General features: G+C 43.8%; 5 protein-coding genes and 1 non-coding gene across 7 annotated transcripts; 3 read left to right on the top strand and 3 right to left on the bottom strand.

Moving 5' to 3' along the window:
* Positions 1-12,405: 12,405 nt before the first annotated feature.
* On the bottom strand, positions 12,406-15,806 carry LOC115054412 (microfibrillar-associated protein 3-like). Its single transcript, XM_029519648.1, has 3 exons — positions 15,671-15,806; positions 14,864-15,142; positions 12,406-14,472 (listed from the first exon to the last, which is right to left on the bottom strand). The coding sequence occupies exons 2-3, from the start codon at positions 15,090-15,092 to the stop codon at positions 13,724-13,726; spliced, it is 978 nt and encodes a 325-aa protein (XP_029375508.1). The 5' UTR covers positions 15,093-15,142; positions 15,671-15,806; the 3' UTR covers positions 12,406-13,723.
* Positions 15,807-16,483: 677 nt separating this feature from the next.
* On the top strand, positions 16,484-21,598 carry fam114a2 (family with sequence similarity 114 member A2). Its single transcript, XM_029519198.1, has 14 exons — positions 16,484-16,708; positions 17,110-17,294; positions 17,523-17,622; positions 17,845-17,946; positions 18,033-18,136; positions 18,607-18,741; positions 18,917-19,081; positions 19,189-19,312; positions 19,402-19,487; positions 19,660-19,758; positions 20,068-20,192; positions 20,282-20,354; positions 20,664-20,717; positions 21,072-21,598. Exons 2-14 carry the CDS (start codon positions 17,130-17,132, stop codon positions 21,171-21,173), a joined length of 1,434 nt encoding a protein of 477 aa, XP_029375058.1. The 5' UTR covers positions 16,484-16,708; positions 17,110-17,129; the 3' UTR covers positions 21,174-21,598.
* A 654-nt stretch (positions 21,599-22,252) lies between these two features.
* cnot8 (CCR4-NOT transcription complex, subunit 8) lies at positions 22,253-25,927 on the top strand. The gene is made up of 7 exons (XM_029519124.1): positions 22,253-22,336; positions 23,370-23,577; positions 23,762-23,955; positions 24,056-24,217; positions 24,480-24,624; positions 24,720-24,830; positions 25,114-25,927. The coding sequence occupies exons 2-7, from the start codon at positions 23,461-23,463 to the stop codon at positions 25,240-25,242; spliced, it is 858 nt and encodes a 285-aa protein (XP_029374984.1). The 5' UTR covers positions 22,253-22,336; positions 23,370-23,460; the 3' UTR covers positions 25,243-25,927.
* On the bottom strand, positions 24,864-36,748 carry gemin5 (gem (nuclear organelle) associated protein 5). Of its 2 annotated transcripts, XM_029519122.1 has the most exons (29): positions 36,508-36,748; positions 35,761-35,915; positions 35,217-35,398; positions 34,919-35,070; positions 34,733-34,831; positions 34,502-34,634; positions 34,257-34,419; positions 33,484-33,696; positions 32,915-33,000; positions 32,077-32,159; positions 31,483-31,619; positions 30,805-30,878; positions 30,463-30,644; positions 30,132-30,271; positions 29,871-30,042; positions 29,588-29,797; positions 29,455-29,517; positions 29,249-29,383; positions 29,064-29,159; positions 28,779-28,916; positions 28,512-28,659; positions 28,287-28,406; positions 27,774-27,984; positions 27,403-27,669; positions 27,163-27,325; positions 26,713-27,082; positions 26,489-26,576; positions 26,141-26,390; positions 24,864-25,655 (listed from the first exon to the last, which is right to left on the bottom strand). In XM_029519122.1, exons 1-28 carry the CDS (start codon positions 36,647-36,649, stop codon positions 26,238-26,240), a joined length of 4,275 nt encoding a protein of 1,424 aa, XP_029374982.1. In that variant the 5' UTR covers positions 36,650-36,748; the 3' UTR covers positions 24,864-25,655; positions 26,141-26,237. The 2 variants fall into 2 exon arrangements, with proteins under 2 accessions (XP_029374982.1, XP_029374983.1); XM_029519123.1 differs by lacking the exon at positions 29,455-29,517.
* A 293-nt stretch (positions 36,749-37,041) lies between these two features.
* mrpl22 (mitochondrial ribosomal protein L22) lies at positions 37,042-39,602 on the top strand. Its single transcript, XM_029519665.1, has 7 exons — positions 37,042-37,082; positions 37,181-37,223; positions 37,428-37,563; positions 37,718-37,783; positions 38,300-38,377; positions 38,493-38,562; positions 39,300-39,602. The coding sequence occupies exons 1-7, from the start codon at positions 37,058-37,060 to the stop codon at positions 39,509-39,511; spliced, it is 630 nt and encodes a 209-aa protein (XP_029375525.1). The 5' UTR covers positions 37,042-37,057; the 3' UTR covers positions 39,512-39,602.
* A 28,537-nt stretch (positions 39,603-68,139) lies between these two features.
* Positions 68,140-68,221, bottom strand: trnas-gcu (transfer RNA serine (anticodon GCU)). Its single transcript has one exon. It is a non-coding gene; the product is annotated as a tRNA-Ser (tRNA).
* Between the last annotated feature and the right edge of the window lie 1,483 nt (positions 68,222-69,704).

Here is a 69,704-nt window from a genome sequence, read left to right as displayed (position 1 = left end):
GCCTTCAGTTGCCTGTTTGTGCAAACTAGCGACCTTCCAGCTACCGAGCCGTGTAGCTGAGTGTAAACACAAACTGTGGATGGAGATGATGTGTGTCCAAGAACGCCGCTCATCCATCCATCTATGAATAATCCAGACTGCTGGCTGAAGGGCCACAAAGCCAATCCCAGATGACACTGGGTGGGGGGCGGGGGGGTTAAACCCTGGACAGGTTGTCAGTCCAACGATTTCAGCTTAAACTGCCAAAATTCCCAAAGCTGACCTTTAAATCTGTCTCAATTTAACAACTAATAAACTCCTGACAATATATTGTCTTCTGTATCCTTGAATATTAATACAGAGTCACCAGAGAAGCTTCATCCACATAATATTTCCTAAACTTTTCCATATCATGTCTGCACAATACAAATACTTCAAAACTATTGTGAATAAAAGCTTGATCCTCTGATGTAAACATCATTTTACAGAGAAGAATAAAACTTAATTCATGCCGTTTAATTAAACCTCATTCTGTCAATAATCCTTTCAATGTAATTACCGTGAATCACTGTTATTTTTCATATGCACTTAAATAAATTAGTCCAACATCAGACTGCATCTATATATATATCCATACATATATATCCAATTAACAAATGTAATGCGTTTTATCATTCTTGCTTTGTCTTGTATTTCAGTGGCAGCTTTATACTGAAATACTATTTGAAGTTGGTTATGATTCACATTGTTTTCTCTGTCAGTCATGATTAGCTTTTTTGTTGTTTGTTCTTTATTGTTTTGCAGTTTAGATTTTACATTCTGAGACAAGAAATGAAAAGATGTTCGGTTTTTAAAATAGATTTTTTTTTTTTTTTTTTTTGGAGGGGGGGTATTAAATAAGTCAACAGAAGTCTTTATCACTTCTACCCTTAGTTAAAAGTTTCTGAACTTATTATAGCTGTCAGTTTTGTGCTGCAGCTATCTCTGCTTCAACATGTCCTGCGTTAATCAATAGGCGGCCTTCACAGCTCATGGTCCAACTTAACGAGCTCGTCAGGTCCAGCTCGAATCCATCCGGCTCCTCAGATGATCGTTTCCAGGAAGAAATGTCTTTAGTCGTTAAAAGACATCCACGGTTATTTTTAACTACCAGTCTTCGCTGCATCGGGGTTGAATCAGATGCTTCCCACCACCTCATTAACTGAAGCTCACACAAGGGATGTACTTGGCAAAGAAAATATCTCTGTATGTCCTCACTTGCCTGTATATAGTCAGAGTTCGACCAGCTGAACAAAATACCTGATTACAGCAGAAATACGAGGTGTTTCTGTTTATGAGCTGATATCTGGGAGTTTATATCTGTTTTATATCTGAGGACTCAACCTGAACCACCACACCGGTCCTTTTGATCCTGAACTGTCTGAAAACTCAACCCCCCCCCTCCTCTCCTTGACTTTATTGTGTCTCTATCACTTCATCTTTTAAAGTAAAGGCAGAAATTAACCGCCCCTCCCGGTGTTTTCTAACAAGCTAATGTTCGAATGGTGCTGTCAAAGTGTCACACAAGAACAATGAATTCTGTTTTATTGCTTCATCAACTGTGTTTCTTCATCATTATGTCACTTTGATGAAATGGTCACATAATGTAGGTGATTCAAAAGGCCTCACTTACTCTCCCAGACTCTATTAAAGTACATGCTTTCTTTTACAAATTGCCATTTTCTATCAAGGTGAAGGGATTCAACAGCATTCCCAGCAATTAGACTGAAAGGCCTTCAAGGTTTGGCAAAGCAGGATGACAGCCACAGCATAAAGCTGCTCTCATTGCTTTTTATTATTATTTTCCTCACAGTGCTGTACGGCGCCGAGATAAAATCAAAACTGCAGAGAGTTGCAGAATCGGGTCACTCTGCTTTGATTGGTCACTCGTATTGTACGAGGCTTTGATTTGATTTTTTTACACCGCAGCTTTTCATTTCATGCAACATTTTTGGATCTTGGATTCCTGTACAGCTGAAAAGAGGCCTCTGTGGGTTAACGTGACCTCTGTTCAGCCGACAAACCTGACCCTGAACCTTCCCTGGTTTCTCAGCTGTGTGGGAAATAAATCGATGCCGTTCCGCCTCCCTATCCAGACTTCATGCAGCCGACTGAGTTCCTCTCTGTCCATTTCCACGGGTGCACCTGTGGTTGTTTTCCGTCCTTGTTTGCGACATAATGGCTCCGCAGTACGCAGCAAACACCAGCATCTGTCTTCTGTGACTTCCTGTCTGACGTTTGGGAGTTTAAGGTGGTTCATGTTTAATTAATGACCAAACGGTATCTGCAAGCCGGATCTGTCACGCAGCACCTGGAGGGAAAACGAAAGCGTGAGCCTCGTCATCTCTTCACTTCCATCATGTGCTTGGATCGCTGCCGTCCATCACTGCTCTCGCCGCTGTGCGTTCATCTGGATCCTGCTGATTTGGGTGAAGATGATGAAAATATAATCGTCTTCCTTCGCCTTCTTCAAATGCTGAAAGGTGTGATTGTGATTGTGTGATTTTGTGTGTTGGGGAAAGCTGACTGCGTGCATCGACACCTACGTGAGCATATGCAGGTAAATATGGACGCTCAGCATCATGGAGCTGCGTGTTCTCGGCGCTGAAGTAAACAGAAGTTAGCAGGCCATATGCCTTCCTCCAGGTGAAGCGCTGAAGTCCCTGAAATCCTCCAGATGTCACTCCATAACTTCTGAGCCGTGTTCTCAACTTCGCGTGATTCCCTTTGATTGCTCCAGAGTTGAACCAGTGGAGATGAAGGTAAGACAGGGTGCTTAGATTTAAGGCTGAATCACACAGCCGCATTTTAACGGTCTGTGAATGCTTTCGCTGCTTTTCTCTCCTCAGCAGGACGCGGCGAGGTTGAGAAGTATCCAAGCCGTGCTTCCCTTCCACTGTCGCGCTGGGTTTTGGTTGGCTGCCATGTTTTCTGAGTGATTTCAGATTTCCAAACACACTTTCCAAAAACGAAATCCTGCAGGGTTTTAATCCAGGCTGACCGCCGTGGCTGCCAATGATTGTTATGACATCACAAAGTCCCAGAAGTCCTGACGGTCGGCTTTAAGGCTCGGAGCGCTTCTCTGGGCTGAGACCTCTGATACTTTCACTGTATTGATATAAAACCTAGACCTGATTTATCAGGACCTGGAGGTCTGCCTTTGGACCACATGGACCTTTAACATCAGTTCTCCACAGCATGGCTGTAGCAGAACCTTGAACTCCCCATTTAGGCTCTTCAGCAGCATGGCACGTCTAAAATCTTCATTTTCCTGATAGTTCTAAACTGGTAACACAATAATGAACCAAGTTTTCCAATGTGTTAGTTATCTCCATGGATGATTACCTCTCGGACGATTTGTTCTGCCTTTTAAAGAAGAGGGAGGTGTGGCGTGTCTGAAGGCTGTCAGCGGTTATTGTTCAAGTGAAAATGTTTGCTTCTTTCATCAAGGTGGGAAAAAAAAAGCACTTTCTAACCTCAAAAGATGTTGTCCTTGTTCATCAGCATCCGATTGCCAGGTAAATTAACATATGTGGTAGGAATCTAAAAAAGAAAGAGGAAGCCAAATGCTCTGATCAAAGCTTTGATGAAGTCAGAGCGGAACAAGGAGACGGGCCTGCAGGCCTTTCATCAGCGGGTCGGTGACAACCGCTTTGTTGGGGACGTTATCGTCCGTCGGTAAACAGCTTCAGTTTACAGATTTAGCCATTAAAGAAAATCTATTTACAGCACGGAATCTAATTACCGCCGTTATAAATAACATCAGAATCAAAATAACACGGTGGAAGATAAAGACATTTCAAGCCTTTTACTTCCAGCACAACAATTAACGGATTTGTTGTCAAAGTCAACACAAAACTGGATGTGATGGAGAAACTCACCTCCAAAATATTAGAGATGTCGCACAGCGTTGTGTGTTAATTGTGCGGAAATGTATCAATTACATTAATCAATTTGGGGAAACAATAGAGAAGATATAAAAATGGACTTGGATCAATCTAATGACCATCAGGGGGCAGATTGTATTGACGTCTATGGGGAAATGGTGTTGATTCTCACTCCCTTTATTATTAGTAATTGTTTTCAAGTCTTCTTCACTTCAGTTGTTAATTTCTATAATGATGTTTCCATTTAGAAGAAAATAGCTCCTAAAGCAGGTGATGGATTAGACCAAAAAAAAAAAAAGTGGGTGACATCACAGCGCCATTTAACGCCTGGTGGCAAATCTGTTGTGAGTTGGATTTGTTATGAGGTGACATTTCGAAATGTTTCCTCTTTTTAGGGGACTGAGGAGCTACATTTTCTCCCAACAGGGAACTCACTGAGAGTTGTGAGTGGATAAAGAGCAAAACTGAGGCAAAGTGAGACACCCTGAAAGCACAAAGGATTTTCTTCAAATTGAAATAAACACACTTTGCCTGAAGTCACAGCGGATGCACAGTCGTTCCCCGAGTTTAACCGTGATCTAATCACGCTGTACCAGGAGAGGTGAGGGCAGTTCAGACTCAGCATTAATGGTCTGAGCTCTTTGTGGTGACCCACTGGGGCATCTCGGGGTTGTTATTTCTGGGGCAACTTGGGGTTGAACTTTGGTTTAATGAAAGCGTGTGCTGCATTTGTGTCCGTCGGCAAAAAGAAAAAAAAAAGTTTGTCTCAGAGCCGAGGACCGTTTAGTAGAAAAGTTCAGCGGCAAGTTCTTGTCTTCAGAAGGAGTTTCACGCCTGATTTTATGCAGCCGTGATGTTTTATTTAAATGTTTTCTATTTATTCAAATGTGTAATTGTTTCTAAATGCTATTTTAATCCTTTTATTTTTCATGTTTTTTTCATAAAACATTTTGAGTTGCGTCTGAATGCAGCTATGAAAATAAGCTCGCCTTGACTGAGTGGAAGGTCGGATAGTCTGGCAGAAAAATACATTTTCTATAAACATTTCACTGATGCGTTCAGTATCAACATAATTGCGACTTTCCAAATATGCTAATTAGCATTTCCTCATTAAATTTAGAGAAAAATAATCCATTTATAGTCACATTTCCTCCTAAATATCTTGCTTTTGCAAATTAGTTAAACCTAGGAGATTTAACAGTAGGAGACATGATGATTTTTTTTTTTACAGGTACAAAATATTCTTCAATCCAAATCGAAGGCTTCTTGTTTTTATGTTGTTGTTGTTGTTGTTTTCTGGAGTATATTGCAAATAAAAGGCTGAACCCAAAAGCGGACCAAATAACTGTAATTCTCTCTGGCACTCAGATTAATACAGTGATACAGTGAGTAATAGCATCTGGTTTGCTGTTGAAGGTCAGGTACACCTTCTCTGCAGCTGCACTCACAAAAGCTGCAACAAAATATAGCTTAAACCAGCCTAGATCCATCTTTTCCCAAAATCTGGCCTTCTTCAAATTCTGTTCAAACAACGGCAGAATGTCTGGAAGGGATTCTCCACCTGATCGGACTCGTGTTTTGTATTCTTGTAGTCAACCTCTCAGGGACCTGGGTGGACTTATTCAAGCTTTTAACTTTCTGATAAATGTCAGTAAAATAAAAAAAAATAAATGATAACAATAAAAAAAAATATATATATATATATCGCAGAAATAAATCCAGTAGTTTCAGGATGGTTCGACTGATATTTCAGTCAAACAATGTAGATTAAATATGAGAGTAAAAAAATTCAAGAAAGGGAAAAAAAAGCTCTAAAAACACGACATCTGAACGTCACATCAGCATTCAGAGCACGAGCCTCCCTCAGGCCGCGTTCATAAATATGTTATGAGCACTATACAGACCGGCAGTGATGGATATGCGGGGTGAAGGGGTTCTTGTGAGAGCAGCATGTAAAGGATGACTGAGCTGGAGTTAGTAAGACACCATTAACCGACTCTTCAAGATGCACACAGACTGGGAAGAGAAAGAAACCCGATCGATATAAAACCCATCAGCATGAGCGTCAGTGAGAAAGCGAGACGAGGATGTTTTCGATATCAGGATCACTCAAGTGAAATGAACACAAGGGAGCACTCCTGTGTATGCTTGAGCTAATCAAGTTTGACCGTGCACGCTGACGTACGTCGGACCTGCCGCGCTGCAGAGGAACAGACAGCGTGTATACAAACATGCACCTGACCTCAGAAAAAAAGGGCCTAATTCCTCCTAAATGATCCAGAGCTGCCCCAAAACGAAGTAAAGGGTCGCTGCCAACTCCTCCAAATCTGCTAACAATGCTGCAAAGACACTAACGACGTGAAAATAACATGCTAACACGAAGGATTTGTCACAGGGACGGCACTTCGGAGGCCGTTTTTCAGCCTCATCAGGTGGAGCCATCGCAGTTCGACGTACAGTAATAATAATAATATGACGATCACACTCTGAAATGCAGGTATATATTTCAGCTCTGTCCATCTGTTGAAACCAAAATGTTTTGGTGTTAAAAGTGATCGAGGATAATTTCCTGCTTCTGCTTTAAAATTTTGAAATGTCAAGCTTCATCAGCGCAGTGGAGCCTTAAAAAGTCACCGGAGCTCCAAAGACACTTCAGTGTGCTCTGTATGAATATGGAAATGCCTTTTTTATGCAAAGGACGTGTGCTTATGTTGGTGTTTGCTTCACATGCGCACACGGATGGCTGTGAGGTCTGCAGATTACAGGTGGGAGGTTTCACTCAATATTTAGTTTATAAGAGCTGTTGCTCTCATGCGGCGAAAAAATCTCAAGTGGGCTCTAAGTGCTGCCAAATGACTGAACACCTACTGACAGGGGTTTGCCTGCGACGCCATTCAGCTGCAGGACTCAAAAACCGTAAAACCAAGTCATCACAGCAGACGAGATGGTCGGGTCATCCCTGCCAAGATCCATTAGAGTTTCTGGGGCGTGATTTTTCTCATTCAGGGAGCCGCTGGAGCTCCGAGGAGGAAAACCTTGAATAAAAATGATGTCCTAACTGGTGGAAATGTAACATCTATTCTGGAAGTAAAATGAGCTGATGTGTCTCTTCCCAAGTGAACGGTTTCAGACCCCAAAATGTGATTCAGGATATCGCACGTGCCGTCACTTAAATGAAGTGATAGAAAGACAGAGCAGCCTCTCAGGTTGTCGGTACAGTTTCACACGAAATAACACATTACAGAAATTGTCGGTGTCATACAAGAGTAGCCACTCAGGGCAGCTTAATGAGAACATCAGAGAAATGAACCTCGGGCTGTAGATGGTGGAGAAATGAAGCATTAAAATGATAGCATGTCTCGTGGGTGCAGAGGGGAAGAGACGGCTTTCTTTCGTAACACAAGGACACTCTCCTTTAATCCTAAAGCCCAGGATTCATATCCCTCTCATCTTCAGCCATCTTCCCTGCATGAAACAGCCCTGCAATGTTTTAGTGTCTTCTTTACATCGAATTTGATCAGATTCTTTCATAGTTTGCAGTTTGGGATAGCTACTTCCTCATTCTGTGTACGTTTGGCATCAGCATGTCGACGCATTATAACCAGAGCCAGAACAGGATGAAAAAAATCCTCCACATAAACACCTGAGCACACTCAAAAGCTCATTTCCATTTGACAATGGAGCTCAGATTGTGTAACGGACCTGCCTGTTGCTATGACCTAAATACGACACAATGTTACCGCCGTGCAGCTCGTATAGAGCCCATGCTGGATGTTGGCCGGTCCTAAAATAATGCTTCACGGCCCGGGACAACTTCTGACAGCCCGGCTCAGACTGATTTATGTAAATATATCCGGCAGTAAAACCCTCCATTTCAATAGCGGCTTGGATAGTAACTAACTTACATTACCGTAATGTCACCCACTAACTTCCTGAGTCTTATTTCACAGAGGAGCACCTGATACCTACCCAGGAAAGAAAAGATAGAAGAGGATGGCAGCCAATAAATATTTCATGAGTTTCACTATTGCATATTTATAGTGTCTCTGCCACTCAGTAAATTCAGCGCCGTGAAACAATCTTCAACCTAACAGTCACAAAGTTGAGCCGGGCGATGCGAGGAAGGCCGACTCATCTCGTTTAACTGTCCTGCCGAACGAAGCCCAGAGAACCGTTACGGCTGAGGGCGGACTCTAACAGAACTAGTGCGGTGTGAGGTTTGTCTTTGAAACAATTAGGACAGGAGCAAGAAGCCTCAGCCGCTGAAAAGAGATTCACTTTGTCAATGAAAAGGAATTTTTCCTTGTTTTGCTCAGCAGGGGTTTGAAGACGAGGTGATGAAGTCTCCTTCCTCAGAGGAACGACGGAGTGGCTGAGCAAATCTGCTTTTACCAAACCCAGTTCTGTCTCCCTCCCGTCCCTGAAGACCGAAGAAGGAAAAGCGTGAAAAGACGTGTGAAGCGGACGTCTGACATTGACGTGCTGGTTTCACAATGGTAGAACCAAACCATGATAAGCTGAGGCCCAAGAAGGAGGTGGACACCAACCAGGACCTGATGTTGGTGCGTCAGGACGCGGAGCTGAAACTTCTTCATCTGTTTATTCTTCACTTTCATCTTCATGAATTTTTGCAACAGAAAAGCCCGAAGTTCTGACTGCGTTGGAGATGGCGGCTAAAAGATGGATGAAAATTGCAGCGAGGCAGGAGCCTGTAACTTTCAAGGTGCACAATAAAAGGCTGCCTGTCCTCATGAGGAACGGTGAAGACTGAGAAAATGTGCACGAACGCTGTCACACAGTTTGAACCTTGTGAATCACAGACAGGAGCTGAAGACAGACATCACAGAAACCCTTTGGCCGCCTTTGCTGAAGAAAGATAATGGAAACGAGGGGACCTCCGGGACAAATTTTACACAACCCCTATCCACCTTTGAAGCACTTAATTATATTCTGAGTAATACTCACATAATACAGCAAATTATAGCCTCCAACCAGCTTTGTTTGCGCCTTGAGGACTCCAATTGCTCTCAGTGCAAAGAGTTAAAACAATTTCCTGTTTCCCAGTCTTCATGCTCCTTGCACTCTTTGAAGTTGAAGAATTGGCTGTTACTAAAAAAATTCTCAGTGCGACTCCGACCAAGCACCTTCGCTTCCGCTCAGGAAATCAAGCCATCACCATCTGTCAGACAACGACCGTGGTCAGCTTCAAAGGGAACTTTTTCATACAAAAGATTTCTTACTGAGCTGAAAGTTTCTTTGGCACCACGTGGGACCGTCCTTAACCAAGGGAAAGGAAGTGATGCGTAAAATTCAAAACTATTGATCCAGCGCTTTAATTGAATGTTCCCAACCAACTGGCTTTTAGATTTGACAATATTCAACTAATGAATTAAACTGAAAGGGAACAATGGAAAAACATTTTCTTTGTATTTTCATTAAAACAAGACTAAATGCAAAGGTAGAGCGGGAAACGACAGCCAGGATGGCGTTGAGGTTATCTTGAGCCTCGTAGTTCCAAATCTGAGTGTCAAACACCTTTAACTGTCTCTTTTACAGGAGAAACTTCATTTTTCTGTGGAAATAGGAAAAAAAGCCAACTATGAGCTGAATGTTACAGCTGTGCAGCTGATGGAAGACTGATGTTTGAAGAAGATATTATTTTCACTGTCACGCCATCAGCTGTGATAAAATCATCCTCACTTGCGTCGATGACAGGGACACTACATCATTTTTAAAAATATGTCATATAACTTCCCAGTTTGAGTGTGTGTCTCCTCGTCAAAGCTCAGGTTCCTCTGCTGCAGGCCTGGGAGCAATTTTCAGCGCCAACACCTCGGATGTTGCTCCTGGAGCGATTTGAGGGTCGTCGACGTAAGTTTCCCCGTCCTCTCACCGGGGGGGCTTGTGCAGCTGTAATCCATCAGTTCCACATTCTCCACTCTTGTTTTTGTTCCAGTAGCCGACTTCTCTTCAGGTTTCCTTGACCTGACCTGGGCTTGTTGAAGGATGCGGCTGTTGTGAGTGTGATGTTGGGAGGAGGACTGTTGAAGTAAAACAATCCCATGGTGCAGCGGTGTAAAGCTCCAGGTGATCTCCAATCAAAACGTCTCGGTCACCCGATGAGGTTCTTTTCAACCTTCAGCTGACCGCCGTCATCGCCCTCCATTTTCACTCCTTCCCTCCAGATGTTCTGTCTCTGATTAGTGTGCATCTGCCAGACGATGCGAGGAGCTGTCGGAAGACCTGACCCCAATCCTTTCACCCCGGTCCCGACGAGCCCGGCCAGCCGCCGCAGAGCTGCCGGGGCCATTATTTCCCATTAGCGTTTGACGGCAGGGCTGTTTGTTACAGCGAGCCCCTGCGGAGAATCAGGTCAGTCTCTGTGCCACCCGCCGTCCCATTTTTGGCACTTGCTGTTTGTGGGGCTTCATTCCAGCGTGTTGACCTCAGCTGGGCTGTCCCTGGGTGCACATTTTTGTTAGAGGTTATCTGAAAATAAGGACATAAAAGTTTAACACCTACATTTACTATAAATAGGTTGCTTTGACGGAGAACAAATTCTACCTATTAACATCTACATTCTGAAATCTTGGTGAGGTGTGTTGCAGTTGTATTGACTAAATGATAATGTTTACAAAAATCAACAACGCCAATTAATGAGAAATTCTGTTTATAATGGTCGCCAGTTATCAAAGACTCAAAGACATGAAATGGCTAAAACTATAAATACTTCATATACGTTTATATAAAACATCAGTGTTCAATAAATTACTGATGCTTTTGTGACCAGATCCATCCAAAATCGCTGCTGTTGTCTGTTTTCGTGCCTTTAACCGAGGTCATTGTGAAGGTGGTGCCACTGACAGTAAAATTTCAAAGGACAAACCTGCTCTAACCTGCCGTGCTGAAGGTAAAGCGATTAATCTGCTGTTTTAATGGAGGAAGGAAGTTCAGACTGCTCGTCCGTCCTTCAGTGTAAAAGACAATCCAGCTCAAATCTGAGAGGACAACACTCTGCTTGGAATCAGGCCAGTGAATTATGAAATTAGACTCACACACACACACGTCTGCTACAGCAGAGCTAATCACAACTGCTGCGCCGAACCCTCTTGTCTAATGATCAGAAATGACAACCATTTCTCTCATCCTGTCGTTTAATTCATAACTCTCCTTGTTTTTCAGGCTGATTCCTTCGAGCCTGATTGAAAATAAAATAGTAGTGAGGTTTTTTCTCCCCCCCCAACCCTTTTTTTATGAGCAATTTAAATTCAAGAGGTCCAAATTTACTGCTTGCACTGGCTTCATTCATTTATGTAAGTGTGCATAATTAATCTGAGGGATGCTCTGTCTTGCGTGAAGACAAACATAGACAGAGGCTGGTTTGAATTTGTCCTTAAGATAACCAATCTCTTCTATGGCTACCATGACACACACACACACACGGGCTATCTGTCATTTTTAGCCCGATCAATTTGTTTAGTTTCCCCCCACGATGACACAGAGAAACTGCTGGAAATATCCTATCCTTAAAAATCCTTCATCCTTAGAAGTCTGCCTCGGCTCGATGCGATGAATGATGACCTGAGCCAATCAATTCTATTTAGATAAGCTCCGGAGACGACAGGAAGGGGAAGAAGGATAGATTCTTCGAGTTATTCAACGCAGAGGCCCAAGGTTATTGTTATTTGGGCTGCTTTCCAACCCAATATTTCACAGGTGGGGCAGGATTACTCCTGTATTCCGGGGAATTGACCTAAAGGATGCTAAAGATACACAGCACAGCAACGTGGTCCAGGATGAGTCCTAATGAAGCCCCAGATGCATCATTTACTCACAGAGTTCCTGCAGAGAAATGCTCCCAAGAGTTTTTGTTTGTGTTGTACAAAGCCATTTTTTTATGTAACAGTCCAAGGTCCCATATGGACTCAAGGTGGATGTTTGTGTCCTTTTGGATCATAATGTAGGTCCAGGTTCTGTATCAGTTCGGCGACACACTCAGTGATCAGGTTTTCCGGAAGAGGTCTGGTTAGCTTTGGAAGTTAAAACTAATCAGCAGATCAACTGATTACGCATCCAGAAGATCACTAGTTCAGGTCAACTGTAGGTCTTTAAAATATATTAGATATGCCACATGGCATTGAACAGCAAAGAGAAATACAAAAGGAGAAGCAGCCTTGAATACAATGCTGAATTAAGTATTCATGACCTCTTTTCTCTCCGTCTCTCAGGGCTGTAGATCTGTTGCTGCATTTTCAGACTCCACCCAAATGTTGGAAAACGTTTGATTTACCAAACAGGAGCCTGAACTCACTTTACCCTTAAGATGCGACACTTAAACCCTCAACAGTGAATCTCTCTGTTCCTTCCATAACATCAAGGGTTCATCAGGAGCTTGTCAACTGCAAAGTTCCTTCTGGAGAGTTTACAAGAAGTGAAAGTGTGAAGTTTGACCCAATAGCTCCACCCAGTGTCTCCACGGAAATGTAAGCTCAGATTGGATTGCAAGATTTTTGTGTTTATTAATTAGTCAGTTAGTCACATTCTCTCTTTGTTCTAGAAAACAGATAAGAGATAGATAGATAAAATAATGTTTCAGTTCCAGAAATGATTCACAGTTTACACAAATAACAAGACACAATGTTGTTAAATGCCCCTGAAAGACAGTAAATAAGTTTTGTGGCATGTTTTCAAGTTTTCATGTGATTCATGTATTTTACCTGACAAGCCTAAAAAAAAACTAAAAAAAAAAAAAAAAAGATTTTATTAGGTAAGTGTCTTTATATTAGTTTTTAAATTGGAATTGACACTTTATCTACAGCATGGATCTTCTGCGTCCTCGTATTTATAAAAACAATTAAATGATTCATTATAATTTATCTTCCGTAATTAAAGTAATTATTTCTCTGTTGTCTTCACAATCATTAAGTCCTTGACTTTTTCAGGCATTCATAACAACAAACCTGCTCATGTATATTTATGAGCGCACTCGTCTTGTATCACATCAGACATGTTTCCAAGTTTTCAAGACCGCTGAGAGGTCAAAGCAGCCTGCTGTTTACCACACAAACAAACTTCATGCTGACAAATGTGCTTTCAAATCTTCGTTTTTGAATAGAATTTTCGAATTAGGAATCAATTTTTGTATCTCTGGTTGTTTGTTTCTTCTTGAAGCCTATCATTGAAAAAAAAAAAAAAAATCAGGGTCATCCCTTCAGTGTATTCATGAGGATTGATGATGATGATGCTTCGAAGAGATTACGCCCAGGCCTCGGTCAGATGACTGACAGGAAGCAGCCACACGAGGACAAATCACAGCTTTTATCATAGATGAGACGTTAAATATGTTTTTGGTTCATTGTGAAACTGCAGTGGGACAAAATTTAGTCCAGGTGAATGTTTTGTCTGTAATGTGTGTAACAGATGGACAATATGTGTGTTGTGCATCCTCAAAGTAACAGTGACCCACCACAACACTGAAGTCACACCAGCTTCTTACGACTCAGTCGGGTCAGTATCAAGTTTTATGTCAGAAATTAGACGTAAAAAAAGCCCTGGACCGGAAAAAGAAGACTGTTGGTGAAACTACGAGAGACACTTGCATTGTGCTCTGTTGTGATGATCATCTTCTAGAGAAAAGTGGAAAGCAGCAGGATTCTTAACAGATGCATGGAATTACAGATTATTTCCTGGTTTGTGACTCTTGTGGTTTCTTTGAAGATCACACACTGATCTGGCTATCCGGTGTAAAAGTGCCTTTCATCATCTAACTTGCAGTTCGGCACCTTTTGTGTCGGAGGTGGTTCCTTCAAAATGAGGAGCTACATGCTGCTCTCGTAGGACACACTTGTTGGTGAGTCTGCGGTGAGCACTTGGAGGCTCTTCTCCGCCTCCTTCGTCTTGGCGGCACCGTCCTCAGAAACAGTATGAACTGACACTTTAACGTCCACACCGCCGCCTTCGGGCCCTCGCCTTTCACCTGACAGCAGTGCCTGACACGCCTCCTCCTCCTCCTCTCCGTTTCTTTCAGAGCAGGCCAGGCCTATAGCCTGACAGTAGACGGACCCTGCGGGGTCAGACTGCGTCTCAGCGACTTCCTCCGTGAATGTCCGGCAGTTGAGGATGAACGGCGGCAGAGGGACGCTCCTTGCCAGCTCCTCCATATGGCGGGCGAACTCCATGGTCTTGAACTGGGTGACCTTGGCAAGCTCCAGTGTCTTGGCTGACGTGACGATGGGAATGTGTTTGGCGACCTCCAAGGCCTTCTGCAGCTTCTCGGCGCCCTCGGTGCGGAAGAACTCGTTGATGGCCCGCTCAGTCTTCTTGAGGTGGCTGCTGACCATGCAGAGCCGCGCCACATTCAGGATCATGGTGATGGTGAAGGCCACCAGGCAGACGGTGACATAATACAAACCCAGGCCGCTGTCGGTGTAGGCCACACGCAGCGTGATGGTGTAGTTTCTGGTCCCACCGGTACCGCTGGAGGCGATGCAGGTGTACTGGCCACGATCTTCAAAGGAGACAACGCTGATGTTCAGGATGCCGTTCTCTTGAATCTCCCACTTCTCACCTGAGGTAAAAAGAAAAAAGATGACAACAGAGTTTCACTTAGACCAACCCGAGAGAAAGGTGATTTCTCAGTTATGGGAAAATATTCATCATCTTTTTAATCAGGCAGCTTCTAATGAAGCATCAAAAATGATCTCTGTGATGAGAGATAATCATAATGGTGCATTTTATGTTTCAGTTGTTTCTTTTTAATAAAACATCATTTTTGGACGTTGATTTTGTATCTTCAACTTTCAGGTGCAACATTATATCTGATGATATCGGAAATTTTGATGAAATACTGAAATCACTTTGCTTTACCTTCTTCCTGTTTACTTTTTTTGCATAAAGCAGCTTTGTAAATGGAAAAAGAAGAGCGAGTGGTTGGCAAAGTTCCTCCTCATGTTTCCTACCTGTGCCCTCGCCCAGCAGCAGTCCTTTAGGGTTGTACCACTTCACATCACGACGACTTCCCGTCACGTTACACTCGATCATTGTGTCGGATCCCTCCTTCACCACCATGGAGGGGTGTTGAGGCGGCGCCACCTCGGACCCGTTGTGATCGCCTTCTGCTGTGCAGCCACAGAGCAGAAGGACTGCGAGTAGCAGGCCTGACAGGTGACGTCTGTGATGTGACAACATGTCGCAGGCAGATCGTAGGCAGCTTCAGCTCACATGTAGACAAGAAAAACCTGCAAAACGGGAATCATTGCAGGTTGTGAGTCAATGCAGCAACATGTTTCGCTTGTTTGAGTTTTTTCTGATGGAATTAGTTGCAGATGTTTATGAGGCAGAAATTATAAACATTATTTTTGTTTTACTTTACTTTCATCTACAAAAGTCAAAGGTTTGAGCCGATTTTTGGCTCCCTCATGACACCTATAACAGAAATACAGTAGTTTATGTTATACAGGTTACAGGGCCTTGTTACGTATTAATACATAACATATATAACTAGAAATGTCTGTCTCCCTTGACTTTTTAATTCTTCATAAAAGAAGAAGTCAGTGTCTCTTAGAAATAGATTAAAAATAGACTTTTTTTGGTTAAATACATCCTGGGAGATGAAGAAAGTTTAAAAATAATAACTCAGTGCAACACATAACACATAAATATTTGTGCTTTTATGGGGATTTGTCAGAGAAACAGTTACTAAAAATACAAATTATTATTCTTTAAAACAATTATTAATGCCACGTTGGTATTACAACACAACTCACCAAATCCCCAAACAGACTCTGGACCTGAATCCACCTGCTCCGACAGAAAGCACCAGAATAAAACCTTATAAATATTTTGTTATGTTTCTGCAGTTTTTTAAGCAAATCAAACTCGATCACTTCCAGAGGTGACTTCACTTCCTTGTTCCCGACAGGTGCGACTGAGTGGGCGTGGCTTAAAAGCTGTTTGCATATATAATCGTTTACCTTAATATTCAAATGTTTTATTGTATTGAAACAGAATACAGGAAAAGGTTTTTATTAAGGTGATACGAATGGAATTTAATATGGATGAATTTAACTTTAAAGTAAATTTGATATATATACAAATATAATTTGGATAATATTAAAAAAACGAGCCAGGTGAGAAAACATTTTTTCACAAGGACTGATGGCTGGAGCTGAGAAACCTGCACAGATTTCTCCTGATATTGATAATATTAATATGAGTTCGTGTTTTTGTAATAAAATAAAAATTTTATTTTATTTTTGGACGTTTATTTTGCCTTTTATTTTGTCAAGCTACCGAACGTGCGGCAGTGATAGCCCGGTGGCAGGAAGAGATTTCTAACAAAATAAAACTCAAATTTTGTGGCCCACCGAAAATCGGAGGATAAGAGATCTTAAAATCACTCGTATATATTTTTAAACGCTTCTCCACATTTAGACAAAAATACAACGAGCATCTGTCATCCCGATTCTCCACCATGTTTTGTAAATGTTTCACTAACATCATCGCCACGGTCAGAGAAGTGTCTTTATTTTGAAGGCGCTGAAACGGAAGCTGCATTGCACACGTGGCTAAAAGTGTGACGTCTTCTGTGAAAACAAAATGTGACGTGGCTAATCCTGCCGGGCTGGAAAAGGGAGGAAAACACGGATTATTTGGGTGTTTTCAGAGAAACTGGGGAAGATTAAGGTGCCGAAACCGACCTGGAAACTGAAAGTCAAGAAGATAAAGTGAAAATAAAGAAATAAGAGGAGGGGCGGGCTGTTAGCAGGCTAACTGCTAGCATCGAGACTTGACAGCTTAGCTGGGTGAGTTTTTGTTTTCACAGTTTATAAATGTGTTGTGTTTTTATGAAAACATGAAGTCATGCTATAAAAATAAAAAGACTCTTAACTTAAAGCTAAGCACATTAGCTGAGACATCAGCCACCGCTTGTCCCAGTACTTTAATCAGAAGAGTAAAACGTTATAACACGTTAATATTCACTGAAAGCTACATAAAGCTGCCGATTGTATTATATAACTTATTGTCTTTTCTGTGTGTGTGGTGTTTGTGGTGCTTTGTTACCTAAAATCAACACTCCCCAGCTGCACAGATAACAAACAGCTGTTCCCCAGGTGTTGTCGTGATGCATGCTGGGAAATGTATCGACCCTGGCATTGGTTTGTGTGTGACAGTGATTTCCTTTGTTCTTATCTCACCTTTGAAGGCACGTGATGAGACTTGAAGATGTCTGACAGCGAAGCTGCAGCAGAGAAACAGGATCCGTCTCCCGCCGAGACGCCGGGCTATTCGACCGATGTGGCCCCAACGAGGAAAGCCAGGAGGAGGCCGGACGCTGTACCTGTAGCCGAGGCTGAGGAGAGGCCGAAAGTAGAGGAACAGCTGCCCAAGGTGGTGATGAGTCAACAAATCAGCTTGTCGAGTGATTTACACCAACAACGTGGAGACTTGTGTTGTGTTTTTTGTTTCTTTCTTCAACAAACTGCTGTTCTGACACAACAGATAATCCTTGTCTTGTATCAGTAACTCCTTCTGGGGTCCCACCAAAGGTCACTTGTTTCTGTGTACAAACATATTGATTTCCTCCTCCTCCTCCCCCTCTGTGCACTCCTCTCTCAGACCTCCAGTGACTCCACTGTGGCCCAAGGTGGTTGGGGATACTGGGGTAGCTGGGGCAAATCCATCTTATCCACAGCAACAGCTACTGTGGCCACTGTGGGTGAGTGTACCCCACCTATGTCAACCCTTTTCTAATAGACACGGTGTGTATGGGTTGTTGTTTTTTTATTTTTAATCTACTGTAACCGCATCCTGAAAAATTCATGCACCCATACCTTTCAATTTATTGACTGCACAAACAAATGTCTCAACATAATGCAGACTTGCAGCATTGTGAGCTACAATTCTGTTTAATGTTCCTCTGTGCTGCTTGTCTGTCCAGGCCAGGGACTCACTCAGGTGATTGAAAAAGCGGAGACATCGTTGGGGATCCCGAGTCCAACTGAACTGTCAGCGCAGGTGGAGGAAGAACACAAACAGCAGGGTAAGACATCACAGTGATTATGAAGGACATGACATATTTTCTTCAGTTGTCTAAACCTTTTATAACAGAATGTACTCTATCTGCAGCTGAAGCCAGCAGCGAGACAGACAAAGCGACAGGAGATGGGCCCTCGGCGATTGGAGGTGCAATGGGAATGCTGACATCCCTCTCCAGTGTCGTCCAGAGCACAGTAAGCAGTCAGCTGCCTGATATAGTCAGTTTCATTTCAGTGGCTCTTTGGTGCTACCACCGATAACGCATCCAAACTAGCACACAAGCTTATGCAATCACACGACAGGTCTTTCTCTACCGTAGTGACTGCTGTCCAATCAAGAAAGCCTCTCAGGAGACGTGAGGATTCTCTTTGAATCTTGTTGACACAATTTTTCTCATGCTTCCTGTTCTTATTTTGTTCAGGGTCAAATTGAACATGGTTGTGATTTCCCTCCTTTTTGGAAAATTAATTAAAAATACTAAAGAATAAACTGTAAACAGACTGCAGGGATTAGAATCATGATGTCAAAAGGTTAAGTGGCACATTTATGCAAATCTGTAGAGGCGATTTCAGATTATGGAGATGTATCTCGTGTCAGCTATAGCCTGAAAATATCACAAGGACAGTCATTCAGCTCATCAGGCTGAAACTAACCCTTGTCTCAGGGGAAGACAGTGATCACAGGCGGCCTGGATGCTCTGGAGTTCATCGGGAAGAAGACGATGGATGTGATAGCAGAAGGTGATCCCGGCTTTAAGAAGACCAAAGGACTGATGATCAGGAACTCCACTCTGTCTCAGGTAGGAAGGCAGAAACATCTTAAACTGAAGACCTGGCTGAGCTTCAGTTTGATTCCTTATGATTTCAAATGAAGCTCATCTCATGAAGACACGGCTTGCCTGACCCAAAGTGTTGCAGTTCTGTCCCCTTTGTTCTATCGCTCTCTCACTCTCACAAACCAACGCTGTCTCTCAGGTGCTGAGGGAGGCGAAGGAGCGAGAGGAGCTTCAGACGGCAGAGACAGAGTCGTCAGATTCTGAGAAGAAGGTGGTTGCTCACTACGGGATGCTGTTTGATGAATTCCAGGGACTGTCGCACCTCGAGGCTCTGGAGATTTTGTCTAGGGAGAGTGAGTCTAAGGTATAAAAGCTCCGACAGGTGCTGAAAAGACTACTGAGATCCTTTATGGTTCACAGCTCAATGGAACCTGGTAAAAGCCTCAAATGTGTCCTCGTGTGTTCCTGTAGGTGAAGTCGGTACTCACCACCCTATCCGGAGATGAGCTGGTTCAGCTCAGAGACGAGCTGGAAAATATCAAGGAAGCTTTCTCCCTCGTGGAGTTTGATGACGAGGAAGTAGAAGAAAAGAAAGGTGATGTCTCTGAGCTGCTGCACCGAACGAACAAGTCAGGCGTCATGTGTGTCACCTGAAATGACTCATTTCCACATTTTTGCCTCCAGATGAAGACGGCACCGAGTTTGACAGGGAGCTGATGAAGGCCTTAGAGGGTCTCAGCGTCTCCACCACAGCTGACAAACTCAACAAAGTCAGTCACACATTTCTTTCTCAAATCTGTTAATAGATTTTTGGATTTTTTGCAACACAAAATATGTCCAAACAACAATTACACATTTTTACATGTTGTAAAGTACAGCACAAACATACGAGCAGTGTCATGGGGAAGATGTAGCTAATATGTATTTATACGCACCCCTCAGGCCCGACATGGCGCCTCCTGTCTTATTACTGACATGATGCTGCCGGTGGATGAAGGCGAAGCGGGCGAGGAGGTGGAGAAGAAGACCATTTCTGTGGAGGTAAGTCACCAGTCGATGAAGTCATAGCTCAAATCAACTTTATCCTGTTTTATGCAACATAAGATTTTTAGGATAACCCTTTTCAACTGTAAAGACTCAACACGACAGCTACCAGCTGCTAAAGTTTAGTTTTAGTTCTAAGTTCGAGAAAGTGGAGGCAGAAAAACTGTCAGAAGGTTTGCTCGTGTATTTTCTGTTGTCTCAGTGCTTCGGATTCAATTCCCTGTGGTACACATTTTGATCTTTCTCTACATGTCGTCTCCGCTCTTCCTTCATTCATGTGTGTTTGTGTGTGCTAAATCTCACCAGGAGGTCCATGCTGCAGCCATCAGGAGTCTGGCGGAGCTGACGGCTCGGTCAATTGAGCTCTTCCACAAACTGGCTGAGATGATCCTGTTCTCAGGCGGCAGGACGGAAACCAGCGCCCTGTCACAGTAAGTCGGCGTGGATGTTCAGTCTGAGCACGTGCAGATGCTGCAAGAAGTCCTGACTGTGTTCGAACTGGATTCCTGTGTGTGTTCAGGTTAACTGTTGTCCTGTGTAAAGAAATCTCGCTGCTTTCCAAGAAGTTCACCTCCTGTTTAACAACTGCAGGGGTAAGTGTGAGGGATCAGTCTCTCTGGACTGAAATATCACAACCATCATCATGCCGTGTCATTGTCACATCATTGCTGCTGACGGCCGCAGAAAGATCATGTGGTTAAATTAGATTTTTATCCGTATGAGTTAGTTTGATTTTGAGTATTTAGGAACAAGTTTTAATTATTTTGCTCAACCTCCTCTGTGTTTGTTTTTCTGGCCTGTTCATGTGTCAGACTATTTGCTGTTGTCTTCGTCAGTTTTTCCTTGTGGCTTGCTTCATCACTGGATTGACTGTAATCTGACCTAAAGCTTTTCCTTTACAGTCAACCGAGAAGGGGGACGTCCTCAACCCGCTGATCACAGGAGTCTTTTTAGAGGTTTGTGTCAGTTTCTCCCTGACACCCTTCACAAGGTCTCATTTGATGACATTTGATGTGACTTTTACAATTTCACAAAGGAAATAATAACTACGCAGGAAAATCTATTATTTCTTCTTTTTTTAACTGTTAATTTATTGAGGTGGAATCAGAAAATCAGAAATCAAGTAGTCAATTGAGTTGTATTTTTACATTTTAAAAACCCATGAAAGTGCTAAAATAACAAATTACACGGTTTGATCAGTTTTTTTGCAGTGAAGTGGACACAGTGTGTAAAGGATGTTCTCCAGGTGTGCTGAAGAGAATATTTCCTGCTCAGTGTGCTTCATGTTAACACGTGACTCGTCCTCACAGGCGTCCAACAGTGCTTCTTACATCCAGGATGCTTTCCAGCTGCTCATGCCCATACTGGAGATCTCCCACATCCAGAGGAGAGCCGAGCCCACGCAGCAGTGAACATCTGCCCCTTCCCCAGATCGCTGCCGCCACACAGGGACTCTGTCACAGCCAATCGCTGACACCTCCTAAAAACCTCTCCAAAAATGGCCCGTGTCAGCATTTTACTCTGGTCTGGTTATCAGCTCAGGGCAAAGTCAATTTCACACCTGGGAGGAAAAATGTGTTCTTATCAAACAGTGTTAGCTTTTTTCTGCATTGCTGGTTTATTTGTAAAGGACATCAGATGGACTCATTGAAGTGCAGTGTTAATGAAGGTCTGGATCTGCCAGATGGGAACAAGCTGGAGAAAGTTTTATCCATGACTGTACTTGTTATAAATGTAAAAGTCTGTCTTCTGCCTCAAAGAACACTTAAAAAAAAAAACACCAATTATTCTGAAAACACAGGCGCTCATTTGTCTCAGTCTGGGCAAAATAAGTACTGACATACATTGATAAAGTATTTTCTCTTTACTGCACAGAATCAAATTTAGTTTTCTCTGCATCTTTTTTAAACCCTGTCAACATGTTGCTGGAGCTAAAGAGCCTTTGTTCCCTGACCAAGTGGTAACGCTGTGTGACAGCATCCATCAGCTTCTCAGCTGCTGCTTGTCATCTGGATGTTGCCATCTTGAGAAGGTCGCGGAGACGAGGATGAGGATCTGACCTGCGCTGGACACACTAATGTAAACCATTCTTTATGGTCTGTTTTCCTTTAAATGGGAACTGTATCTGATAATTGAGCTAGCAGCTGTTTGTTGTGAGCATGTTAAGTGATCATCTTTGAGCAATAATCTCTGCTGTGCATCAGGTATTTGATGGTTTTCAAATAAATGTACTTAAAAGCCGAATTTGTTACAAGTTTTAAACTGTTTTTTAAGACTGAATAACTAACTCCACAACCGCCACACGTGATACTGAATTCTTAAATCGTCATTATGGAGAAATTACAGTTTAGCTTTTATAATTTTCTTTAAATGAACCAAACCGACTGAGCCTGAAAAAAAAGTTATCCTACTCCAGTCCAGGAGGGGGAGTTTGGAGTCCGCCGGGAAACACGAAGAAGAAGAAGAAGAAGGAGGAGGAGGAGGAGGCGCAGCAGGAACCAACGAAGAAGAAGAAACAGAAGCTATTAGCGGCGCTAGTAACTAGCTTGGCAGGTTACGTCGTGGGAATTCTCCGGTAGGTCAGTTTATGTTTCATGCTTCGTTATAATTTACGCGGCAGTAGTGTGCCGTTTGCGTACCTGCAGGGATTTATCGGGGAATCGGGGGGAAAGCGTGAAGCTCGGCTCTTTTTTTCGTTTTGTTTGGTCCCGGGATGTTAGCTCGCTCGCTAGCGCGAGGGTTAGCCCTCCGTGCTAAAGCTAAGCTAGCCTGTTAGCCACTCGCTGCAGCGTCTTTAGCTGCTATTTCACGTTTTAGTTCTCTCTGCGGCCAAAAAAAAAATCCTGGGCTGCCAAATGACATTAAATCTGCTTTAAAGATCGCGGTTGAAGAGAAACGCTTGTTTGATTCGAAGCCACTTTGTTCGGTGTAAGTTGGGTTAGCTAGCTTGATAAGATATAAACAGCCAGCAGCGATTCGATGTTAGCTCATCTCGATGTCATGGCAACACATTTACTTCATAAACCAGGAAATTATCCTCCAAGTGTTTTTCATTGGCGTCCTCTTTCTGAGCATTTGGTTAGTTTTACAGAATTTTCCCCTGCGGTGATCCAGCAGCAGGCACTGCAACTTCCAGACCGACCATCAAGTTAAATCTGCAGTAACAAGGAAGTCCACCCTGTTGCCCCTCAGGGTGGTCGTTTTATTACAGAGGGGTCGCTGGCTCATGTGTTCCCTCCTCAGGTTTGTTGTGTAACGTAGATTAGGGACAACTTGATAAACGTGGTTGGTCTCTTCCCTCTCTAATCTTTAAAGGGAAACTTTAGACACGTTAAAACGAACTCAGTGACTTCAGCTTCATCAGATCGAGGTTGATGTTTGTTGCTTTAAAGAAATGGTTTGATTTTATATACAATGTGAGTAAAAGCAAACATTCCTTCTGGCATGGCTCAAAGTTTGCTCCTGTAAACGCTCATTCACTCTGTGCTGCTTGAGTCGTGTCCCATTGCTGCAGTTATGTTTTACACCTCTTCCTCTTTATGAGCACCTACACTGCTGCTCATTCATCTGACATTTTCACCAACTGCTTCTTCGTCATGCTCTCCCAGAGTTGACTCTCTTCATCACACCGCCTAGGCTTCGTCCCCATCACCAACACCGCAGGATTGTTGGAGTTTCAGCTCTCACTGACCTGCCAACATGCCAGCCGCGCTGACAGATTCCAGTCAGATAATCTGTGAAGTCTGGGCGAGCAATGTGGAAGAGGAAATGAGGAAGATCAGGCAGATTATCCAAAGCTACAACTATATTGCCATGGTGAGAAACCTTCTGAACAATTACATTTGTTTTCATCATGATTAGTGGAAAAACACAGCTGTGTTCAACTGTTAAAAAAAAAAAAGACTATGTTCTTAATCTCCGACCCTTTAGTAGCAGCTCACTACCTTCAGCACATATGTGGGAACAAGCTGATTCCTCCTTCGTTTCTGCCTCTCACCAGGACACAGAATTCCCCGGAGTCGTCGTCCGACCAATCGGCGAGTTCCGCAGCACGGTGGACTACCAGTACCAGCTGCTGAGATGCAACGTTGACCTCCTGAAGATCATCCAGCTCGGACTCACGTTCATGAATGAGGACGGTGACTATCCTCCCGGCACGACGACGTGGCAGTTCAACTTCAAATTTAACCTCACGTAAGCCAGCTGCTGATCTCCTCTAGTTAAATCTGTTTCTGTTGAATGTGCTGCTGATGGAGGTGAAGCAAACAGGTTTTTTTTTTTTTCCCCCTCACAGAGAAGATATGTACTCGCAGGATTCCATAGATCTGCTCCAGAACTCCGGGCTCCAGTTTAAAAAGCACGAAGAAGAAGGGATCGACACGCTCTACTTTGCTGAGCTGCTCATGACGTCTGGTCTGGTGCTGTGTGAAAACGTCAAGTGGCTCTCCTTCCACAGGTCAGCTGCGTGAAACAACTCTGGCTCCTACAGCGTCTTTAATTTCAGAAGTCTAACACTGGGGGGGAATTTTTGCATCACATTCCTGCAGCATCTAATAGAAAAAAACATTTCGAATATCACCACAAACAAGTATTTGCAGTACTTTGGGGGCAGTGATGTGCAGAGCTGAGGAGTCGTCTGTAGTGGGACTTGAACATATTCGCACTGATTTGAGGTGTTCATATCTGACCCGACCTCGACCCTCCTGCTTGTTTTCCAGTGGCTACGACTTCGGCTACCTGGTGAAGCTCCTGACAGACGCACGGCTCCCAGAGGAAGAACACGACTTCTTCCAGATCCTCAACCTGTTCTTCCCCGCCATCTACGACGTCAAGTACCTGATGAAGAGCTGCAAGAACCTGAAGGTAGCGCAGGGCAGTTGTGTGGTGATGTTTCGATACCCTCCTCTGTAAGAGGACGTGTTACGGCTTTGAGCTGTCTGACCGCGCTCTCTGTGCAGGGGGGGCTACAGGAAGTGGCGGACCAGCTGGAGCTGAAGAGGATCGGACGGCAGCATCAGGCTGGATCAGATTCTCTGCTCACTGGAATGGCTTTCTTCAGGATGAAAGAGGTACACCAACCCACCAATGAACTGATTCACTTCTGAAACAATAATTCAAACTAGTTTATTAGAAAAATAAATTTCACGAATGAGGTAAACCGTCTTTGTTTAGACCGAGGAAACAACTGGCAGCAGGTTTTTGACATACAAAGTGTTTTGTCCTGAACTGTTCTCAGGTTTATGAAAACAGGAAATAGATTCTGTTAACCCTCCTAATTTCCCATAGTACCTAGCTGTTCTCACACAGGCCTGTTCAGTTCACGGTTGAACTCTTCTGTTTCCCCTTGTTCAGCTCTTCTTTGAAGACAACATCGATGACGCAAAGTATTGTGGGAGATTGTACGGGCTGGGCTCGGGCTCCAGCCAACCCCAGAACGGCATCTCCAGTTCGGGCCAGGAGGAAACGAACAACAAGCACTGACTGAGCGCTCGACTCCTCCTCAAGTGGAATTCGCACTTGTTTTAAAACCCAACCAGCAGACCCCCCACCCCCTCCTCACCCTCCCTCAGCACTCGACCCCTGAACGAGACCCAAGTCAATGTTTCTTTATATTTCCCTCCTGAGTGACTGCACCACGGACTCGCAGTGGACCCTTTTTTCTTTTTTTAGCCACTTTTTCTGAGTATATGGCCAAATATTCAGGACACCTTTTGAAGGAAAACACCTGTGTTCATTTACAGCTTCAGCGTCGGACCAGCTCCTGTGTCACACTGTGATTTCAGACCAAACTTTGACAGGACCAGTCAGATCGTTCTGTTCAGACTCAGCGTCTCGTCGCCGGGGACTCCTCTTGTTGCAGGGATTTTATTTTTTTAAGTTAATGCTGGAAGGGCCTGTAAATTAAAATGTATAATTTTGATGAGAATAAAATGTTTTAGCTCTTTTTCCACTTTCAGAAACTTTTAACAGTGTATAACAGTAAATGGTTATGCATGTGTTTCAGTGGGGGGCTACTACTCTTCTGTATATTCACGCACCAAACCAAACTGTCCACCGTCAGGTTTACAGATGTTGTGGTTACTGTTGTTTTTACATTCAACATTGTTTTAAACAGTTGTATATTAAATTGTTTTGTATTTTGAATGTAAAGTTTGAATTTTTTTTTACAGCTGGACCTTCCTGACCTTTAGAAATGTCAGGAAGTCAACTTGCACTGAAACAGAATATTAATTTTTGCTCTAGAATTGAAAAGCGACACAGCTTTCACTAACATTGATTGTTTATCACCAAGTGTTCAGGTTCGATCCAAAAACAAAAAGAAAAATGACAAGAGGAAAGCAACGCTTCAACAGAAACATAAATAAGGCATCTCAGTCACCTTCCGTCAGACAGCAGCAGCACTAAGTTCAGGTGTAAACGGGCCGGATCACCAGAATCCTTCAGCCGCACAGTGGAAGTGCTTTTTGGTCTCAGATTCAGGTGAGGAGTCGCTGGGCGGCCTTCACACCTGAGGCGTATCTCCGGAGCAGGTCTTTGGCCTCCTGTTGCAGGGACTCCGAGGGGGGAGGTGAAGACTTGAAGTGCAGCAGAACCAGGCAACATTCAACGACATCTGGATGTGGATATGTCTGAGAGGAAGCACAGATGGAGCGGTTCATTAGTTCTGAGGATGGAGACGACATACGGCAGAAAACACTGTGACCCCACTGACCCCTTTCACTCGTACCTTGATTGTGTCTGGCAGGTCAGCCAGCTGTTTCTGCTGCAGAGACATCTTGTTCGACAAAGACAGCAGAGTCTCCTGGTCTTCAGGTCTGAGGGGGAGAAGAGGACACAAACATCAAAGACTGTTAGAATGGAATCCTGCTGAGTTTGACTGACAGTCATGACACCTGGACAAATGTGGAGAGGCAGACGAATCTCTTATCAATGATCAATACGAGCACTCACTGTCTCCCAGCATCAGGGGACGCTGGTCTGTCCGGAGACTCTCTGCCAGAGGACGCCTGCTGCCTGTGCTGCAGCATTAGGGTGGCCAGACTCTCCTGGATCTCCCTCACCGAGCTCTGCATGGCCTGATACGCGGCATGAGACTCGAGGAGAAGGAGCGACACGTCGAGGTCCAGTTCCAGGCAGTCGCCCCCTCCAGCAGCTGCCGGCCCGTTCTGGATCTGGCTGCTGCTGGTCGAGCTGCTCCACCAGCGCTCGTACAGCCGGTGATAAAGGACGAAGGCCTGCAGACTGTTGGCAGCCGCTTTGGCTCCTTCTTCTGTGGGATGAGGAATTTTGGGATATTTCTTGGAGCAAACAGTGACGTCACCTGAAGGAAAGGAGACAGGAAGAGAATCTCAGACGCTCATACACACAAGGACAGCCATTAATGATTATTACAGGACGTACCCTGAGGAAACAGCAACCTGCAGAACTCTGCAGACACACAAAAGTGTCCGGTGTCCCTGAACCAGGCTGCTGCCTTCCACAGCTCCTTCATCATCTGTCCATCATCTTCCAACAACCAGCTGAACACAGAGCGGGTCAGATGGAGAGATGAATAAAGCAGAACCTGCAGATGAACACAGACGGATGTGAAGACAATACAAGACTACACAACATCCATGAGGCGGTTTGAGTGCGACGTACCTGTCTGAGGGGGACGCTGGCGGTGGGGGTCGGACTCTCCGCAGACTTCAGCTCCTGCAGGAGCGATCTGGCACTGCAACGTCCTGCTGATTTGTGTGAGACGCCAAACTGCTCCTCCCACACTTCTCTCACACGGTCCAGGATGCTAAAGTGGCTCTCGCCCGGCGACGCCCACGGGTGACTGGAGACGCAGGTCTGAGGGACGACGCCCGAGTCAACCAACATGGCAGACAGAAGCTCAGCGACGCAGAGGTGCAGCCTGTGGACCTGCCGGAGAGAGGGAGCACAATTCAGTACTTCTCATTCATATTTCTTTGACTTTGAAATATTTGAAGGGTTACAATACAACACATGAAGTTAAGCAAACTGACCAACAGTGACTCCTGTGAGCTCAGGACCTCCTGGGCTTCGAGCCAGTTCTCAGCAGCAGCCAGGTCTTTAGCGCACCTCAGCCCTAACGACTGAGCCAGAGCGACCTCTCCAGATATCCTCGCCAGGCTGGCTGCCGTCCTCAGCGAGGGGATGTCGTTCTTCTTGCTGATGACTTTGGCTGCATCGAAACTGGTCCCGGCCGCCAAGTAACTGTGAGAATGAAACAAGACGAGGCAGGTTCAGTGCTCTGAAAGAGGTTTCCATTAACACTCATGGTCCTTACAGTTTAAACACAGACCTCCACGTCGTCTTGGATTATAAAACAGATTTAGGTTCTGTACTAACTAAGTCTCAACGCAGTCTCTGCCTTCAAAGTCTATGATCTTTAAAACTACCATTATGTCTTCTGACTGATTTCACCACTTTAAAATATAACAAAGGGGAAGTGTCTAATATAGGGACATAAAGACAAAAAGCAGAGAGAAGGTTCCCTGAACCTCTCCAGCTCTCACCATTTGGCAGCAGCAGAGAGATGTCCGTCCTTCTCCAGCACAGCAGCCCAGCAGATGTAGAGCTCCTTCAGGATGGGCTCGTCCTCTGGCAGCCTCGCTTTCACCAGAGCTATGGCCTCCCTGTCAGAAAAAGAAAAAGGAATTTAGAAAGAACTGTCATAAGATTTCAACATAAAACGCAGAGCCAGATGTGACAGAAGTTAATGTTCCATTAAAGAGGTGAACCTGTAGAGCTTGTGAGAGCGCAGCAGGTCGACGGCCTCGTACAGCTTGTTGATGGACAGCAGGTGAGAAGCTGCCTTCTGGTACTGCTCCTGCAGACACAGCTGCTTGACGTAGGCCTCCACCGCCCGGCTCCACGCCTGGAACCCAGCTGCAGAGTCCAGAGGAAGGTTTGTATTTCTCCAGACAACAAGCAAAGCAAGAGGAGCACCGAGCGGAGGAGATGGAGATCGCGCTTTGCTTTAGAAAGTAAATGTATAAAGTGGTCACCCATAGGAGCGATGGAGAGCAGGTGGTCGTTCAGCTCCCCCTTCTCCGTGGCGAGCTTCAGCGCCCCCTCCAGGTCCCCGCTCCACAGCCGCAGATAGACAACAGAATCGTAGTGACCCGCCTCCACGTGACCCTCCTCTGGAGAGCAACACACAAACATCAAAAAACTCCTCTGTGCTTCAGGATTAAAGAAGATGGACTGTAAATTTCAAAATAAAATGTTTAAGTAAAAATAAAAATACAAATGTTGCGTTATATGACATCGCTAAGAAGCAGACTACACACCTTCAGACTCAAACATGCGATGCAGAGCCTGTCTGTCGGAGAAGAGGCCGAGGTGGATGTGCTCCCCCTGGCCGGGGACACAGTCTGCAGGGGTGGCTGGGAATCAAACACACAACCGTAGTCAGGTGACCTTTGCCACATCTGAAGTGAGACCAGTTGGAATCAGAGTGATTACGCAGACTCACTGCTGTTGTGTCTGACAGCAGCCAGAGTGACGCAGTCCTGCAGCTGCTCCTCTTTGGGCCGGTGGTCCATGGACGTACTGACGGGCAGCATGGAGCGAGCCTTCTTCTTCCTCAGCAGGGCTGTGTCTGGAAACACTAACACAAACATATTCACACGGTGACGCACACAAACCTGCACGATTTCACAACTAAAGTAGCTCCCTCACCTGTTTTGTCTTTGCTCTTAGCAGCAGCAGAGGATTTTCGCTGCATCTCAAAAGTGGCTGAAACTAAACGACAGAATTGATTTGTGACACTCTCTTCCTCTTTCTCAGATAGAATTTTGTTTCTCGCTCTTACCTGGTGGAGGTACAGGACTGCTCGTTGAGCTGACCTCATCTTCGCCATCGTCACCTGACCGCTCCTTTACCAGCACACTCCTCTCTTCTCCCGTGACCGTCTCTCCATTCGTCTCCGACATTGCAGCCACGTCACCTGGCGTCTTCTTGTTCTTCCTCTTCTGCTTGGAATTAGCCTTCGTCTTCTCCTTCAGATCCATCAACTTTTTCCCTGAGAGGTTAACCATGTCAACGCTGTACAGAGCACCTTGTTTCAATGTCGCTGTGAAGAAAAGAGGTTTCACCTTTAGGCGGCTTTGTAAACTCCTGTTTGGAGACTCTCCATTCCTGCACAGTGAAGTCCTTCCCTCCGGTCCAGATCACATCGGGGTCTACGGGCGACCAGTCCACACACAGCAGGTAACCAATGTGGCCGCGGTAGTTAGAGACAGCTGCCTCCTGCAGCACGTCCCACACCTGAACAGAAAAAAAGAAAACCGTTTATATTCCAGACGTTCTGTAGTTTTTAGCACGTTTTTTTTTTACCCATGATGCCTCGTACTGACCTGGGCTGTACCGTCATACGAGACTGTGACCAGCCGGGCCTCGTGGTGTGGACTCCAGGCCATGCTGGTGATTTTAGCGGTGTGACCACACAGCCTGCGATACGGCTCCGTCAGCACCACGGGCGTCTCTGGAGGATCCTCTGCACAAACACAACGCTCGTGTTAAAACTTTCCCTGCCTTCTAAAAGTCAATGATCTAAAAGGTGAGTCACAACTAGAGTTGTTTCTGAAGGAAGAGGGTTCATTGGTTTGTTATCCAGCTGCAACTCAATTTCTTTGAAGTTATTTTTATTGAAGAGACTGGAAACTGAGGTAATAAATAAATTCCTACCTATGATGGAGTGGAGATCGTGCACAAAGACGACGGCGTTGCTGGAGCCCGAGGCCAGGAGGCAGTGCAGCTCGGGCGGAGCGCTGTGGTTGTGATGCCACCGCAGCGTGTTGATGATCTTGTGATGCTGCTGGATGCTGCAGAGCAGCCTCAGACTGGGAGCCTGGTACACGTCGATACACCTGCAGCAGAGAGCCAGAGCAACGCCTCGTCAGACCCAGCTAACAGAATCCAACTCTTCACAAAGGAGCTAATCCATTTCTCTGCAGCCTGGGGACTGTCAGCAGCACCACAGGCCAACCGTCTATTATGAGAAAAGGTCAGACTTGGCCGCTCACTCACCCGTCCTCGTTGCCGATGGCAACCACTTCCCCATCTGGCTTCCAGCTGAGGTCGGTGTGTGGAGACAGCTTGTGCTGTTTGAAACAGAAATCACCTTCAAACCTTTACTTCCATTTAAATTCAGCGGTGAAAACACTCCTTCAGAGCAAGGAGACGCCATATCTCCACCCACAACCCGAAGTCTGAACTTCTGCTGAGTTAGTTCTCCACTTTGAGGAGATCGTCAGGTTTTATTGTGGCTTTGGCTGGTATGTAGACAGGTAGACACACAAGTGATGACTGATTTATACTGGAACTTACCTAAACCTAAAACATTTCATTTTAACTCTTTCTTCCTTCTCTACAACCCACTTTCAAATAAAAATGTGTAAAAAGCTTTTAAAAAAATGAAACTATTTAATTTCATGGCCTTAATACTATTTGTATTAATTTAAAAATATGCAATATGTGCACATAGCATAGTTTTTACTCTCTCATGACATGTAGAAACCAATTCTCATTGTAAAAACTGTGGGGTCTACAATATTACAAACTCTTGATGTTACCCTGCAGAATTTAGTGACAATGTATGATTTGCCACACAATTGGAACACAAATAAAATTTGAGTTAAGCTAAAGGAAGAACGTTCAAACTCACTAAAGCAGCAAATGACAGCTCATCATCCTCATCACTCCCACCTTGATGTTGTTCGTGTCGTTGATCAGTTTGTTGATGTCCGACGCCTCGCCACTCAGCTTGGATGGATCGTGCTGCAAGATGATGCCTTCACCAGCGCAGCTGTAAAGACTGTAGGACGACTTTCCTCCCGCTGCACCTGACAACACAGACACACAAATTATGGACAGTGTTGGAATGAACAAGGCAAGGGACAAAAAGGATGAATTTTTATTCAAATTGGATCAAATTCTGCACAAAGCCAATTAAAGTTCCTCCTGGTAGATCACCTCAGCTGTGATCTACAGTTTGGGAAACTCATATTTACAACTTCCAAGCTGAGTGGCTGGTACGCTAATCAAGATGTCATCTGCCGACAGCTGGTGGAAATCAATTTCCCGCATCTTGATTTCCCCAAGAGCGACTGAAGTGCTGAGGGGCGAGCTGGAAGTGTTTCCTGAACTCATTCAATTACTGAGACAATTATAAGAAGGGCGAGCAGAGATGCCTTGTTTGTTTCGCTGACTCGCTGCTTTTTGACTCCCCCTCTTGTTTTTGCTGGTTCAGAGGCTTCAGAGCAAACAGCAGCAGTTGCTAAGAGTTCATTAGGAACCTACCAAATGACATCGGGGGCACTGGGGGTCCCCAAGCCAATGTGTACACTGTTTTTCTGTGATAGGAGCTCGATATCTGAGGAGGCCTGGGAGGAGACAGAGCAGAACAAACGACCAGTCAGGAATAAAGGACGTCGAAAGCTGCAGGAAAATGGACCATCAAGGACCTCGAGAGATTATGGAAAGGACCCACAAGGTTCCACGTGGGAAACAACAGTCTGGCTTCATGACTTTTACTAAAAGTTTCCAAATTTGAGGCCTGACTGAAATCTCAAAGATCATCTTCTTCGACAGTGGAGGAGTGTTCGGGGGGCTTTTCACAACTTTCATTGGCACACTATCGTGTCCTACTGTCAAAGAGTGGAAAAGCATAGTTGTGTATGATACAAGGAGTCAAAAGGGGATCCACTTCAAAAAAGTGTTTCAAAGAGGCTTTGGTTTATAAGCAATGGTTCTTGTAATCTGGCCCACAGCTATCTTGGTCTTTTCAGAAACCAGGGGAATTATTATTATTATTATTTGGAGGAGGCCGATCTGAGCTGCTCTTCATCTGTCCTGGTTGGCATACAAGTTTATTTTCTTCATGTATGTCTTTTATTGAAAAAAATAAAGAAAAAAATAATAATTTTATTGCAGAAATCCATAGACCCTTTGGAACTGAGGTAGTAATTCAGGCTTTCCTTGGACTGGAATACAATCTTCTTTTATAACTAGTTGGACCAAAGAGGTTCTTCAGGTTCTTCAGCATTAAAGTGAAAGATATGTTTATTTGATAAGCTACAGGAAGGCATTAGGTGGTATAACATAACATAAACCCAAAACTTGAGATAGTGACTCTTACTTGTTTGAGAAGACGTCGTAGATTCCAACTTTACCATCATCTGTTCCAAAGGACAAGGATCCCTCCTTCTTTGGGTGCCACGCCAGCTGAGGCGAGAGAAAACTTTTCTAATGTGTCTTTAACTGAAACACTTCTTTTGCGTTATCGCAGCATTTCTGACAGGAGTAATGGCTTGACGCGCAATATCGCTCAGCTGTTGTCATTAACCCCAGACATGACTGATGTTTCAACATTATAATGAAAAATTTTCAGTGTTTAGCCTTATCAGCAGCTCAGATGAAGAATTTATGAAAAAGCCGACTTTTTGGACACCAGAGAAATTTCAGTTTTCTTTTTCCTTGCAGAGATTTTCTCTTCCTACATTTCAGAAAACTCCCAGAGCTGAAACTAAATGAATTACAGCTACTGTTGAGTTGCCTTCATCAGTTATAGATAAACAGTTGGTCATAGATCAGAGCAGAGAGTTGTTTTTGTGATATCTTCTCTACAGACCAGGTCAATTAAAGCTAATATATTACAATGATAACCCACTGTGAGGAAAAAAAAAACCAAAAGGTAAAACATCTTACCGCTGTGACTTTGGACTTGATGCCCTGCCAGAAGGACCTGGTGTCATACGGATTCTGGGTGCTCAGTGTGTTCCAGACCCGGATCATGTTGTCACCCACGCCCAGCGCCAGGCACCCTGTGCCCACAGGGGAGAAGGTCAGGGTGTAGACAAAACCACCCAAGGTGGGCAAAGTCCAGCAGCAATCCAGAGAGTCCAGGTCCCAGCATTTAATCTGGAAAAAGCCGATTCAAGTCAGAACCATTTGGACATACAGCACTCTGATAAATCAGCTCACTAAAAGCATCGCTGTCAAAAGGACGCTTTTAGCCAGACACCTCTTGAAAACGATGAATACTTATGCATTTTGGGGCCATTAAAACAGCAGATAATGAAAGAACGGGGGGGGGGGGGGGGGGGGGTATAATAAGCCTGTGCTTTTGCAAGTTTCTGCCAAATGTTAAATAAGCGGATTGACCACTCTTGTTGCGGCATGCCAAATACGGAGTGGGATGCAGCTTCCAGATACCCTAGCTTTAGTTTTAAGATGGATTAAGCAGCTGATCACTTCTATTTTTATCAGTTTCAAAGGATAGCATGTGAAAGTTGCGACTTCTGGACAAAGAAAAGCTGGCTTATTCTCCCACTGTTGTCTTAATGCTAAGCTAACAAACTGCTGGCTGCAGCTTCATCAGTCAGTCAGTATGAAACTCAATATATTAAAATAAAACAACAAACCTAATAAAGTGAATTTTCTGAGACCAAATGCTGCTAAAAGCGCATGCTGTGACGAACCTCTCTGTCCATAGAAGTGCTGATGAGCAGCTCTTTGCTGTCCTGCAGGCGAACCGAACTCATGTTGAACACAATCCTGCTGTGGTTCTGACTGTCTGAAGACCCCAGAAGAGCCCACTTCTGCTTCCCTGACTTGGTCAAGTCCCACAGCACCAGCTCACCACTGAGGACACAGCAGGCTCAGTTTCGGCTGTTGTAATCTTTTATTCAGTAAACTCTTGTGCTCTGATTAAAACGACATGCACCTGAAGCAGCTGGATACAAGTTGCGCCGGTCGTCGATCCAGCCAGTGGACGCTGAGCCAGAGTCTCTCTTTGACCCCGGGGTCAACAGGAGAGCCTCTTTTCTTTAGATATGGCAGCTTCAGAGTCATTGCTCCTGTAAGAGGAGGAGGATAGGAAGAACCAGAACATTAGCACGTAATAAATGACTTCCATCTGTTACTAAATTAATGGAAACTTGGCTAGAATTCTCACCTTTGCCCTTCACTGTGTTCCAGATTCTCAGTGTCTGGTCTTTGCTCCCAGAGGCCAGATAGCAGTCTTTCTCCTTCTCCACAGACTCTCCATTTGTGACTATAGGATGAAAAAAGAAGTCCACCTATTAAAGTAACACAATTGGCAGAAACAAGCTGCAGAAACAACCCAAGGAAAGACAGTTACCATCGCTGTCCTCAGGTCTGATGGAGAGGCCGTCCCCCCCGAGGAATGGTGACCACGCCAGTGAATGGATCTCATCGTCGTGTCCACGGAGACGCTGAATGACTTCGCCTTTCTTACTCACATCGATCAGGACGATCATTCCGTCTTTGTACCTTCGACAGTGCAATGACAGCATTTTCACAATCACTGATATTTTTATGCTATTTGCAATAGAAGAGCTGACGTATTGAGTCAAACGTTGGAATCAGGTTTAAAGATTTTACCTTTCTCTTAGAATCATTAATCGATATGTTCTTACCCGACGGCCACAATGTTCCAGCTGTGAGGGGAGCAGGTGAGGCAGAAGATGGTCCTGGGCTCAGGAAAGAAACTGACAGTGTCTCCTGTGTGGTACCAGTGGCAGACCACGATGCCTTTCTCATCCCCTGACACCACCAAGTTTTTATCCACTGGGGACCAATGCACTGCCGAGACTGGGCTCTGTGTGGGGACACAGCAGCAGAAAGGTGGACCTCAAAATAAAAAGTTTTAACCGTTGTGTATCTTATGATAATCACAACACTCGCATAATGAGTTGGAGGGAAATGTGTTAGGATACATGTTTTAGCTTCTTGAATGGATTTCCATCACAGTTCCATTCTTGGGCTCATCTATAATCATGACCTCAGATCTATTCAGGATCTTAATGTGTCCTCAAAGATGGAGGAAAGCAAGGAATCAGTAAAATAAAGGATGCTGTAAAAACTTGTGCAAAGCGGCCTGCTGCCTGCAGGTGGCATCAGCATGGTGTGAAAATGCTCCATGTGTTTCACTGTCAGTGGGTCAGGAAGGTCAGCACTCACCTGATGAGCTGCATGCTCTTTGATAAGGGTCTTGACGTTCGAGTCCCAGAAGTAAACACTCCCATCATTGGAGGAGCTGACGCAGATGTGGCTCTGCCCTTCATGTTGACAGAAGGAGAAGCCTGACACCAGATCTTTATGGCCGACGAGCTCACCTGAAAAAGAAAATCATGAAAAGACATCCTGGCACTGAAAAGGATGGCAACAACCCCGATATCCCCGCAGGATCCCCAGTGATGACAAACATGGATGACCACCTTTACTGTGCCACTGATGATATGGAATGATTTGATATAAAGTCATCTGCAGCGTTTAAATTAGTTAAAACTACTGGACCAGTTTTCCACTACCCAGTGGAAAAGGATGGATTAAAATAGAGCATTTTTTGACTTATAACTAAGAATTAATAGTCTGATGGTTTGAGATCTAATCACGCAGTATCGATGATGAATCTTTTCTTTAAAATGCAGCTGCTCTGAAAAGAATTTAAATCCAGAATACATTTGGTTTGAATCTGGTCACCAAATGAGTCTCCATCCACATGCTGAGTCTGTTTTCTGTCAGCGCGGCTCCATCTGATTTTAACCGACTTTTCACGGCTTGTGTCCGTCTGTGGCTGAAAGGGCAGCACTCACCGGCGACCCGGCCGGAGGAAACCGACACCTGGATCAGACAGACTACGGGCACTCACCGACGACCCGGCCGGAGGAAACCGACACCCGGATCAGACAGACTACGGGCACTCACCGACGACCCGGCCGGAGGAAGCCGACACCTGGATCAGATAGACGACGCATTTGGCTCCGGCGCCGAGCAAACCGTCCCTGCTGACGTCACTGCAGCGCGAGGCGTACCAGTTGGGAGAGGCGGGAAGCGACCTTTCGTGCATGACGTCAAGGACGCTTTAACAAACGTTAAAGTGTTATTCTGAGTTAAAGTCTGAATAAAAAAAGGACAAAGTGAAACTGACATTAACTCCACACGTTACCTGCCGTAGCTACAACATGAGCTGCCGTACGGCCGGACGCTGCTGTCGTAAAATCTTCGCCGGTGGCGACTACGAAGGCCGAGTTGGGTGAAACCGTGCGGAGTTCGCTTTCTTAAACGGAAAGAACAACGCGCGTTAAACACAATTAAAACACGTATTACTTCTTTAAAAATACCAAAACACGTTTAAATTATCTTAAATTATCATTAACTTCCATGATTAACTTCGCATTAACAAAGAAAAAACTGCAGTCAACGCTGTAAACATTGCTAACGTAAACCGAACACGACCGAGTCGTAAAAATACAAGATGGCGACGTCAATGACAGGACGTGGTGAGAGGAATACTGCCTTCTTAAACGCCAATTTGTCTCTATTTGGCTTTAATTAGGTCTCACCGACGATATTTTAATGGATTTATGTTTGTTTTCAGGTGTCGCGTTTATTAGGAATATATCTGGGCTGTTGCATTCAAGGTAAGATCTCAGCAGAGCATCGTAGCTGTAGCTACCTTACCTCTGTGACTACAGAAGGACAAACTCACCTAAATTAGCTGGTTACATAAAGGTTATGATGCATTTAGGTTAGTTTTGAATTCTGAAATAATTGCAAAAGGCATGTCACTGAAACACAATCAGATTGCTTCAGCCGCCCTCTCCCTCTCTTCTACATCTGTCCAGACTGCAGGTTCTGGGTGGAAGTCCTCAGCAGCTCTCATGTCTCCACACCAGCACCCCACTGGGGTCAAAAATGTGGGAGAGGAGGAACTTAAAGGTGTATCCTCCTCAGCTGCCAGACGAGCCACAAAGGCCCGCAGTAAGTCTCTCTGCTTATCAATTAGAGGAGAAGATGGATCCACTTACCTAATATAAAGATGTTGTTTGATAATTGTGTTCATATTTGTTCCACATAAGCAGAAGAGTTGTCTTTCATGCCACAAAAATCGAAATGCTCTTATTTCTTTCCACAGGAGATCCACCACTGTCGGAGACAGATTAAGTACAGCAAAGACAAGATGTGGTACCTGGCTAAGTTGGTAAGAAACAGAGTTGGACTCGTTCCTATCAGATCCCGAAGCAGCTCCACCAAGAAGAGAGAACATGATGAGGGCCCCGACCTTCTTTAGGTTTTAAAACATCAGGAGTGACCTTAGATTACGATTTAGAAACCTGAAGGAAAAGAGCAGCGATGATGAAACTAGCAAGAATTCAGCAAATGAAGGAACATTGTGATCACTGTGTGTGTGTGTGTGTGTGTGTGTGTGTGTGTGTGTGAGATCACAACTATGCTCGGTATTCTTTTTTTATGTGGATCTTGATTTGACTAAAGATATTTCCATACAAACTTGCTGCCTCTGTAGAGACCTTTGAGGCTTTGTTGCATCAGTCTGTCGTATGCTGTGTGTGTTCTGTGCATCAAGCCTTTGGGGTCTTAGTTTGATTAAAGTGTGGTGTGGCAGATAAAACACAACGTCCGCAGGCATTCCAACTCCGCCGTCGTCCTCAGCAGGCCTGATTTATTGTTTCATCTCTCTGTTTGTTCTCCATGGCAGATTCGGGGCATGAGCATCGATGAGGCCGTTGCACAGCTGGAGTTCAGTGACAAGAAAGGGGCAAAGATCATGAAAGAGGTTTAGAGCTCTGAGTTGTCATTATTATTTACACATTTGGTGTTACACCATTCACCCTGTTAATACTCTTAAAGTGTACAGATGAATGCCACAGCTCTTTGTTGGTCTGTTTCAGGTCCTGCTTGAAGCTCAGGAGATGGCAGTCAAGAATCACAATGTAGAGTACAAGTCCAACCTTTATGTAGGTGAGTGTCTGTAACACAAAGGAGTTTTATTGTGTCAACAGCTGCACAATCAGACACAGCCCAGCCTCCTGCAGATGAAGGGCCCCGTATTAAATTTCTAAACACAAGTATACCGTTTTTTGTTGTTTTTTTTGTGGTGCATCTAAAAAAATGAATAAATTGGAAATGTTTTGCTGGCTATAATCAGCGGCTTTGTTTTTTGTGGAGTTGGAGACCTCCGTGGATGAGCTGATGACAACACTCATGATCACACACTTTTTCAATGTGTCGCCCAAAATAGTCTGTGGTTGTTTCTACTTGAATACTATTTACCTAAATGAAGTCATGGGGTAAAATATTATGGAAAAGGTTTGAGAACACATTGGTGAAATGTGTAGGACCCCTGTACAGACTTGAATTTTGTTCAGATTTACAAATGAGGAATTTTTGCTTCTCAAAACTACTCAATGATCTCTCATTAGTCATCAGTTGTCAGCCGCTGTGCCTGAAGAATAGTTTTTCAAAGCAGTAGATTTCTTTTGAGTCCAGATTTTGTGCAGAGTGAATCATTTATGTGCACTTACAGCCATAATTACAGATAAGCCTGTAGCCATTTCCATTTTTATTTTGACTTGTCTTCATTCAAAGGCACCTTTGTGAAGTAAATGAGTTGTTCTGCCCCTTATCACACTTTCTCTTTATCTCATCCACTCCTTTTCCTGACACCCCTCCCCTCCCTCTCCATCTCCGTCCTGCAGCCGAGTCGTACTCTGGCAAAGGGAAGTATCTGAAGCGGATCCGTTACCACGGCCGGGGGATGTTTGGCATCATGGACAAAGTCTACTGCCACTACTTTGTGAAGCTGGTGGAAGGCCCGCCGCCCAAACCGGAGCAGAAAGCGACGGGCTTCGACAAGGCCAAAGAGTACGTCCAGAAACTGAAGAACCGAACCATCATCCACAGTCTGTAGATCAGTAGACTGGGCGCTGCTTCACCCGAACTTTTTACTGTATGTCTCTGTGTGTATATGTCATTGGACATTTGTAAATAAAAAAAATAATATTGAATACATCATCCGAAGTTATGCTTTTTTTCTCTTTATCTTTTTGAAGTTATCAATCTGCCAATGATTATTGAAGTTACTCTCACAGAGACATTTGATCATACACTTAGATCTGCCTATCTTCTGATGTACCGATCTCCATATCTACCTTTTAGCAGAGAACCAGTGTACAGCCTGAATTTCAACAAAACACCAAACAAGTGCAGGTGAAGCATAAAAAAACCCACCCATCTACATCTGAGAGCATTTTTTTATATAACACGCACACAAAAAGAGAGTCTCTGGTGTGTATATGTGGATGTGGATGACAGCAGTCACTACAACTCCTCCCTAGAGTCCGGGCCTGTCTACCTCACTGAGCCTCATCCCTTCACTTCGACTGCTGCTCTGCCTGCAAACGTTCTCTGAGCTTCAAGCTGAAGACGAAGAGGACATTTCAAATTTAATCGTCCTATTTGCCGGCAGTCGTCCTGTCTGTGCGTAAGGAAACACATCATTTACCTCGACATTCAATTTGTTGCTTTTTATCAGCTTATTATTTTGTTGCTTCCTTGCTTTTGTATTTAAAAAATACAGATTTTAATTGTCATTGCTTACAGTGGTGTCTTAATCTATTTACTATTTGCATCACACCTTCTGATCATTTTTACGTGTTATTCTTCCACACAGAATTTAGAAGAAAACAAATACAACCACCTGAGAGCAAAGAACAGGTGAATTTGTATTTTCTAAAGGTCAAAGTGTGTCTGTGTTATTAGGACCCAGAGCTTCAGTCTCTTGTGTTTCTAAATGGCCTTTAGCTTCCTCTTCCTGATGTGAGTGATCCAGCTCGGGTATCTGCCCGCCCCCCCATCCCCTCACCCTCCCACCCCCAAAGCCCTTGTCAGCTCTGAGCAGCTTTGAGTGTATTTTCAAATAAAATGCCACACGCTGGCCCCAATTTCAGCAGACAAGCGCCCTCAATCTCAGTTTGGAGTCCAGCTCGGTCCCATAACACAAAGCAGCACCAACTTTTATAAAAAGCAAAAGGCTGCATCTTCATCCTTTCATCATCATCATCTTCTTCTTCACCGGCCAACTTCAACATTTTCCTGCTTCTTTCCCTCACGCCAAACAAATAATTATAATAATAATAATAATATAATTATACTATTTGCAGTCTGCAGGTCCTGGTGGTCTTTTTTATGGCCATCAGCACTTTCAAAAACACATGAAACTGAAGACATGGGACCTTTTAGGGATCAACCAAATGTTCACCTACTTTTGGTAGAAACAGATTCAGTATTGCATGAAAGACGCTCCCTGAAGGATTCACTTCTCTGGGCCAGATCCATCCTCAGAAAATAGGTCATGGCCTCACAGAGCTAGAAAAGTTTAGACTTTTGAAGATGAGTGATGGTGAACTCACTTGTCTTGCCACTAATCGGCCAAATGATGCCGTCAAGAGCACCGAGGAACAAAAAACAGGCAGACCCAGCACTGATTTTGGTTTTCCCTGTCTCCAACTGTAATTACAAAAAGATGCGTGTGATGCCACCACCAATTAGTAGGAATGACTGCCTCTGGACACACACCGAGATTGGAGTGAAGAATGTTTGACAAAGCTTTGGCCAATAAACTTAAGAGGTTTTGGATCCATCTGGCTTTCTATCAGATAAGTTTCTGAGTCATGATGGCGGAGGGGCAATACCACTGATTAATGGGTGTTAAGAGGCTTTTTGTGTGTGGAAGCAAGCAGCCTGCAGCCAAAGTGTATGTATTATATTTTAAATATTTTAAATATGAGAATATGAGAATAGTTTATATTCATATTCATTGGTTCTACAGAGCTTAACGAACTTCAAAGCAGCTCTTATTTAAAGGCCACTTACTTTTTCCTGGACTTTCAAACACACATCACATATTAACTCCACAGGGACGCCGTGGTGGTGTTCAGAGGTTACATGATGTGAATTATGTATTGTCTCTCTCCAAGCATGAGGTCATCCGCCAACAAGGCAAGAAAAATCCTGCTACCAGTTCTGGGAATCAACTACTACCAGGATTCAAATACTCAATTTTATTATTCATGACGGGTGAAGCTGTGCGTCGAAAACATTCTGTAGACAGCGTGTGACCCCGGGCCGCCGCACACTTACGCATACACAAACAATGGGGTGTCATGATGCTTCCTTTCATTTGTTTTTAATGTTGCTTGTTGGCCAGAGTAGGCTGGGGTTAAGAAACAAATAGAAATCAGAGGGCATTTGTATGAGTGCCTTGGGGGGTTGTTTATTTCCCTTTAACTTTCCCATTTTATGCCCCCTCAACCCCCACGCGCACCCCGTCCCTCCTGTCTCTCTGTGGCGTTCAGTGAACGACAGCTACGAAATGGTGTTAGCTCCCCAATGAGAACTTCGGCAAAAACACCACAAAGCTGGCTGGCTGCCGGCCGGCACCGGATGCTTTGCCCTTGAGAAAGAAATCCAGACACGAAACACTTTGTTAGCTCTCTGGACAGCTTCCAATAAAGCTACATTCGCCTCCTTTAAAAAAACAAAACAAAACAAAACCTTTATCTCTCCAAAAGGGACACATCTGTTTGTGTAAAAGAAAGGCTAAGAAGGAAGGAGGGAAGAAGCAGGAATGAAAGGGCTATATGGAAGTCTCTTCTTTATGCAGTTCAATACTTTAGCGCTTCTTCTGAGGATGAAAAAAAAACTGAGATTATCCTCCAAATCTTTTGATCCCATCAAACTTTTGAATTTTAGAAATGCCCGACAGGCTTGAAAGGTACGTGTCAAATGTTCATAGTTTCCTTCTTGAGGTTGGTCACCTTGAATTCATGTCAGTCCAAACTGATTTCAGCTTCTTTTTTTTTCATTGCAGAAAATCAGAAACTTCTGCTGAGCTGTGGTTAGACTTTCTTAGCAAAAAGCTGCAAATGCTGATGATAGCTGTGCAGCTTCTTTTTGTTCTCACAGAAGAGCGATAAATGTTCAATGAATTGTTCCAACGACTGCAGAATGTGAAGAAGAAGCCTAAAAAAAAACCAAACATTCTTGGATGGTGTTTGCACTTCCCTTCCCATAATTCCAGTTTGTGAAGGTTTTCCCTGATCAGATGGGGAATCCAGGCTCTTCCGTATGTTCCTGATACCTCCACAGGCGACCCTGAACCACTTTCAGCTGGAGCAGCTGCTCTACTCTGCATTTGCATTTGCAAGCTCCTCAAACTGCATTCCGCCGATACAGCCCCACACACATCATCCTTTTGGCTCCATTTACTTCTTCATTAAATCCAGCCACATACATTTCCAACAATACAACTGGGCCGATGTTAGTGTGCACGTTGTGGATTAATCAAGCTGAGCAGATAAAGATCAGCAGATCTGCATTCAGATCCTCCAGCCTCCCTGCTCTGCTTTATGTTAAAGCGTGAGCGCCGTTGAGTTAATATTGGTGGTGATTTAGTGCTATGACTGGGCTGAGAGCAGGCTGAATTATTTTACACTGAAACACAATATTTCCTTTTGCCTTAAGCGCTCAGGATTGAATCGCTTACAGTGCTCAGATTTAAATGTGTTTGTGTTACCGCTCATTGTTCCTCTCCTCTTCCTCCCTGTCCTCATCCTGCAGGTGGTGAATCATCGCTACCCCGCCTGCTGCTCCCATATTTCTATGATCCTAATACAGCATCATATGTTCCTGCACCTGTAAAGTATACCCCCCCCCCCCCCCCCCCCCCCGCTCTCATGCTCTCCCTACTCTACCCAACTTTTCAACCCAAAGGCTGATGAACAACTAGAGAGATCGTGTTTGATCAGATAGACAGATGTATCCCTCTGATGTGCCAAATGAGCAGATATATGGTTAATCTGTCTGTCAGCAGCATTCTGTGGAACATCGATCTGATCCTCTCTGATTGGATGTTCCAGCTGGTCGAGTCAACCAGCTGCTTCTTCGGCATCGATGAGGATGACGTTCTGGAGAACATGAAGGAGATCCTCCTAACCCAAAGCTTGTGATAACACAGAGGACGTCAGGTGTGACGGTCTGGATTGGCTGATCCTGTTAGTGACCAAAGAGGTGACGGCCAAGATCGCCGACATTATGAACTCCATCGATCTGTACCAGCGGTGTCCAGCTGACGACTGGGAAAGCCTCAGTGCCTTCACTGTGGACTCCATGTTCGACCTGCTCCCCAGAACAGTGAGATGCCCGCTGCAGGCCGAAACCCTCCAATGGGTGAGTTCATTCATTCTGAGACTGTTCTGGCTCCAAACAAGGAGCACATTGAAGAAACAGGCGCTTCGTTGGAACAAACCCAGAGAGAGGCAAAGTCACAAACAAGACGACAACAGTCAACCCCCGTGTGTCCACTCTGCTCAGGAGACTCACGGACTTTGACTCACATATATTTGTCAAAACACCAGTTTGTCTCAATCTTCTAATTCTGTCTACCTCTCACGCAGGAAATAAATCAGATTCGATTATTGCTGTTCCATCATTTCCACCTTATCCGTAATGTCCATGTGGGGTTTCATGAGCCACCACAGAAAAACTGTCCTCCTGCCTCCTCAGTGCACTTGGTGTCACTGTTGCATCACATCAGAATCCTCCTTCCACTCCGAGCTGCATGTTGGAGGCTTCAGCCGCAGCAGCCCAAAGCCCAGGACTCGTGTATCAGAGTGTTGAGGAACGCTTCCCCCTAAATGTGTCTGCAGACTTCTCCAACGGATCACATCCCACATGAAACCAGAAGCCCAGAGTCACAGAAAACCAATCTGACACAATCCTGCTGGGTATGTGCACTGCATGTCTTTCATTTCATCAAGATGAATTTTAATATTTCAATTCGTCACACATGCTGCAGCGGGGGACGATGTGCAGCAGCCTGAGGACTAAAAAAAGTGCTATTAAAGACTGTTACAGTAAAAATTTACTTTGTGTAATTCTGCTTCCTGTGCGTGTGCGTTTCAAGATTCCATTACAGCTCGACAATAGTTAATCAAACAGCTCAGGCCATGAATGACAAACGCAGCATTCAGAACTTCCCGGTGATCTCACTCAAATTCATGTGAGAAGCTCAGTCAGATTCTGCAGTGTCAAATTTGGAAACATGAGACAACATGAGAGACAACGGTATCCAGCAGGCTTCCTCTCAGAGCTGGACTTTGGAAACTTTAGAAAGTGCTGGCTACATTCCCGTCTCTCTACTTTTTGTGCTAAAACCTTATTTTTATTGCAATATTACATTTTTATTTCACATTTAGTCAATTTTCATTTTCATCAGCTGTTATAATGAGTGAATGTATAAAAAGAACTCTGGCTGGATGATCAACAAAGATCCAAATTAATATCAAACCAAATATTGGAAAGGTATCTGGACTTTGTTCTGTGAAGCGATAACTGAGGATACTTTTGGTCCATTTTCTGTTTGTGAATGGCAGCTGAAGGAAACCTCGGGGAAACGGTCGTGCCCTCTCTGCGTGTTAGCATCGCAGCAACTGAACTCACAGCTTGCTGTCTTCTTGTTTGCTCTTTGTCATTATGCAAAAGAGTTAACAACAACAAAACCTTAGAAACACATTTTCGGACACAGCATCGTTACACTGCACAGACTCAGAGGAATGAAGCCGCAGTCATGTCCAATGCATGAACATTAAAAGAAACAGAATGGGAGGAAGTTCACTGCATCACACAGGATCGGCTGCTCATCTGCTGAATATGTCGCAGTTTTATAAGATTATATTTTTAGACTGAGTTTAATATCAGCCGCAGACACTTGCCAGGGATCATTGGCAGAGAGACAGAGAACTAAGAGGAATCCAAAGCGTGGTTTGATCACTGGACATTTACTTCAGAGTCACTGATCGACGACCCACGTGCAAATTTCAACTGTTAGTACTGTCAACGTTTGTAAAATCTGCCAAGAAGTCAGTGAAGACGCCTTTCAGCTGGACCCTGATCACAAACAGCTCTTTAAACGTGAGGCACGCCGCCCTCTCTGCCATCTCCACTTCCTGTTTTCGTTGCACCTTCTCTGTCACTTGAATTAAGGACCAAAGTCAGAGGAGCCCTGAGTTTGTTTCTCATCATCGCCGCGAGGAAAGTCACCTGATGCCCGGCGCCACACTGGAGAGCAGAGGCTCTCTGCTCATAAAACGGCCTATAAACACAGAAACAATCAGGGGAGGAGCAGGCGTGTGTGTCTCCGATTGTAGACTGTGTGTAAGAAGATACTAGATGTGTGTGTGTGAAGGCCAGCTGGAACGTAATCGCCCACCTCCCTGCCTGAAATTCACTAAAGCTTAACGTTAACTCTGTGCTGAGCCAAACCTTCTATATTAACAAGGAACATTGCACCTCTATCCAGTTAATGAAATATTGATTTGGAAATTGTATTGTAAGACGATGGAAAGCTTTTAAAGCGCTTAGTGTCTTTGCTCAGAGCCAACTTCATCAGTTATTATTTTTTAATGGTATTATTTGAAAATGCTCCTAAAACAGAGAGCAGCTTTCTCCAGGCTTGGCGAGTCCGTGTCTGTGATAAGCGTCATATTTCTATACCGAGGGAACTCGGGGGCCACAAATGGCCGCATGTAATTTTAATGAAAATGTTGGCATCACACTGCGTTTCGTAATGACAGCGACAGTGGGACATTGCTGATTTAATGATGTGTTTGTTCTTATTCCGGTCGAGCTGTTGAAAGGGATTAATTTTTACATTTTTTTATAAAAAAAAAAAAAATAAAAAAAAAAGGGGGTGGGGGGGGAATTAGCAACAATTTCGGAATGTAGTTCACAATCAGTGACTCAGTATTTTGGGATTGTGTGTCTCTGGTGTCCGAGTTGGGCCAAATCTCAGGACCGAAATTTTGTCAGAAATGACAAAAATTTAAATGCGTCTGTGCTGTAGAATCCATCTGTACAGCGCAGATAAGAAACTAATCCGAACCAAACGGAAACCACTTGGTGTTTCCGTTTGGTTATTTTGTTATCTGTGTGGAGCAGCACGGTTTGGTGAATCTCCCCACACATACTGTACCATAAAACTAACCAGGTCACAAAATAATGGTTGTAATACTTTTTTTTTTGTGTCTCACTTTCAAGCCAGTGTCTTCAAAAAGCGTTAACATACTGGCTGCGTGCTTAAATGACGGAAATGTCGTTTCTCCAACTCAAACAGGAAATGGAAGTTTAGAGAATGATGATGATGATGATGGCGAATCCCCTAATTTAGGATGAGACTTTTGAATGTAAGTTTGTCTGGGTTGACCTGTCCTGGCCTGATGTCAGCCATGACTGGCTGTAAGTGGGACTGATAATGGAGGTTCGGTATCCTACAGATTTGGAGCAGGTTGGTCTGACCCACATGTCAAAATTCACAGACTATTCTTCGCTATTAGAGAGCAGAAAGATGCTGCATTGCATGCAGGTATTATAGAAATGCCGTAAACAGAAAAATAACCCACCTGGATGTGCACCTCCAAGCCAGGATTAAGTATTTATGCTTTAATCCACCAGGATAAAGTTTCAGGTAGATTAAAAACAGCCTTGTGGCCTGGACTGATGCCCCCTCTCCCTCCCACCTGACTGTCCTGCTCTAACTGGATCCACCAAACCATTTTGGCAACACAACAGGACTTCTCAGATCTGTACACGTTGGCCCCTCAGTGGAATAAAAGCTTAAACTCTGGAACTGGAAAATATCAATGTCTGGAATTCGGCGCTCAGCCGACCAAATGTGGGAGAATAAGAACTGAAAGGATAAAAACTGCTCATAAAGAAATTTAAAGGAAGCAAAACCAGAGTGTGTGTTCTTGCTGATATAGTCTGATTAAAAACACAATGACGTAAGCACATTGGAAAAGGTCTAACACACAGCAGGTGTTTCGGGGAACCTGCAGACGGTCACTAATATTGCTCTAAACTGGAGTGTAGGATATTCAGAAGATGTTATTCTATGAATCAGCATCACTGATAAAGTGGAGATGGTAGTTGGGGGGGCTGTAGGGAGACTGTCCTTGCTTTGTTCTAGGGGGGAACTTCTGGTGCCACATCGGAACGTCTCATCAATCCCTTTTATCTGCATCTTCAGCTGGTGTCATATATCTCTGGGAGGGGGCGCCGAATGATCCATGGCATTGTCCTTGTTGTGCTGGATTGGAAAAAATAAACTTCTTTCCCTGTGTTTTGGCGACCCTTCCCCATTGTGAGCAGTGAGCCTGTGGACCCCCCCACTCTGAAGTCTGAAGAAGGACTCGGTGAACGAGGTTTTCCTGAGCTCCCCCCGTCAGACAAAAAGCTGCTGTTTACAGGACGCCGGGCAGCTTTCCACCGCTGGCCGTGCTTTGGTGACTCTGGGCAGCAGCGTGTTTGGATTAGCAGGAAGTCATCATGGTTTATTACACACAGTCCACCGGAGCGTTTTCCATCCAGCCGGCCGGTGACGCCAGCTCAGAGCGGTCAGCAACAGCTCCTCACACTCGACTGTGTTTGCTCATCATGTCACTTCACCTGATCGAAACGTTTACGTGTCGACAGGATCAGTCCAGGCTTTGTTTTTTTTTATTTGGGAGGAAAAAATAACCTTGCTGAGACTTTTCTCATTTTTATTTTCCATTTCTTGTGGATTTCTCACCAAGGTTGCACTAAAGTGCACTTGGAGGACTGATGGCACAAATCAGAAAGCTTTCTAACGGAAGAAATGACCAAATTCACGCAAACCTTTCTGACAGTTTCTGGATTTGTCCCATCAGAGCCAAGTTGTTTGACGGAGAACAAAAAAAGGAAGCTGCTAACTTTGATAACTTTCTCCGACTCCGCAGGCCAGGTGTGTTTGTGTGCGTTTGTGTGTGTTTGTGTGCTCCCCTGCAGAACCACCACCCATCTACTGGATGCACACAAGTTCCCGACGCAGGACCAGATGTTGTTGTTGTATTGCTGCTGCAGAGTCACTTACATTTTCATTAATCATTATCCCCAACACCTCTCCTATTAAACAATGAAGCATATGGGCTACCTTGTCTGCCACGGTGCCCACAGCAAAGACGGCGCACAGCCTGCAGTTCATCAAGGTCCCACATGATGAAACAGCCCGAGCTGCTGATCTCCCTCTAATTTAATGATAACTATCACCTGCTCTCCAAGCGCGGCGCCACACTCTAAATGGTTTGTGAGTAATTGGTCTGTGCCTTTTGCTTGATTAATTTGATTGCTACATTTTTCACTGTCCCCTCTCTGGTGATTGCTCTGGCACTACAGGTGCTGGGTTTCATTAATTACATCCTTAATTGGTTTGGAAATGTTGCACGCAAGTTTGTTTTGGGGGGAAGGTTGTGGTTTGTTGCGAATGGCAAAACATCTCGGCGTGTTTCTTCCACTTAAAAAGATAAATGGAGCTCATCTTTTTCGCAGATTGTGGTGGAGATACCGGGAGGCGAACTGCTGGGACCGATGGAGCTAAGATTGAGAAGCACGGAAGCTTCATATGAATCTTTGTCCTCGTGTTTATTTTCTGCAAAGTGTCCCAAATAACAGGAAGTTGACTCCCAGGATCTCAGGACTTTAGCTCCTGACCGATGCTCTTGACCAGCGTCCAGTCAGCACACCGTGTGTTCTCCAGAGACAAAGGAAATAAAACACTCAGCGATAAGTTTATCAGTTGATGTTCAATCCAAAGAGCTTCTGGACAGAGATGTTCCTCTTAGCAGGTAGAAATCTCAAACAGAGTTGAGTGGTTGATCAGATTCGTTCAGAACAGTTCCTCTCCACTGTAATTTCAGAATAGATGAGAGTGGACAAAAAGGTGTGAAGTTCCAGTTGAAGGTTGGAAAAATGAGGCACAAAGTGAGGCAGCCCAAACCTGAGCATGAAGACGGAGGTAGATTCTGCTTTCCGAAGAGTAGTGTGTTTTCAAATCGACTATCAGTGAACCATTCTGCAGCCTCACAATTGTTGCTTCAAAGAGACTCAGTGATGGTGAAATGATCAAAGGACGCCTGTTTCCTGCTTTACTTCCTGTTTGTTGTAGCGGTGGCGAAACATTCAGCAAGACCATCGATCAAAAGCCGCGACGTAGCTCCAACGTGTCATTGGCTGTTTCCATTCTGCGCTTTATATTTCTCTCCGCTCAACGGCTTTATTGTGAATTCAGTCACAATAAAGCCGTTCCCAACTGCACGCTTTTCTGTTTCCGTTTTCCGACAAGTGAAACAAGTGAAACATGGCCCATCAAACACGTCAACGAGGAATCACTTCCAAGCTGCTGCTAAAGTCACAGAACAACAACAACAACAACGTCTCTGAGGAATCCAGAGAGACATTTACAAGTCCAGCCGTGTGGTTCTTCCTGTAGCTGATGTTTATCCAAAAGAAAGAAAGAAAGGAGCGATAAAGGCAGAAGAATTATGGGACTGAGACTTTGTTCTGTTGTTGTTCTGTCGTGGACCAGTTGTGTTGAATTTTATCATCACGTTCTGTTTTGTTGTTATAATTTTACACCTACAATCATTCAAATTCACAAATCTACCGATTGATAGATAGTTAGATCAGCAGACAGACGTTATCAGTTCATCATCAGTGACTTCAGTTCATCTTAATAGTCAAATAATTCCTCCTGAACTGATAATTTGTTCATATTTCTACTATATTAAAAAAAAGAACATATTTCAAATTAAAAAACAAAAATTTTCTTCAGTTTTCAAATGATCTTTGATCTGTTTTGCTTTTCCTGTGAAACACTTTTTAACTCGTGCTTGATAAGTTGGATATAATTCATATTCTATATTAACAGCTTCCTCTCTACTTATTTGCATCAAATGTCCCATGTGTGGTTAGATACCGCTGCTCTTCCCAGATAAGTGAGTTTTTTTGCATTTTTATCCAAAGCCACCGTGCAAGACACCCGACTGACTGCTGGAGGCCGTTTGAGGTTCAGAGTCTTGCCAACGTGGAGATTAATGTACAATCTGCTCTACCTGCTGGTTTGGGTGACATTGCCCTTTAAGCTATTTTTTTTTTTTTTTCAATTACAGGTCCTCCTGTGGAGAAAGTTACTGCATCAGACGCCAAATGACATAGTGGAAAAAAAAATTCAATAAAATAAATGTTGAATTTTAGCCCGGACTGTTTAATCTATCGTCGTCTCTCTCTTTTGAGTCCGGTCTGATGAAGCAGAAATCAGCAATGGTCACTTGGCAGTGTTGTTGTAGGTAACCCGAGTGTGAGACGCGATCGATGCTCCGAACCTTTGCAGCCGATCGTAAAAAGCATCAATGGCGTGTGTGAATTCAGGCGACTGGGAGAGTCGGATTGAGATGGATTTTTCTGACACTCCGATGGTGATCAACATGGAAGACATACAGTGCAGGCAGGCCCATAAAGGCAGAGCTCTGGTTATATTGGTGTTTACTCTGAGGTGTGTGTGTGTGTGTGTGTTTTTTTTAACGTCAGAGCTTGGGAGTGATAAAGGTTTATATGTGGTTTGATTGCCCGGCAGTATTTTGGTCTGTCATTATTCGCCCGGACACGTGGAGCATCTCAACCAGCCAGGTGAGGTCAACGAATCCATTTCCACATATCTGCTCTCAGTCTGCCCTTGTGCTTGTCTCACTTCTAACTCAGCATTTCCTCTCCCTTCCCCCCCTTTTTTTTCCATCTGCAACCTCGTCATTTTCTCTCATCTCTTAATGTCAGTCGGCAGCTTAAGTGATAGACAAGAAGAGTCACCAGATATTTGGTGGCGATTCATTCCAATTTGACATTTACCAAATCTGCAGCGACGGCCTCCAGCTGGAGCTGAGACCAAACTGATACCAGAATGATTTACAAGTGGGAGTCGGTATTTGAAATTTGACCTCCGAACCAGCAGCTCCTGGAGTTGGTGGTTCGAGTATGCTCGGACTGAACTTGGAGCTCATTTGGTTGAATTCATCTATGGGACTGTTATTGTGTGTTTCTTGTGGGGACACAATCACATGAGGAGAACTGATCTTCTAAATGTAAAACAATACTTGACACAAATCCCACGTTTTATTTTACATCTGCAGAGGATCAGCGAACCAATCACAAGTTTTGTTTCTGTGAAAGTTGGAGCTTTTTTCTTTTTTGGACCTTCTCGTGTCTTTACATCGATTTAGCGCATCAGCCAACCGAAGAGTTCCCCAACATTTAATTCAGACATATATTTACTTGAATAGAGATTAACAGAAAATGTACTTTTCCCCCAGTGAGTGATAAAAAAGGAGGAATTCTAACGGTTTAAAGTGTGTGTTAGAAGATGTGGAATGTACTCTATTCATTTCTTTGGTGTGTGAAGTCCAGATCGATACATTCTGTCCCCACCGTCTAAATTGGATGGCCGGGGATTGATTCATCCGTGAGTGGGACTAAAGCTTGTTCACCTCACATGCACAACACACACACACACACTCAACCTGTGCTGCATCTTAACTTTCCTTAATCGGGTAATGTGCTCCATGTCGAGACACCTGAATCCTCCGCAGGCTGATCTCGATAATGGATCCGCGGCTCGGCCACACTTGACCCCCAGAGTGAGTTTGTGTGTATGTGCAAATGGTCATTTGTCTGGTGTAGCCTGCGTTGGTAGGGCTGGGGGGGGCACACAATCACTACACAAACGCAGCCATTGTTACAAACCCACATTAATTGACTTTTAACTGCAGAGCTGCAGCATCTGCAGCAGCTGTTCAGACCGTTTGCTCATCAGCTGGTAGGAGAAATATCTGAAGGCGATTTATGGATTCCTATCACAGTGGAAGTTTTTTATTTGGATTGTGGACATTTTGACAACAGTGAACGCCTTTATTTTGCCTTGATTTGAGCGTGCAGCAGAGAGCGAGACAGGAAATGGGGATTCAGCGAGAGAGCGAAGGTCGCCTCCACCTTGGTGACATTTCATAACATTCATATGTGATTTCCAATATGAATAAAATATCTCAATAACTTTAAACAGCATTAACACTCGGCCAAATCAGATTGCAACCAAATAATATGTGCAAACCTGATATTATATTTCTTTAACAAAAAATGTAATTTGTCCACTCGTGAAAGGAAGCAGGAGAAATATGTGGAATAAAAAGGTTTGATTTTGTCTGGCTTCTGGAGTCATCGACATCTTGAGTCTTTAGCTGTCTTATTATTGTCATAATAAATAAATCAGAGAGAATTACCGCAATAAATCAACTCATTAGGCATTAAGAGTGTCAGTCAGTTTATAGTCTGAATTTGTCATTTTCACACAAACAGCCAAACTGTCCGCGACCTCTTTGACATCAGTGTTCCTTCTGCTTTACACTTTATGCGAACATGCCCACATTCATTAGATAACAAAGCGTCCGACTGTATTTACATATAAATTATAAATGCAGTAACACCAAGACATAAGAGGGGCCCTTTCAACAAGGTAATCCAGCAACACTTCTAAGACCGTAGAAGCAGGAGCCACATTGTTCCCAGATGTGAGTGTACAAACACGTCCAGGTTCGTGGCACATTCAGCTCATGTGCACATAAATTAGTGTTAGAATCATGGTTAGTCCCGGTGGCTTGGTGCATAATGCATGAGGGGTCTATCACGGGAAGAAAATATATGACGAGGCTCCATTTGTGTCGGTACTTTCCTGTCTTTTGATGTGGCTGCAAAACAAACAGACACAAAAAAAAGAAGGTGAATGCTGCACAATTTCCCTTCGATATAAGTCGGAACAATTAGTGCCCTTGAAGCTCAGAGAAGGCAGGAGAAAGCGCTGGTCAGCTCAGGATAATGTTTTCCCCCCTGATTCTGTGAAGATGTATATTTCTTCTGTCTTTGGATAGCTTTAGCAGCCATTACCTGCCTTCAGCAGCTTTCTGTTGTACCAGGCGAACTCATTATGTTCCCTCTTGCTCTGTGTTTACTGTTGCGTGTAGCTGTTAAAGCGCCTGTTTGTGGGCCGGCCATTCAGGAGGCAGAGACAGTCCGAAGGTTGAAAAGGACGTTTTGTTATTTATTTCTATCTGCTTCTACCTCTCAAATCCACCAGCTAATAACAATCGGATCCGCTTTTTAGTCTGCGTTGAAGCGGCCTTCGTCATGACAGCGTCCCAGCTCTGGTTGGTTCCCGACGCCGCTGAGCATCCATTGATTTCTGGGAGTTTTTTTGTAAAGCTGCTTCTGTCACATGAAGCCTAAACAGCGATGGCACCTCCAGTCTCCGCCTCGCTGCAGCAGGGGCCCCCACGGAGCCCGCCGGACTCCGGCCTGTCACAAGCTGTTTAGGAGGTGGCGGGCGGCGCCAGCGTTTAATCAGCTTCAGGGTCTCCACCGCGCGGCTCTCGGCTGCTGACACACTGATACAGACAATCCAATCACCCACAATGCCTGTCAAAAGACCAGGGGCTGGTGCCGCCGCCGACATTTCTGCTTCTCTTTCCAAGATGCTCTGGGGAATGAATTCACGGAGTCAATCACAGAGTCAGTGGGAGTTAAAATTTGAGGGAAATTTATCGGAGTTAACATCCGCGCCTCTATTTGTCTATCTTGTAACAATTTTCCCGGTCTTATCTAAATCTTTTTTTTCTTTTTGCCTCAGTACATTAAATCGGCACGAGCTGTGTTTTCCATCTAAAATCCTTGTAACCTACAGCAGATATTCCATCCAAAGTCAAGTTCAACCATAAAAACAGATATGAACATGAACTGCAGATGCAAATATAGCAGAGGCTGAACAGTGTTCATCATTTGAAGGTGAAATCCCTCATTAACAGAATTAATCATGAAAATATGAAACAATATTTGGAGGAGAAGGTGACAATGTTGTACTGAAGACTGTAAACTAGAGATGAGACCATAAACTGATCAGCAAAACGGGACATTTTCCCATAGACTTCAACACAATCTGACTTCTGCTTACAGTTGATGCAGACATAAAGAATGAAAGTTTAAGGCTCTTTAGCCTCCACTAGATCGTGTTTTTAACATGCTTAACAGACCAAAAGTTAAAGGATGAAATTAATTCAACTGATTATGAAACCTAGCCAAGCCATGACTGTCATAACGGTTGCCATGGTGATGATCGGTGTGCGATTGTGCCCAGCTCCTCGTCTGTGGTCTGTCTCCGGTTGATGTGGTCTTCTAGGTCTTCTTTTATGTTCCACTTTCACTAAACACGACGATCAAAGCTGTAATAGCTTTAACCAAATAAGTTAACCACCGAGGAATCCAGCAGAATGTAGAGAATGTAGGCCAAAAAAAAAAAAAAAAAAAGATCAATGAGACAACAGCAGCTTCGGGCTGAATCCAAAAGTCCACGAGACTTCAGTCAGGAGATGGCTGCTAACTGAATCACCAAGTAAAAAAAAGTCCCGTCATCTGCCATCAGATCTGATGAAGCTGCTCTCTTCTCTCTCTGGTGTTCTGTGATTTTTGTGATTTGGTCTAATCTGTGATCTGCTGTCGCTGCCTTGATCTATGCCTCGGCCATCCGGGTTTAGCGGTTAGCTGACATTTGTTTGAGATTTCTGCTCTGCACAAACCTTTAGATGTGCACACACCAGATTGCAGTGCTTCTGTATGAATATAGCAGATGTGCTCTGAATCGCTGCGGATGCGGTATTTCACAGCCTGCACTAACGCAGCGCTCCTACACAGATGTTGGCGGCGCCCTGAAGCCACATCAGGAATGGAACCATGTAGCAGTGAATGGCTGATAATTGGGGTTTTGTGGCAGACTATAGACTCCGCTCTGCACCTGTTCTTATCTCAGAACGTTGTATTTTTAAAAAGGAATGGTTAGAAATGTACGATTTGCATAATCCCATGCGCGTTTCTTTTAGGGACACAGCAGATAATCTTAGCTCTGCATGAAAAACACAATCTCTTCATTCATTTTAATGAGAGCGTGGCGTTCTGGGTTTGAACCTCAGGCTTTTCCTGCTGGTGTTCACATTTGGTGAACTTTATAGAACGAGTGTAAAAAAGGTCAGTAAAGTGAAAACCAAAGCTGATAAACCTTAAAGCTGTGTTCTGTCTGCTTAACAAGTCCACTGGTTATAAATACTACCTCAGTAAATAATTTTTATCGTCTACAGCCCTACATTTATTAAATTATGGTCCAGTTAAGAGCAAAACAGACCATAAAGCAGTGGGTGGTTTGGGGGTGTGGCCACAGGGTGATTGACAGGCTGTAGCAGGAAGTAAAGAGCAGCTCAGAAACACCTTCTCGTCCAAATATTGGTTACTTCCTGTTTCAAAAATGACAGCCAAATTACAAACTGGAGTTTTTGAAAATGTCAATTTGTAATTTATAAATGAAAAAAAAAAGGTTAAGTTTTGACTTAAAGGTGAATAATTAAAATAAAAATACACCGAACCTTTTAGAGAAGCTGTTAACTTCTTCTGTACGGTTCAAACAGCACCAGATCAACAAGTTAAAGGTCCGTAAACCTCCACTGAACGATTTTTACTGGTCACATTTTTCTTCCTCTCTTGTGAATCTCACAGAGATCCACTTCCAGTTGGCTCCTCTCAGTCTCAAGGTTACGGTGACACTCAGGTATGTTGTTTCATAAATCAGGGGATAATGTAATTGGCTGAGATCGAGTCAGGGAGGCGATTAATTCAGCCGACTCCTTCAGCAGCACTTAAGGTGGCATTACTATCGCTCCAAATGCGTTATTTCAATCAGAGGACTCTATTGGCACTGAAAAGTGATGAAATAATGGAACGATGCAACAGGGCTGCCCGTTTCCGTCCTCCCCTCTTCCCTCCATCTCCTGATCTTCCTCCACTCAGCAGCTGGCTTTAAACAGCCTGCAGAGCCACAACGCACTCAATTTAAATGCCCAATTTTATGCTATTGTACACATGAAGCAGAAGAAAGCTGGAGAAAGTGGAAAATAAGCTGCAGGTAAAAGGTTTCCCCCACATGTGCTCCATGGATTCTGGAAAATGAGCGGTAATCCAGGACAAACGTTTCTCTCCCCTCAGCTCAAACAGCTTCACACCCAGCTGGTGTGTTTACTTTTGGCCATTCTCTTTCACATCGAGGTATCGAAAGTGCTCTCCGGCGCTCCGGCTCACAATGAAAATCAACACAATATCCAAATGTAATTAATTGCGCAGCCTGATGTAAACATAGTTTGTATAAAATCCCTTCTAATCTCTCTCTGCTCGCTCTCTCTTTTCTTCTTTCTCCTGTTTGCTCTCTCTCTCATTGCTTCCCATGGCTCTCGGTTTGAATTAAGCAATTTAGCTGATTGCAATTACACACTGTCAAGGGCTCTTATATCACGTTGATTGAATTACAATTCTAATTCGATACCACCCTTTAACAAATTTCCTCCCATTTCATAAAATATGGCAGGAGTCAGTTGCAATTTTCCTTATCCAACTTTCATATTGGTTATTTTTTCCTCTCCTTTTTTTCTGCAGGAAATTGAGTCCACAGGAAGAGCGCTTCCTTTCAGTTTAGCCATGGCTGATCACAATAAAGCTCACCATTATCCATCATGAAAGGGCAACGCCGGCTGGCGGGATACAGTATTATCTGAGTGACATTTGCGCCCTCATGCTCCCAGTTTGCTTCCAGTTTCCAGCTCTTGCTCACAATTATTTTTATCGTCATTTATTTAGACACAAACCCAGAGGAAAGGAAATTAAATCTGGTGCCCGCTGTGCTCTTTCTGTTGCTTACACGTCCTCACAGTCAAAAAGCCCTTTTCAGACACTTCATTATGTAAACTGATGACAATCTGAGACAGCAGCCCAAACACAAAGACTGTGGAAGATAGACTGAAGCGAGGAACATTTACCCAACATGCATTTTGAAACTTTGGCAGACCTGGATGTGGTTTTTGGTACTTTCACTGCATTAATGTAGAACCTGGACCTGATCTATACTCACTGATCTCAGTCTACAGAGAAGCATACAGCAGAGCCTTAAAATCAGCCCTCAGGATTTATGGTACATTGTGATTTCACAACAAAGCAGTCACGGCTCTCAGTCATGATCGAAACCCAAACCAGGTCATGACTCTGCCTTCTCTGAGTGTAGCGGAAATATATCGTCTTCTAGATATCAACTCTGAAGGAGCGAAAAGATGCTTTTGACGGGAAAAATCAAAAGCACAAATCCCAAAGACTGACTTCCACTTTAAGCAGAAACTAAAAAAACACTGAGGATCCTTTTTGATATGGATTTAACGATTTAAAGCATCCTTTAAAAAATTCATGTTTTATTGAATATTTATTTGTTCTTCATAATTTTTTTATACAGTGTGAGAATAATGCAAATGGACACAGAAAGAAATATTTCCTGTAATAACAACAGAAATCTATTTCATGACCACACAAACACAGAGAAGTCCAGTAAGATCTCACATCAGCAAAAAGATTAACATCAATATTCAGCACGAAGGAGGACGTGAGATTAAAAACAAAATATAAAGCGTCCAGTCGGGGTTTGGTGGCACTAACTTTTCTCTGACCATTCCCTGAACTCCAACCTGAATTTCAGATGAGCTCAGATATCTTCAGCCTCCTCTTCCTCCTCCCCTCTCCACAGCATCACCTGACTGACAACTGAAATAACAGACTCTAATCCCTGCCGGTAGCTCCTGCAGGCTGCCGTGTTCATCGGGCCACGCAATATCCAAATTTCACTGCTGCTGACGCTGCTTTGGTAAAGACTCCTCCTGAAGGGCATTAAATGCTGTTTATCGTCGAGAGAGCATCAACGTGCCAATGTGAGGATCTAATTTATGTACAAGCTGACTCCCTCCTTATCTTTACTGGTGAAAACAGCGTAAAGCAGATTGACCAAAGAAAAGTTCCTCTCATGTGTTTGGGTCCTTTCTCTCTTTATCTGATCAGGAGTTCTGCTCATTAATGATGAAAAATCAGCTCCAAATATCTGATTGTCTTTATTCTGTCAGCACAATAAACTCAGAAACATACAGGACTGATCCACAGACTCTGATTGGCTGTGACATCACCCAGCGGAGCCAATAGGAGGCGTCCAGCGTAGAGACGTGACTCTGGACGTCACTATGAAAGATGGAGGACAAGAACGGAAGGATAAACACACAGAAGGAGTCAGAGAGTCGGACTGATTACAAATCAGGCTGTTAGAAAAGAGCTGATTCTGCAGTTTAAGAAGGGAAAACAGGACGAACCGTCACTTTCTTCATTAACAGTCTGGTAATTAAGTTATTATGGCCCAAGGCGGCTGCTCACTTCCACCTGAGCTTCGGTCCTGGTTGCCGGTGGCAACAATGAGTCCAGAATAAGAAACGGGATCCAGTCCGTAAAAATATTGTTTTTTTTTTTATTATTTTGTAATTTTGTACCTGTATTTTTTTGGTTCTTACTTTTGTCAGTTGACTTCCCTTCCTGCCATCCCCATCTCGCTGTATTTTTCTGACTCAAACGGTCTTTCTACCTCTTTATTTTGCTGCCTTGTTTGCTCCATGAGGACGAGGCCAACTCCACGGAAGCTCCCTTTAAGTATTTCTCTGTCAGCAATATAATATAAAACAGAAATAAAAGAATATGTGTATAGATTCAAATTCCCCCGAGGCTCCCAGATTTGAGAAAAAACATCAGTAGCCAGCTCGACTGCAACCTGAAACACGGTTAAAGTCTCATTTTTATTCTTTATCCAAAATGAATCTTTGTTGGCTGACATTTCATGAGAAATCCAAAGTTGGAATAAATTAGATTTATGTCAACGCTGCAACAAGCTTAAAAAAATAACAATAAATCACACAACCTGTTTTCCATACAGGTTATTTTGTGATTTAAAGAAAAGGCCGATGCTGTTTGATATTAATGGTCATTTCTTGGTGAGGTTTGGAAAAAGATGGCATTTTGGGTAAAAATGTCGTGGTTGCTGTTCTATGAATTACATCACCGCTCTTTGCTCCTGTCACCGGCGTCACCTCGCAACAACACCTAACAACAGGTCACAATAACTCGGACAACTGGACCAAAAAGTCTCAAAGCCACTCCAGTCCCAGGCATTAAAACCGGATCCGGCAGTGCAGAACCTGACGATGCTCCAGTTCCAGGCACCATAATTGGTCTGCCCTCACGACGATCAATGACCTGAACGGCGCCCGATGACACGCTAATCCGGCTGACAGCTATAGAGGCATCATCTTCTCAGCGTGAAGCTGCCAGACATTTTCTGCTCTCCAGCAAGAAGGCGAGAGAGAGGCATGGATTTGATTCAGTGCCGAGTTTTGACCTCTGCTCTCCTGCCCGTGACTCACACACACTTCACACACTTCCTCCACTGTATCCGTGTGTGTAATATCATCTGCGGTGAAGATTGTAAGCAACAACAAATTCCCGCATCGTTATCAGGAAGTTTTGGTGAGGTGGATAACTGGGTCTCTCTGCTGTAATGCTGAGCGGTCTTTTACAGCCTTCTCTAAAAACCTGCTGCCCGCTGCGATGAACACAACTCCTGCTGCTGAGAGCAGCACGCCTCTTAATTGTAGTGAAGTCGTATCTCCGACCGACATGTGCATTTTATCAAAACATGAATTCAGTCGTTTGAGTTTCCCTACAGAGCAAAGACAAACTGGAAGGTTTTAACGGATTAAAATTGACTTCAGGGGAAAACTTAGGGGGTAACGGGGTTACAGTGGGCCTTCTGCTGACGGGTTTCTTGTCTGTACAACGGAATTCTTTTTGCTGTCCACAGTGACTTCTATAACATACATAAAAAACAGAAAAAAATTTAAAAACTATTTAGAAAAATAGAATAAAAACAGAAATTGAAATTGATAAACAGAACAAGCTGACATATGAGCTATCAGCTCTGTGTACAAATGAAGTGTGTGTGTGTGGTGCCCGGGTCTCCTTGGTTTGAACTTGACACTTGCCTCATGAATCAATCTCCACTCCAGGGTTATCTGGCAGTAGTGAAGGCAACTGTGCGTGTGTGTGTGTACAAGAGGTGGGTTAAGACCAGCCAGGAAGGTATTAACTTCTGATTGATTCATTTGGCTCTAATCCACCTCCCAGTCTCCCGGTGAAAGGTGCAGCTCACCTTCCCCCCTTTTGGAAGCATTATTTACTCGATACTTTCAGGCCCCTCAGCTCCGGACGGAAAAAAGTTCTCCTGCAGTCATTGTTTACATCCCGCGATGCCAGAATCCCCAGCGGAACTCTTCTTGGATTCCCAAAGGCCCTGCACTAGTTCCTGCTCCGTGTTTCACAAAAAATCTTGCTGATTATTTAGATTACTGCTTTGTAATGAGCTGCAAGATTCATGTTGCTTGAACTGTTGGATTCTAAAACTCACATCACAAAATTACAGAAATCCTCACAGCTCATTTTGAGTTTTTCTGAATATTCTCTCAATTTTCTGTTCAATGAACACTTTGATACCTTCAGAGGATTCATCTAAAATCCCGACATGCTTAATTATAACAATCATGGACATCTAAATTTCTACAATACGGCAACATTAATCTAAATCCTGCACATCCGACACTGTCTCCCACATGGACACACACACACCCTCAGAAAAAGTTGATTTTCTAAACATTCCTTCTCTCTGCAGGTTTCCAACTGCTGCTGTGAAACAAAGTCTGGTAAAGTAAATGGAGCTAAACTGATGAAGTGGAAAATGTAGGTTGTATCCCCCCCCCCCATCTTAACTCGCTCTTACTGGGAGCAATTAGTGAGCTGAAGAGGGAGAGATGGAGAGGAGAAGAAGAGCAGCAATTATAATTAATTACCTGGTGTTCACGTGTGCGTGCAGAAGTGCTTGTGAATGAAAGCGTTCTGTTTATCTCTTAGATTTTAATTTGTGCATCTGCCTTTATGAGTCTTCTTTTGTTGTTCACGCATGGAAAGATGTGTGTGTGGGCAGCCGGCTCACACTTCCAAGTGTTAGTTTTCTTTTTTTTCCTCCAGTGTAATTGTCACACATGTCCATCCTAACATTCTTCTTTGAGGCGAAACAAATTTCTCTTTGTGGCCCATTTCATACAAAACAACCATTTTTGTCCGGGTCTCTGCCAGGAGTCAGTCTGCGCTTCACAGGAATTCTGCATCAAGCAGAAAATGCTGCATAACGGATAATAATGGCTTCTTATTTTCATTCCAATCTGCAGATTGATTTTTTTTTTGTCCAGCCGGCAGTCCAAACCCAAAAAAGATATTTGATTTAGTGCTGCACTTTTTCTTGGGGCTGGTGGGGGGAGGGAAGAGGAGGGAGGAGAGCTCTCTGGACAGCTGATTAGAACAGAATTACATTTAAATGAGCAGCTCTGGTCATCAGGACAGAAACGGCCGAGCAAGGCGATGAAGAACTTCCCGCCTGACGGTCAAGCTGGAGGGTTCGACAAAGAGCATGTCGTGTTTGGTATGACCGAGTGTGTGTGCGTGTTTGTTTTCGGGTCCAGAAGATTGTTGTGATGCTGACCCCTATTCTTAAAATTCAATGAAGGCTTTCCTAATGAGAACGCTGATGGGAGGCCGCACTGAAAAGGCGAAGTCTCCATTAAAAAGTGAATTCTGCCTTAAGGGTGTTTGGTCCGTCTGAGACGGGTCAGCTGCTCCTTCAGAAGTTCAGCACCTGATCAGGACTTGTCCTTGATGCCTCAGCAGGAGGACTCGGAGCGCCCTGCAGGGACTACAAGTCCCATCAGTTTACAGTTCATTCAGCATAATGAAACCGCAATAAAGTCACAATTTGTTTTGCTTTGATTGACTGCGTTAAATATGCAGCCTGTGCTGCTCTTGTTATCAGACATTAGCGTCTCGTTTTTATTAGCGACGCTAACAGTGTGGCTCCGGGGACGGCAGCGTTAGTGAGCTGAAATATCTTTCCAACTACGGGATGGATTGAAATGTCGAGACATTTTTTGGTCCCCCGCAGGACGAAATGCAACAACAGTGGTGATTTATTGATACTTCGTTAAGCATCATCGTCCCATTAATACATTTGTTCTCATTTTCAGGCCGCGCTTCGAACCAAATTAGCGGTTAATAATAATCACACAGCAGTCGCTGCACCTTCTTCATGCCATCATTACGTCATCTTCTAAATTATAAATCAGGTCTAGGTTTGATGTTGCTGTGATGACAGAATTAAAGGTCTCAGTCCACTAAGCTTTCTGTAACTTTGTGATGTCACAAAGATGGCTCCACGTCCAACCCTGCAGGGTTCTCTATAAAAACAGGAGCTTTAACATCATGATGAATCCACTGACTCCAGTCAGACCATAAATCTGTTAAAGAATAAAACGGGGTGGTTTCACTGTATTTTATGTAAACGGGGTTCACAGATGTACATTTCATTCCTGTTTTAGTCTCTTTTACTTTCACTGCTTGAGGACTGTGCTTCAATTTGCATTTGCCATATATCAGCTCACTTAATGCCCCCAACCAATAAATTCTTGAGTGATTAACCATAATTTGAATGAAATAGGATCTTTTCTTTTTTTTTTGGAACTAAGTTAGTAATTATCCATTAACTTCCCGATAAGTGCTCTAAACGCGCGTCATTAACATTTTGCCAGTTATTTTCCTGCAGCTTGACTGGCAGTATTATATAAAAACATACCCCGCTCATTGCTCTCCACCATGCGAGGCAATTAAAGAACAATATTTCTCCCTTTCATGAAGTAGGTCGCGGCTAATTGCGTTTGACGACGAAGAGGGGGAACGTACCGCGGTGGAAATTTCATGCAAAGCCTGTCACAACAGCAGCATTAATAAACATGAGGACAAAATGCCTGTGGAGTTTGACTTTAGATGTCTTTTAGGCCACAGGTTGCACATTAATTCAACTTTTGACAAATTAAAAATGCAGATGGAGCCTTCTCCAACGTATAGAGTGATGCATAGGTCTGTTTTTATTTATCGTAGAGAAAATAAAACTGCAGTGAAGCTGATTTATTTCAGTTTGATGTGAAGACTTCCTACCCTGTTTGAATAAGAACGACCGCCTTCTTGTTTAACAAGGCGTGGTGCAATATGGACTGCTATCACTCTGTTCTTGGATTACATGTTAATGGACTGTGGTAGCAAACAGGCTTTTAGCTCACAGGCAGTGAAAATGTTGATGCAAATGCCGTTATGGACAAATTCATTAAAGCGTGTAATTAGGTTAGAAAAGAGGTTTTTTTCTGAAGCTGAAGAAATATTAGAAAGCCGTTGATTTATAATTGACCTCTTGATGAAATCAGGATTGATTCTCAGTCGTACAGAAGTTTTTCCTTCCTGCTCGTTTCCTTCATTTATCCATCTTAATGTTTAATGAGTAAAATGGATCAGGTCAAGAGGAAAATCAAAAACAATAGCTCCAAAAAACACAAGTGTTATTCACAGCAAACAAACAAACATACCTAATAATTATCATGCAGATTTGGTACGTGGGCTCTGAACTGATATTCAGCTCCATGCACAGTTATGTTTGATTAGAAATCCAATCTAGGTTCTGTTTTAAAATTGTGAAATTATGAAAAAGTTTGTATTATTGTTATTAATTCACTCAAAAAAACCCAAAACAGGACAGCTATACATTGTTGGTGCTTTTAAACCACACTGAGACTCCTCTTTGGTTTTTAAATCCACAAATACCTCCTTATTGATATCGAAAGCGCACATAAAAACACAACTAAAGTTTTTTTTTTTACTGCAAATGTACGAGGCATTACGTGTGGGAGTAATATAGCTCTCCAAATTAAGGTGACTCGGCAGTAAAAGCCCTGACTGAGGGCTTTATTGTTCATTTTCTTCACATGGGGAATTAATGTACACTAAAAGTAGTGTGTTTAAAAGCCTCCATCTTCCATCGCAGCAGCACAGATTTTAGGTTTTGTGGGTCAATCAAAAGTGTGTCTGAGCACCATATTAATGTTCAAAGAGGCTGACACGTGATGGACCATGTCTGTATCTGAGGCATCTGTCTTTGTCTTATCGGGCCGTGTTGTTTGTGAGGTTTAAGGACGACACACTTCCAAAGATCTATTTTTTCACTGCAGAGGCAGATGCAGGAACTCGCTTCTAATAGTTTGTTTGGACAAGAGAAAATGAAGAGAACTGAACGGGGGGGAGTTCAACAGAGTTGAGTGAAGAGTGTCCGGATTCATTTAAGATACAGCAGAGTCTCTTATCTGGTATGCAGCGTGGGGGGGGGCGCGTTGGAAAGAGGTCGGTGAGGAAACCAGGCTTCAGGTGCAGAGCGTGGACAGATTGGAGGAAGCAGAACAAAAGGAGCCTCCATCTTATACTGCGTGAGGCGGCTCATGCTAATTTTCAGGATGAGCAGCAGGTGAGCAGGTAAATTGGCCGAAGACACAGCGACAGGTTGAGGGCACAAGTGGGGACAAAACTGGCCTTCACTTCTGTGAGTCAGCATCTGAATATGAAGAAATGAGAGTCTGCTCAGAATCAGAAATGCTTCTTTAATTCGCAGGGGGAACGTTGGTAATGTTGATGCCTCAGATCAGTAGAAAGCTGGATTGTCTTTCCAGGTCAAATCCAGCCAAGCAAATCAAAGTGGACTTTGGTAATGCCTCGCTCTCTACAGATCCAGACCGTCTTTGATGTCTTTCAATGTCTGCCTTTTTGAGAGCCTTTTGCTGCGAGGGCCATGGACACGGCGGCTGAAAACCAACTGTGTTTGTGCCATTATTTTGTTCTCCGGGTCAAAGTCCAAATAACAGCCGCGCCGCCACCTGCCGCTCACTGTCATTTTCCTCCATCACGACAGACAATGACAGCGAGGTGGTCAGAGGGCAGACAACAAAGACATTCATCGAGAATACAGCAGAATACAACACAACTACATCTACTTTGTTTAATTAGTGACTTTAATGCTAAGAAGCTAAACTCAGATTGGAAAACTGCTTAAAAAAAAAACAAAACAACATCCTATGGAAGTCAATTCGTATCTCATTAGCATAGCATAGAGCGTTAGCGTTGTTTCCATGGTTACCTGTAAATTAATAAAGCTTGCACGCCGTTTCACACCAGTCTGTTAAGAGTTGACCTGCTTTTTGTCTGGGCACCCAGTTATGTGCTGCATTCACTCTGAATTTCATGAGTACACAGTCATCCATCCATTGAAAGAATTTAATGTCCTCCGGGCTTATGAGTCGTCTTCAAAGCTCACGGGCTTCAAAGAGAAAGAAGAGGATATTAAAATGAAAAGGAACGTGCACGTGGAGGTTACGTCAGAGGTTTCTCCCTTTTTGGCTCGCTCCTTGTCACTCTGCCTCGGTGTGTTTCACATATCCCAACTTTTTATACCAGGAATTTCATCTTACTTTGAAGAGAAGTTATTATCCCACTAATTGGAGCCACAAACCGTCGGGAAACTACGGCTGCAGTCAATCATTCAGCTTGTTGAATGTGAATATTGATTTCCAGGATGCCTGCCATGGCTCTCAAACAAAGGAGGAAACCTTGAAACATTGCCCAACAAATCAACGTCTGGCCTTGAGAGCATAAACAGTCCTATAAATATTCCAAATAACAATTAGCTTCACTTCATGATTCAAGTACAAAACAAAAATAAATAAATAGATTAAAGAAGATTACCATCAAGGTAAAGATGAAGAAAATGCTGCTTACATTAAACATAAAACATTGAAGACACAACAAACACCCACAAGGACTCAACATGGTGAAGGGATTTGGAGACAAAGAGGAAATCCTCATCCTGATGTGTGTTTCAGGGAGGACATACTTTCACGTGGGAAGGAGGGAATGTTTGCTTCAATATTTTATGTGCGGTCACAGATCTGTGATTACGGTTCCTGTTTTTATTTGCTGTAAAAATGATCCTTAAAGATTCACCACAATCATTCTCTGTTATCTGTGTGTTCCGGCTCATTAGCTCTGTCTCTGTGTGTCCGTCCCTTTTCGGCCTGTTTGTCATCGATCTTCATCAGATCACTCGTCCACTTAAAGTCCATTTTCATTTCATTTCAAAGCCATCAGCTGATCAGACGGACCGGAGGAGTCAGAGAGCTCCCCGTCGATCTCACAACTGAAAAAACAGATTCAATCACAAATCCAAAATTACACTTCATCTTATTTTTCCCTTTTCACAAACATCAGCTTCTCTTCGATCAGAGTGAACTGGCAGATTTAGCAGAGTTAAAATAAAGCTATTCGATTATTTCCAAAACTTTCATCAATGATGACAGAAAAAAGGAAAAATCTCTCGTCGGCCTGAACAAGCATACAGACTGTTGGCGGATGTCACCACGGTTACTACGGTAACAGCACTCCAACTACTTGGTGATGTTTTGGAAAGACGGCTGACAATCAGACGATTGTTGCTGTCATGGCTACGATACAAACAGTCACGAGGAGCTGCTGAGAGACGACCAACGGGCTCTTTTGTTGATGATCACAGCTCCTGTTTGTTCTGGTGACACACATCAGCCTGATACATTATTCACCGGAGCAAAAAGCGGGGGGGGCGTTCAGTTTAACAATCAATCAACACATTGATCAATGACTTCTAATAAAGAGCAGCTCTGTTGTTCAAATGTGAATAATCAGTTGGTTTTCTGTGAAGCAGCTGAAGTCAATTGTTCAAAGTGTGTCGTGTGCGCTCTCAGAGTTAGCCGTTCACTTTTTGTACTTGTGAATGATTTGGGTTTATGGACGGTTTGCAGACAGAGAGTCTCGTCAACGAATCGTCAGTTCATCTTCAGCGACACCAGCAGCTCAACACATGAGAGCAACAGCATGACTTATTTTCTTTGGCATAATTCAGGTAATGATAACTGTTTGAATTTACATTTTTTTAATTACAGAAGGGAAAAAAAAAAAAACGACAGAACACAAATTAGGTCCAAGACGCAGACAAAGTGCAAAGAGATATTTTAATGGCATCACAAATCTTTCTTGTCAAGAATTCCACGCTCAACAGGTTCGGCTCTTTATTCATCCCAGACTCTTTTAATTTCATTTCTTAATGGTCGAGCTAAAGCAACCGTGATCTACAAGTGGAAGTCTATTCAAGATCATTTCCACGACGTCTGACATCCATCTGTCTGTTCAGACTACAACAGGGCTCATCTGAACTTTGGCCTGAGGCCGGTATCGCCCCTGAAATATGAATCAGTGGATATCAGGTTTCATGTCATGTTGTTATTTATTGTGTTATCGTTGATATTATATATTATTTGCGTTAAAAGGGGCACGCCTCATTTCATATCATCAAAGTCCTCCAAAGCGCACGTTGTTGTAAGATTGTGTAACGTTGTGGAAGCACTTTATTACTTTAAACCCTGCTGAACTTCAGGAGCTGGCAGTTTACCGCCTCGCCTCGGGGCTCGTTAATGGTTGTGGAGATTTTTACTAATTCATGTTTCATTCACACATTTTCTGTGAAGCGGTCTGGAAATGTTTTCAACAGATTAAAGGAGCCCGGCGGGTAGATTCAGGAATCAGACGAGCCTGTTGGTGGTTGTCTCTAACACGGACAGCTGTCAGCACGGACTCACATTTGGCAGAAACACTTCTCATACAAAAAAAAAAAAAAAAAAAAAAAAAGAAGTCACATCTCGACGAGGATGGGATTCGAACCCACGCGTGCAGAGCACAATGGATTAGCAGTCCATCGCCTTAACCACTCGGCCACCTCGTCCTTTTCAGCTGATCTTCTGTACTCTAACGCGAGGCCTCACTTATACTTCCTGCAGTTAACGAACAGTTATCTTTCTTTGTGTCGACCACAAAGAGAGAACGGCCAGCACAGACGGAGAGCATTACGTGGCTGCCAACAAGGTTAAGAACTGTTTGTAATCAGGCCTCATAATTTTAACTGAAAACACAACAAAGCACTTTATTCCTCATCCCAGTCAGATCTCCCAGACTTCCTTGATCCTCGCTGTCTGAAGCGGCGAGCTGATGGAAAAGGATCAGGGCAGCGGGGAACGGAGCAGAGGCCAACGCCGGGATTCCTCCCAGATCACAGATCCCTCATTCCTCCTGACAAGCCTGGCAGCAGCCTCACATATTACATCCACCAGCAGCGACGTGCATCACATTCACAGCCGCACATTTCCACTCAGATTCAGAGCTCCAGGAGCTGGCAGTTTACTGCCTCGCCTCGGGGCGCCTTAATGATTGTGCAGATTTTTACTCATTCATGTTTCATTCACATGTTTTCAGTGAACCAGTTTGTGGGTTCAGAGACAAACAAACTTTTCCCGTCTTCACTTCGCAGGAAGCCTCTTTTAAGAACAAAAGCCACAGCAGCACTTTGGACAAACGCTGAATTTACCCCAAAGACAGAGAAAGAGTGTAAAGGAAGCTTCAGCCTGATGAGGATGGGATTCAAACCCACATGTGCTGAGCACAACACATTAGCTGTCCATCACCTGAACCACTCAGCCACCTCGGCCTGTTGCCCTGAAAACTGTGATCATGTTGACATCAGTGAGTCTGGAAAGATTTACAAGCTCTTTTCTCCGGTTTGATGTTTTGATTGTTGAACTGTCGACATATCATTGTCCAACTCTCACAGTAAGCAGCTGAAAAGTCTGTCTAATGTGGCAGCATCGACTGTGAAATATCATCGCCGGGCTAAAAATAAACGAGATCACGTGACTGTGCGGGGACACGCTGTGGACAGGAAGGTTCGACACCGCAGCAGACGTACAGTACACACAGCTCGTAATGACTGTTCCGGACTGAAGGTTGTCGACGCTCTCAGACACACAAACACACACCTGTCAGGTGTCTCTGTGCTGGAGGGGCTCAGGAAACCCACAGAGCTGCCGTTCGCTGTGTCTAAATTCAATAAAGCGGTGACCTTGTGCAGAGGCATTGTGGGAAATAAGGTCATCACCGCTGCCAGATGGAAACCTTGTACCTCCGAAGTGAAGATCAGTCCACGGCCATGCAACGTTATTCATCCTCATCACATATGAATCAGCCGGCAGACTTTCTTTACTCACACAAGGACACGCAGCTGGTGCTTCGGGGGTCGAACCTGTCACTTCAGTAAACGTCATCAGCGACGGTCTTTTACTTTTTTTCCTTCACGAGTCCGAAGAAACAAATCTGATTCAAAGACGTGCAAGTTATCGAGCGTCTCGTGATGCTGATAATAATTCAGTGTTCAG

Source organism: Echeneis naucrates, chromosome 14 (assembly GCF_900963305.1).
Source record: "Echeneis naucrates chromosome 14, fEcheNa1.1, whole genome shotgun sequence".
Taxonomy (NCBI): domain Eukaryota; kingdom Metazoa; phylum Chordata; class Actinopteri; order Carangiformes; family Echeneidae; genus Echeneis; species Echeneis naucrates.
This window is presented reverse-complemented; position numbering and strand designations above follow the sequence as displayed.

Coding starts and splice junctions, on each gene's coding strand:
- cnot8 (XM_029519124.1), top strand. CDS start 23,461: ATGCCAGCCGCGCTGACAGATTCCAGTCAGATAATCTGTGAAGTCTGG. Junction 23,578..23,761: donor GCTACAACTATATTGCCATG/GTGAGAAACCTT, acceptor GCCTCTCACCAG/GACACAGAATTCCCCGGAGT. Junction 23,956..24,055: donor AACTTCAAATTTAACCTCAC/GTAAGCCAGCTG, acceptor TCCCCCTCACAG/AGAAGATATGTACTCGCAGG.
- fam114a2 (XM_029519198.1), top strand. CDS start 17,130: ATGTCTGACAGCGAAGCTGCAGCAGAGAAACAGGATCCGTCTCCCGCC. Junction 19,082..19,188: donor CTAGGGAGAGTGAGTCTAAG/GTATAAAAGCTC, acceptor GTGTTCCTGTAG/GTGAAGTCGGTACTCACCAC. Junction 19,759..20,067: donor AGAAGACCATTTCTGTGGAG/GTAAGTCACCAG, acceptor AAATCTCACCAG/GAGGTCCATGCTGCAGCCAT.
- mrpl22 (XM_029519665.1), top strand. CDS start 37,058: ATGGCGACGTCAATGACAGGACGTG. Junction 37,224..37,427: donor TCTGGGCTGTTGCATTCAAG/GTAAGATCTCAG, acceptor ACATCTGTCCAG/ACTGCAGGTTCTGGGTGGAA. Junction 37,564..37,717: donor ACGAGCCACAAAGGCCCGCA/GTAAGTCTCTCT, acceptor TTCTTTCCACAG/GAGATCCACCACTGTCGGAG.
- LOC115054412 (XM_029519648.1), bottom strand. CDS start 15,092: ATGTTGTCACATCACAGACGTCACCTGTCAGGCCTGCTACTCGCAGTC. Junction 14,473..14,863: donor GCTGCTGGGCGAGGGCACAG/GTAGGAAACATG, acceptor TTTTTACCTCAG/GTGAGAAGTGGGAGATTCAA.
- gemin5 (XM_029519122.1), bottom strand. CDS start 36,649: ATGCACGAAAGGTCGCTTCCCGCCTCTCCCAACTGGTACGCCTCGCGC. Junction 33,001..33,483: donor TCAAGTCCAAAGTCACAGCG/GTAAGATGTTTT, acceptor CTCTCGCCTCAG/CTGGCGTGGCACCCAAAGAA. Junction 27,326..27,402: donor CCAGCGTCCCCCTCAGACAG/GTACGTCGCACT, acceptor GTTCATCTGCAG/GTTCTGCTTTATTCATCTCT.